We start from the raw sequence: 72,089 nt of genomic DNA on the forward strand, positions 1-72,089 counted from the left end.
ACAAGCAATGGGATTGCTAGGTCGAATGGAATTTCTGTCTTTAGGTCTTTGGGAAATCACCACACTGTCTTCCACAATGGTTGAATGGACTTACGCACCCACCAGCAGTGTATAGGTGTTTCCTTTCCTCCACAACTTTGCCAGCATCTGTTATTTTTTGACGTTTTAATAATAGCCATCCTGACTTGTGTAAGATGGTATCTTACTGTGTTTTAATTTGCATTTCTCTAATCAATGATATTGAGTTTTTTTATATGCTTGTTGGCCACATGCATGTCTTCTTTTGAGAAGTGTCTGTCCATGTCCTTTGCCCACTTTTTAATGGGGTTGTTTGTTTTTCTCTTGTAAACTTGTTTAAGTTTTTTATAGATGCTGAATATTAGACCTTTGTTAGGTACATAGTTTGCAAAATTTTTTTCCTATTCCATAGGTTGTCTTTTACCCTATTGATAGTTTCTTTTGCTGTGCAGAAGCTGTTAACTTTAAGTAGATCCCACTTGTCGATTTTTGCTTTTGTTGCAATTGCTTTTGATGTTTTTATCACTAAATTTTTGCCCTTTCCTATCTCCAAGATGGTATTCACTAGGTTGTCTTCTAGGGTTTTTTATAGTTTTGGGTTTTACATTTAAGTCTTTAATTCACCTTGAGTTGATTTTTTATTATAGTGTTACAAGGATGCCCTCTCTCACCACTTCTATTCTACATAATATTGGAAGTTCTAGGCAGAGCAATCAAGCAAGAGAAAGAAATAAAGCACATCCAAATAGGAAGAGAGAAATTCAAACCATCTCTGTTTTCTGAAGACATGATTTTATATCCAGAAAACTCCATAGTCTCAGCCCCAAAGCTCAGTCCAGCTGATAAACAATGTCAGCAAATTTGCAGGATACAAAATCAATGTAAAAAATCATTCTTATACACCAACAGCATTCTTATACACCAACAGCAAAACAGAAAGCCAAATCAGAAAGGCAATCTGATTCAAAATTGCCACACAAAAAATAAAATAAAACAAAATACAATAAAATAAAATACCTAGGAATAAAGCTAACCTGGGAGGTAAAAGATCTCTAAAATGAGAATTATTAAACACTCCTCAAAGAAATCAGGGAAGACACAAACAAATGAAAAAAAAAAACTCCCATGCTCATGGATAGTAAGAATCAATATCATTAACATGGCTATACTGCCCAAAGCACTTTACAGATTCAATGCTATTCCTATCAAACTACCAGTTACATTCTCCACAGAATGAGAATAAACTATCTTAAAATTCTTATGAAACCAAAAAAGAGCCTGAATAGCCAAGGCAATCCTAAGCAAAAAGGACAAAGCTGGAAGCATCATGCTGCTTGACTTCAAACTATGCTACGGGAATACAGTAACCAAAACAGCATGGTACTTGTACAAAAGAAGTCATGTAGATCAGTGAAACAGAATACAGAGCCCAGAAATAAGACTACATATCTACGACCATCTGATCTTTGACAAAACTGACATAAACAAGCTATGGGGAAAAAAAATTGTATTTAAGAATAAGAATTGTGCTGGGATAACTGGCTAGCCATATGCAGGAAATTGAAGCTGGAACCCTTCCTTACACCATATACAAAAATGTGCAGGTTTGTTATATAAGTAAACTTGTGTTACAAGGGTTTGTTTAACAGATTATTTCATCATCCAGGTACGAAGCCTAATACCTAATAGTTACTTTCTCTGATCCTCTTTTGCCTCCCACCCTCAACCCTCAGGTAGACCCCAGTGTCTATTGTTCCCCTCTTTGTGTCCATTTGTTCCCATCATTTAGCTCCCACTTATAAAAGTGAACACGCAGTATTTGGTTTTCTGTTCTTGTGTTAGTTTCCTAAGGATAATGGCTTCCAGCTTCATCCATGTTCCTGCAAAGGACATGATCTCATTCTTTTATACAACTCATTCCTTTATATAGTATTCCATGGTGTATATGTACTATATTTTCTTTATCCAGTTTACCATTTATGGGCATTTTGGTTGATTCCATGTCTCTGCTATTGTGAACAGTGGTGCAATGAACATATGTGTAAAGAAAAATTCTTTATCTCTCCTCCATTTTGGAGGAATGACTTCTTTGCTGTCTATGGTATTTTTAGTTGGTAGTTTTTTTAATTTCTTCCTTTAGGATTCTAAATATATCACCTCACTTCTTCCTGGTCTGTAAGGTTTCTGCTGAGGAGTCTGCAGCTGAGCATATTAAAACTCCCTTATGTTATTTGCTTATTTTCCCTTAACACAATCAGGATCTCCTCTTTGTCTGGGATCTTTCAGAGTTTGTAATACTTCTTAGAGTAGCCTTATTTGGACTGAATCTGACTGTTGACCTCTGACCTTGCTGTTTCTGGATATTTATGCCTTTCTCCAGGTTTGGATAATTTTCTGCTCATATTTTTAAAATAAACTTTCTACCCCTTTGTTTTTTTGCTATTCCTTCTTGAACTCCAATAACTTGAACATTTCTTCTTTTGATGTGAATGTATCCATTCCATAGGCTTTCTTTATTCCTTTTCATTATTTTCTCTCCTTTGACTGTATATTTTCAAATAATCTGTCTTTGAGTTCACAGATTCTTTCACATGACCAATTCTGCTGTTGATCCTCTCTATTGCACTTTTTATTTTGTTCATTCTATTTTCTAGCTGTAGGCTTCTGTTTGATTTTTTAAGTAATTTTAATCTTTATGTTAAGTTTCCCATTCTCTTGACTTATTGTTATCCTCATTTTGTTATATTGTCTCTTTGTAGTTACTAGAAGTTTTCTGAGCTTCCTCAAAACTGTTATTTTGAATTCATTGCCTGGCATTCCATACATCTCCATATTTTTGGGTTGGTCATTGGCACTGTTTTTATTTTGTTCATTGTATGATGCCATCTTTCCCTGATTGTTTTTGATCCTTATGGTTTTGTATCAGTTTCTACTCAGTAAAAAAGTAAGTGCTTATTTCAGTCTTCATAGTCTGGCTTCATCTTGGAATGCCCTTCAACTGTAAGCCTGTCTAGAGAGTCTGGGCAAGTCATCTTGCATGGTTTCTAATTCCACGATTACTGCAGCTGCTGCAGTGCTAGAGGATGCTCTAAGTCCAAGACTGCCACGGACAGCTAATTGCTAAGTTGAAATTATTTGCCTGCCCATGCTGGCAAAGCACTCAGGCATATCTAAACCTCAGAGCCACTGACACTAGCACAACAGTGGGGCCTGATTGACACCAACAGCTGCTGAAGCTTGCCTATATCCAGAACACTAGGCCACTATAGTTAGCTGGCAGTGATATTGACCAGATATTAAATCCATCTCTCAGGGGCTGCAGGTTTCTGCCTGGTATTGTGGCAGGTCAGGAGGCTCAACCCTTCGATGCTGGCCAGGATGGATGGACCACAAGGGTCTGCCTGGCACTGGGTTTAACTGTCGTGAGCCTAGTGTTAGGGACCAAGGATAAGTCCTGTGCTTACTTCCCTCTTTTCCCTCTTTTTCCCCTAAGTAGATGATATCTCTTCATGCCATGCTGCCTGGGATTGCGGAAGGTTTGATGCAGGTAATAGAAAACTGTACATTGTAAGCTCTTTAATGCATCTTTACTTATTATTATCTTATATCAGGTACTGTAATCTGTCACCTGGTTTTCTTAGCTCTTTTGAAGGTATTTTTAAATGTTTATACTTGTTCAAATTGATGTTTCTATCAAGGAGAGGACAATCCCTACAGAGTTTTATTTTACCATCTTTCTCAACTTTCTTAGCTCCCTATGTGCATTTTTAAAAGGACAGCAAAGATTCAAAAAACAATTACATTGCAGCAAACTATTTTGACTAGGCTTCTCCAGACAGACAACTAAGGGATGTGAACCTACTTCTCTGATGTTACCTGTGCTTGAGAAGAAACTTTTATAAGCAATGTGTCAAGTCTTGGTTTTAGAGACAATGTTAACACATAATGAATATAGTACTGAGAAAAATCAATAGAAGATATGAACCTAATATCTGGCAAAATAACAATCAACTTATAAGGATAATAGTAAATGTCTATTTATTATGAAAGTTACTTGATTTAGCCTATTAAAATGATGTGTCTGTCTTATAATTTAAATGAGTTAATTAATAAAAATAAGATATTAGTACTTTGATCATGTGAGTTTCTATGAAAAACAATAGTTTCGTTAAACTATTATATTTGTCATCAAAGACTGCAAACTAAAATTATTTTCCTATACATGCTTTACAAAATACAGAGAAACACATGAAAAACCCCAAATACCCATTTATCACAAATGGCATAATCTATATATGCCAAGTATGCTTGGATTTAAGTGATTATTCCTGAGATACGATTTTTAAAACACTTTCTGATAGTTTGATCCCATTACATGATGTCATATGATTTCCAATTTCCTTTAAACGTAAAAAGTCTAATAAGAGTAATTACAATTGTCTTTCAGATAATTAAACTTTACTTAAAGGGCACTTTTCATGTTATTTATATTAAAATGCCCATTTAATTACACAACAAGGAATAATGTGATATAACTTTTTCAGTTAATCATCTAAACTTTAACCTGGTTTGATTACTTATTACTGCAGTGATATGAGTATATGTGTGAGACTGTTTAAGGAAAGATAGTGAATGCATTTTTATTTTTGTAAATAAAAAATCTTTTAATTCTTTCTGTTTACATTATATTGTATTTTTCCATTGTCATATTTTTTCCAATGAGAGATAGTCCTAGGTAGGTTTAGTGAACCACATATTCTTCAGTATTATCAGAAACGTCCATAAAAACACCAGAATTAAAAAGAAAATTATTTGATTATCTTTACTTGCCTTTAAGAGAGGTGCACTTGTTTTGTTTCACCTGTATATAAAAGATTAATATGGCATAGTTGTTTCAAAAAATTGGTTAAAGTGAAATATTTATTTTACTTTTTTGATCATTCCTTTAAGAATTCCCCATTGTAAGTCAAAATATTTAAATTTAAGGATTGATAAAAAAGTAAATAGAATTTAGATATCAAAAATTCTTAAGGTACTGTTTTATTCAGTATATTTTAAATGTAAGAATCAATGTTTTAGCTACTGGAAATGACTGTGATTAAAATATATTATACAAAGTCTTCTTAATTATTAATTGAAGCATATTATTTTAATCATTCCCTTTGAATTACTTTCATGAACAAAATAATTTTTAAAATTTGAGTTTATTAAATATTAAAAGACAAATTATATACTCTAAAGCAAATCTGAAACTTTTACCATTACTTCAGAAATGCTCATTCAATTAACTAATTGTATTATTTTGGAAGGGTATTCAAGTCTAGAATATTAGATCATCTTATTCCGCAAAACAGCATACATTGAAATAGGGAAAGAGTTTCTAATGCCTAGAGAATTCAAATATACAGTAAAATTGACTAAATCAGTATGTCAGACAGCATAATGTGAAATTGCAACCATAACCCCACCCCCTCTAAAGAATCATTTTAAAAACTTAAGTATGTATTTTTCTAGTATTTTGTTCATTTATAAACATATATATATATATATATGTAGTTTATGCAGGTGAAAATATATCACAATAGCTCTTTTTCAATGTACTCATTTTATTTTATATATTTACTTGTTTCCTTAGTAATTAATTTGTATATGTTATGAAGGCACTTATGCAAAATCTACTAAGTAAATCTGGAAGTTCTAAAATGTCAAGATGACTACTTACAGCAGCTTTTTATAAATTCTTCCATAAATATATGAATGTATATATATATATTCTTATAAAATATATTTAGTTCATTGTGAACATGTTTTCATATCAGTGTATATTTGCATTATTCCCAAGTGTGTAGTTGCATTATTCTTTTAGATTTTTAGTGTCCTGTATACTATATTGCATTTATTTAACTCCCTATTTAGAAATATTTAGATTCCTATCAATGTTTAACAAAGCTGGATTTAATATCTGGATAAATAAGGATATAAAAATATTAATTTCAGTGTTATTATGTGTGTATGTTTGCAACCCTTGCACAGCTATATGAGTGCCAAGGAGAGTGAATTAAATACTACTACTTCTGTAAGCCAAAACCTTGGCTATTTGCCGTGTATCAATGCTCCTTTTTTATGTGAACAAATGGACCTAGTACACGGACAGCAGATCTTACTGATATGGTTTGGCTGTGTCCCCACTCAAATCTCACCTTGAATTGTAACTCCCACAATTCCCATGTGTCACAGGAGAAACTCAGTGGGAGGGTCATTTAATTATGGGGCGGGTCTTTCCTGCACTGTTCTTGTGATAGCAAACGGGTCTCACAAGATCTGATGGTTTTAAAAATGGAAGTTTCCCTGCACAAGTATCTCTTTGCCTGCTACCATCCATGTAAGATGTGACTTGCTCCTCCTGGCCTTTCTCCATGATTGTGAGGCCTCCCCAGCCATGTGGAACTGAAAGTCCAATAAACTCTTTCTTTTGTAAATTGCCCAGTCTCAGGTATGCTTTTATCAGCAGCCTAAAAAAGACTAATACAGTAAACTGGTAGCAGTAGATTGGGGTGCTGCTGAAAAGATACCTGAAAATGTGGAAGTGACTTTGGAACTGGGAAGTAGGCAGAGGTTGGAACAGTGTGGAGGACTCAGAAGAAGACAGGAAAATGTGGAAAAGTTTGAAACTTCCTAGAGACATGTTGAATGGATTTGCCCAAAATACGAATAGTGATATGGACAATAAAGTCCAGGCTCAGGTAGTCTCAGATAGAAATAAGGAACTTGTTGGGAACTGGAGCAAAGGTGACTCTTGTTGTGTTTTAGCAAAGAGACTCGCAGCATTTTGCCCCTGCCCTAGAGATTTGTGAAACTCTGAACTTGAGAGAGATGATTTAGGGTGTCTGACAGAAGAAATTTCTAAGCAGCAAAGCATTCGAGGTGTGACTTGGGTGCTGTTAAAAGCATTCAGTTATATAAGGGAAGCAGAGCATAAAAGTTCAGAAAATTTGCAGCCTGACAATGCAATAGAAAAGAAAATCCCATTTTCTGAGGAGAAGTTCAAGCCAGCTGCAGAAATTTGCATAAGTAATGAGGAGCAGAATGTTAATCCCCAAGACAATGGAGAAAATGTCTCCAGGGCATGTCTGAGGTCTTCACAGCAGCCCCTCACATCACAGGCCTGGAGGCCTAGGTGGGGAAAAATAGTTTCATGGGCTGGGCCCAGGGTGCCCATGCTGTGTGCAGCCTAGAGACTTTATGCCCTGTGTCCTAGCTGCTCCAGCCATGACTGAAAGGGGCCAATGTAGAGCTGGGGCCTTTGCTTCACAGGGTTAAACCTCAAGCCTTGGCAGCTTCCAGGTGGTGTTGAGCTTGTGAGTGCACAGAAGTCAAGAATTGAGGTTTGGCAACCTCTGCCAAGATTTCAGAGGATATATGGAAACACTTGGATGTCTAAGCAGAAGTGTGCTTCAGGGGCAGGGCCCTCATGGAGAACCTCTGCTAGTACAGTGTAGAAGGGAAATGTGGGGTCAAAACCCCCATACAGAGTCTCCACTGGGCCACCATCTAGGTATCTATCATGTGTGTGTGTGTGTGTGTGTGTGTGTGTGTGTGCGTATAATGTATATATATGAATATTACATACAGAGAGAGAGAGAGAGAGAGAGAGAGAGAGAAATTTTAAAGAATTGGCCCACAATTGAGAGGGCTGGCAAGTCAAATCTGTACAGGCATCTGGCAGGCTGAACATTCAGGGAACAGTTCATGGTGCAGTATTGAGTCCAAAATCCACAGGGCAGGCCATCAGCCTTGAAACTCAAGCTGGGTTACTATGTTGGAAGCTTGAGGCTGAGTTTATGGAGTATACTGATTTAAATGTAATCTCTTCTAAAAAAATCCTTCTATAATAAAATCTAAACTGGTGTTTGACTAAATAACTGGGCATTAATAATTGCCTAGTTAAGTTGACATATCAAATTAGCAATAACAAATACTAATGTATTAAATAAAACAGTAAAATAAGTGGTATCAAAATATTGTGGTCTGGCACAGAAATAGATGAAAAGAACAGAGAGAATTGTGCAGGCATTAACTATTTGCTTAAATATCATCTCACACTTAAACCAAAATTTTTCACAAGTGATAAAATATTTAAATATGGATGATAAAAAGATACGGAAATATGGCTGGATATGTTCATATATTTATAATCTTGGATTGTAGAAAGCTTTTAAGCAGAACATAAATATTACAGATCAAAAAGACTGATACATTTGACAACGTAAAAAATAATCTGTCTGTTCAACACCGTACAATTTTTGAGTAATAAATGAGATCCTGAGAACAATACTTAAAATAAATAACAGGAAAATGCTTTACGTAAAATTAACAAAAAGCACTCCAATAAGGGTAAACAAGAGATACAGATTTAAAATACACAAAAAGGAACATAAACTAGTAGTATTAAACATATGACCTCATTAATAATAAAATAAATAATAGTACAGACAATTAAATATAATTTCCCTAAAATAGCACTTAAAATAAGAAATATTGAAAAGACACAGTGATATCAATAATGAAAAATTAACTGATTGTTATACTGTAAACAGGAATGTAAATTGTCAAAATAAATCTAGAATGGAGTATGGCAATCATATATCAAAATGTGAAATGTTCATATTATTAAATTTTAGCCATTGAAGGATAAGGAAATATGCATACATAAGGCTATAGAATTTTTTTAAAAAAAGATTAAATATCAATAAAAATATCTGTATGAGGACTGTTGGTAAAGAAAATTATGTTATATGCATATATCATGCAAATCATAGACTCCCTCAAAAATGTTAAAGAAAACATACTGAAGATATGTATGGGCTTACAAAAATATTAAGGTCATATTGTTACATGTTAAAAATAGATTAGAAAAAGAAACAGCATGCTTACAAACCCATTCATTTGATGTGTGTGTGTGTGTGTGTGTGTGTGTGTGTGTGTGTGATGAAATGTAAGAGTTTATGCACCATTATAACTAGATATTAATAAGCATGTTTAATGTTTATTATATCTGGGTGTTGAAAGATAAGTTGATTGTTATTCTCTTTCTATAATTTTGTATTTGTTGTACAATAAACATTTAAATACTTATAGGAAGATTTCAATCATGAGAATAATATTACTAGTACAACTCTGTGGCAAAATTATACATAAAATGAGTAATTTTCTTTGAAAAATTCATATATATTAGATCAGTAACCAGGGTGAATAAGTCAATAATTATAAAAAGATGCAAACCTCTAATAAAAGAGCTGAGTCCAACAATTTTGTGATCTAAATATCTTCAAAGAACAGATAAACTCACAGTTATTCAAATACTGAGGAGGGATGAATCAAAACAGCAGAATAGAAAGCTCTACATATTGTCTCCCCCAACAAGGATATCAATTTAACAACTATCTACATTAAAATAAAAACACTTTCATAAGAACCAAAACTCAGGTGATCACTCATAATATCTGGCTTTATTTCTGTATCCCTGAAAGAGGCACTGAAGACATTCTTGAATCTCTGAAGCCAGCCCTCTCCCAACCCAGCACTGGCTGCATGGTGCTGAGACCATCTCTGTTTGCTAGGAGGAGAGAACATCAGTTGTGAGGCACTGAGCACAGTGCTGTCCTGCTAGAACAGAAAGGAAAACCAAACTAAACACAGCTGATGCCCACCCATGGAGGGAGCATTTAAAACAAACCTAACCAGAGGGATATAAATCACTGATCCCCACACTCAGAACTGGAGTGCCTGAAAACCTGGCTGCTGAGGGCTAAATTGCTCTGGGTCTCTCGGAGAACTTGAAAGGCAGTCTAGGCTATAAGGACTGCAACTCTTAGTGAGTCCTGGTGCTGGACTGGGCCCAGAGACAGTGGATTCGGAGCAGGGGGTGGGGCACATGACCTACTGAAACATCAAATGGGTTGGGTAAGGGGCGTGGGCATCACACCTCCCCTAACCCCAAGCTGTATAGCTCATAGCTCCAAAAAAGGCATTTTCCTTCTGCTTGAAGAGAGGAGAGGAAAGAGTCTTGCATCTTGGATACCTACTCAGCCACAGCAGGATAGAGCATGCCTCAGATTCATGAGGCCCCTGTTCCAGGTCCTATCTCCCAGAGGACATTTCTAGACACACCCTGGGCCAGAAAGGAACCTACTGCCTTGAACGAAGGACCCAGTCCTGACCGCAGTCATCGTCTGTAAACTGAAGTGCCCTTGGACCCTGAAAAATCAGCAGTGATATGAGGTACTATGTCAAAGAACTTGGGTCAGCCTCTGAGACTTGCCAGCTTCAGGTGAGATACAGTACACTACCAGCTATGCTGAATACAAGGCAAAAATCTTTCTGCTTCAGAAAAGCAGAAGGAATAGTAAATGGGACTTTGTCTTGCACCTTACATACCAGCACAGCCACATATGGGTCGAGCATCATGTAGGCTCTTGGGGTCCCTAATTCTAGGACTTTACTCTTGGATGTCATTTCTGGACTTGCTCTGGGCCAGAAGACAACCCACTACCCTGAAGGGTGAGTCCCAAGCCTTTACCACAAGCTGACATAATAGCCTTGAGCCTTGAATGAAAATCTATGGTAGTCTAGCAGTACTCCTCATGGCCTCTGGTGGTAGTGGCTATGAGGTGAGCCTCCTCTGCATTTGGAAAGAGGAGGGAAGAGTGGGAAGGACTCTGTCTTGTGGTTTGAGTGCCAGCTCAACTGCAGTACAATAGAACACCAGGTAGACTTCTAAGGTTTTTCACTCTATTCCCTGACTCCCAGAATGACCTGGGGACATTCGCCATCTGAAAGGGAAAAACATAGGCCAGGCTGGCTTTGCCAATTGCTGAGTTTGGAGACCCAGGTCCTTGAACAAACGTTGGCAGTAGCCAGGTAGTGGTTACAGCAGACCTTGGGTGAGACTCAGTGCTATGCTGGCCTCAGGTCTAACTGGGCACAATCATAGTGGTGCTGGCCACAGGGATACTTCTGTCACTCCACCCCCAGTTTCAGGTGACTGAGAAACTGAGAGAGACACTTCCCTTCTTTGGGAGAAAGTAAGAGAAGAGGGAAGGAGCACCAGGGACTAATCCTGGAGAAAAAGAGACAAGTTACCTTTCAGAGATAGAATTCAACATAGTTGTTTTTAGTAAACTCAAAGAAATTCATGTTAGCACAGAGAAGGTATTCAGAATTATTTTGGATAAATTTGACAAAGAAATTGAAATAATTAAAAATAGTCAACCAGAAATTCCAGAGTGAGAAATGTAACTGGCATACTGAAGAACAAATCAGAGGCCTTTAAACAGAAGAATTGATCAAGAAGGTGAAAGAATTAGTGAGATTGAAAACAATGTTGTTTGAAAATATACAATCAGAAGCAACAAAACAAAAAAGAAGAAAGAAACAATGAAGCACACCTACAGGATCTAGAAAATAGCCTCAAAAGTGCAAACAAAGCGTTAGTGCTCTTATAGAGGAGGTAGAGAGAGAGATAGAAAGAATATTCAAAAAGACAATAACAGGGAAGTTTCCAAACCTAGAGGAAGATATAAATAATCAAGTTTAAGAAGGATATAGATCACCAAGCAGATTTAACTCAAAGACTACCTCAAGGCATTTAATAATCAAACTCCCAAAAACCAAGGATAAAAAATGATGCTAAAAGCATCAAGCAAAAGTAACAAATAACATACAATAGAACTTTAGGCTGGGTGCAGCAGCTCACACCTGTAATCCCAGCTCTTTGGGAGGCTGAGGTGGGTGGATCATGGGGTCAAGAGATCAAGACCATCCTGGCCAACATGGTGAAATCCCTTCTCTACTAAAAAATACAAAAATTAGCTGGGTGTGGTGGCATACACCTGTAGTCCCAGCTCCTCAGGAGGCTGAGGCAGGAGAATCGCTTGAACCCGGGAGGAGGAGGTTGCAGTGAGCCAAGATCGCAGCACTGCACTCCAGCCTGGCTGAGACAGCAAGACGCCATCAAAAAAACAAACAAACAAACAAAAAAAAACAAAAAACAAAAAACAAACACCTCTAATATGACTGGCGGCCGAGTTTTTAGTGGAAACCTTACAGGCCAGGAGAGAGTGGCATGACATATTTAAAGTGCTGAAGGAAAAAATATATCCACCTTAGAATAGTATAACCAGTGAAAATATTATTCAATCATGAAAGAGGAATAAACACTTTCACAAACAAAGAAAACATGAGGTATTTCATCAACACCAGACCTGTCCTACCAGAAATGCTAAAGGGATTTTCTTTCAATCAGAAGGAAATGAGTGTTAATGAGCACTAATTACCTAAAGATACAAAACTCACTGATTACAGTAAGTACACAGAATATTATAACAGTATTATTGTGGTGTGGTAACTACTCTTATCCTAAGTAGAATAACTAAATGATGAACCAATCAAAAATAATAACTAAAACAAGTTTTCAAGATATAGGCAATACAATAAGATATAAATAGAAACAACAAAAACATAAAAAGCAGAGGGACGAAGTTAAGGCATTTGCAAACCTCATGGTAGCCTGAAACCAATAAACATACAATGCATACGCAAAAAATAGAAAGCAAGAAATTAAATAATATCACCAGAAAAAAAAAACCTTCACTGAAGGAAGACAGACAGGAAAGAAAGAAGACTAGAAAACAGCACAATGGCAGGTGTGAGTCCTGACCTATGAATAATTACATTGGATGTAAATAGCCTAAACTCTTCAATCAAAAGACAGAGTGGCTGAATGAATGAGAAAACAAGATCCCCATTGACATGTTGCCAAAAAGAAACACACTTCATGTATAAAGACACACATAGACTAAAACTAAAAGGATAGAAAAATATATTCCATGCCAATGGAAACCGTAAAACAACAGGAGTAGCTACACTTATATCAGCTAAAATAGATTTCAAGACAGAAATTGTAAGAGACAAACAATGTCACTATATAGTGATAAATGGGACAATTCAGCAAGAAGATATAACAATTATAAATATATACACACCCAACACTGGAACAGTCAAATATATATAGCAAATATTACTGGAGGTAAAGAGAGAGGCCACAATACAATAATAGTGGGAGACTTCAATACCCCCACTTTAAGAAGTGGATAGATCTTACAGACAGAAAATCAAAAAAGTTATTGGACTTAATCTGCACTACAGGCCAAATGCATATAATAGATGTTTACAGAATATTTCACCCAATGGCTGCAGAATACACATTCCTTTCCTTGGCACCTGGATTATTCTCAAGGATAGACCATATGTTAGGTCACAAAACAAGTCTTAAAATGTTCAAAAAAATTGAAATAATATCAAGCAGCTTCTCTGAACACAATGGAATAAAACCAAAAATTAATAATGAGGAATTTTGAAAGTTATACTAATACATGAAAATTAAAGACTATGTTTCTTAATGATCATCAGGTCAATGAAGAAATTCAGAATGAAATTTAAAAATTTATGGAGACAAATAATAATGCAAATACAACATACCAAAACCTATGGGATATAGCAAAAGCAGTATTAAGAGGAAAATTTATAGCTATAAGTGCCTACATTGAAAAAGAGAAAAAACTTCAAATAAACAACCTAATAATGCATCTTAAAAAAATGATAGAAGAGCATACCAAATCCAAAATTATTAGAAGAAAATAAATAATAAAATCAAAGGAGAAATAAGTGAAATTGAAATGAAAAAACAATACAAAGGATCAATGAAATAAAAAAGTTAGTTTTTTGAAAAGGCAACCAAAATTAACAAAATTTTGGCCAGACTAAGAACAAAATAGAGACGATGCAAATAAAAAAATCAGAGTTGGAAAAGGAGACATTACAACTGAGACTGCAAAAATTCAAGGGATCACAAACACAGGCAAGCAAAAGCAAAATGGTCAAATGGGATCACACAAAGTTAAAAACCTTATGCGCAGCAAAGGAAAGAACCAAAAAAGAGAAGCAACATTCCACAGACTGGGAGAAAATCACTGCAAACTACACGTCTGACCCCAGATTAATAACCACAATATATAAGGAGCTCAAACAACCCTATAGGAAAAATTCTGATCCAATCAAAAGATGGGCAAAATATTTGAATTGGTATTTCTCAAAAGAAAACATACAAATGGCACAGATATATGAAAAGGTGCTTAACATAATTATCAGAGAAATGCTAATCAACACTATAATGAGATATTACCACATCCCAGTTAAAATGGCTTACCTGCAAGGTGGAGACAAGATGGCCGAATAGGAACAGCTCCGGTCTACAGCTCCCAGCGTGAGCCACGCAGAAGACAGGTGATTTCTGCATTTCCATCTGAGGTACCGGGTTCATCTCACTAGGGAGTGCCAGAAAGTGCGTGCAGGACAGTGGGTGCAGCACACCGTGCGCGAGCCGAAGCAGGGTGAGGCATTGCCTCCCTCGGTAAGCGCAAGGGGTCAGGGAGTTCCCTTTCCTAGTCAAAGAAAGGGGTGACAGACAGCACCTGGAAAATCGGGTCTCTCCCACCCTAACACTGCGCTTTTCCGATAGGCTTGAAAAACGGCGCACCGGGAGAATATATCCCGCACCTGGCTCGGAAGGTCCTAGGCCCACGGAGTCTCGCTGATTGCTAGCACAACAGTCTGAGATCAAACAGCAAGGCGGCAGCCAGGCTGGGGGAGGGGCGCCTGCCATTGCCCAGGCTTGATTAGGTAAACAAAGCAGCCGGGAAGCTCGAACTGGGTGGAGCCCACCACAGCTCAAGGAGGCCTACCTGCCTCTGTAGGCTCCACCTCTGGGGGCAGGGCACAGACAAACAAAAAGACAGCAGTAACCTCTGCAGACTTAAATGTCCCTGTCTGACAGCTTTGAAGAGAGTGGTGGTTCTTCTAGCACGCAGCTGGAGATCTGAGAACAGGCAGACTGCCTCCTCAAGCAGGTCCTTGACACTCGAGTAGCCTAACTGGGAGAATGGAACCAAGTTGGAAAACACTCTGCAGGATATTATCCAGGAGAACTTCCCCAATCTAGCAAGGAGGGCCAACATTCAGATTCAGGAAATACAGAGAATGCCACAAAGATACTCCTCGAGAAGAGCAACTCCAATACACATAATTGTCAGATTCACCAAAGTGGAAAGGAAGGAAAAAATGTTAAGGGCAGCCAGAGAGAAAGGTTGGGCTGCCCACAAACGGAAGCCGATCAGACTAACAGCGGATCTCTCGGCAGAAACTCTACAAGCCAGAAGAGAGTGGGGGCCAATATTCAATATTCTTAAAGAAAAGAATTTTCAACCCAGAATTTCATATCCAGCCAAACTAAGCTTCATAAGTGAAGGAGAAATAAAATACTTTACAGACAAGCAAATGCTGGGAGATTTTGTCACCACCAGGCCTGCCCTAAAAGAACTCCTGAAGGAAGCACTAAACATGGAAAGGAACAACCGGTAGCAGCCACTGCAAAAACATGCCAAATTGTAAAGACCATCGAGGCTAGGAAAAAACTGCATCAAATAATGAGCAAAATAACCAGCTAACATCATAATGACAGGACAAAATACACACATAACAATATTAACTTTAAATGTAAATGGGCTAAATGCTCCAATTAAAAGACACAGACTGGCAAATTGGATAAAGAGTCAAGACCCATCAGTGTGCTGTATTCAGGAAACCCATCTCACGTGCAGAGACACACATAGGCTCAAAATAAGGGGATGGAGGAAGACCTACCAAGCAAATGGAAAACAAAAAAAGGCAGGAGTTGCAATCCTAGTCTCTGATAAAACAGACTTTAAACCAACAAAGATCAAAAGAGACAAAGAAGGCCATTACATAATGGTAAAAGGATCAATTCAACAAGAAGTGCTAACTATCCTAAATATATATGCACCCAATACAGGAGCACCCAGATTCATAAAGCAAGTCCTTAGTGACCTATGAAGAGACTTAGACTCCCACACAATAATAATGGGAGACTTGAACACCCCACTGTCAACATTGGACAGATCAATGAGACACAAAGTTAACAAGGATACCCAGGAATTGAACTCAGCTCTGCACCAAGCAGACCTAATAGACATCTACAGAACTCTCCAGCCCAAATCAACAGAATATATATTTTTTTCAGCACCACATCACACCTATTCCAAAATTGACCACATAGTTGGAAGTAAAGCACTCCTCAGCAAATGTAAAAGAACAGAAATTATAACAAACTGTCTCTCAGACCACAGTGCAATCAAACTAGAACTCAGGATTAAGAAACTCACTCAAAACCACTCAACTACATGGAAACTGAACAACCTGCTCCTGAATGACTACTGGGTACATAACGAAATGAAGGCAGAAATAAAGATGTTCTTTGAAACCAATGAGAACAAAGACACAACATACCAGAATCTTTAGGACACATTCAAAGCAATGTGTAGAGGGAAATTTATAACACTAAATGCCCACAAGAGAAAGCAGGAAAGATCCAAAACTGACACCCTAACATCACAATTAAAAGAACTAGAAAAGCAAGAGCAAACATATTCAAAAGCTAGCAGAAGGCAAGAAATAAGTAAAATCAGAGCAGAACTGAAGGAAATAGAGACACAAAAAACCCTTCAAAAAATTAATGAATCCAGGAGCTGGTTTTTTGAAAAGATCAACAAAATCGATAGACCGCTAGCAAGACTAATAAAGAAGAAAAGAGAGAAGAATCACATAGATGCAATAAAAAATGATAAAGGGGATATCACCACCGATCCCACAGAAATACAAACTACCATCAGAGAATACTACAAACACATCTACGCAAATAAACTAGAAAATCTAGAAGAAATGGATAAATTCCTGGACACATACACCCTCCCGAGACTAAACCAGGAAGAAGTTGAATCTCTGAATAGACCAATAACAGGCTCTGAAATTGTGGCAATAATCAATAGCTTACCAACCAAAAAAAGTCGAGGACCAGATGGATTCACGGCTGAATTCTACCAGAGGTACAAGGAGGAGCTGGTACCATTCCTTCTGAAACTATTCCAATCAATAGAAAAAGAGGGAATCCTCCCTAATTCATTTTATGAGGCCAGCATCATCCTGATACCAAAGCCTGGCAGAGACACAACAAAAAAAGAGAATTTTAGACCAATATCCTTGATGAACATTGATGCAAAAATCCTCAGTAAAATACTGGCAAACTGAATCCAGCAGCACATCAAAAAGTTTATCCACCATGATCAAGTGGGCTTCATCTCTGGGAAGCAAGGCTGGTTCAACATATGCAAATCAATAAATGTAATCCAGCATATAAACAGAACCAAAGACAAAAACCACATGATTATCTCAATAGATGCAGAAAAGGCCTCTGACAAAATTCAACAATGCTTCATGCTAAAGACTCTCAAGAAATTAGGTATTGATGGGATGTATCTCAAAATCATAAGAGCTATCTATGACAAACCCACAGCCAATATCATACTGAATGGACAAAAACTGGAAGCATTCCCTTTGAAAACTGGCACAAGACAGGGATGCCCTCTCTCACCACTCCTATTGCACATAGTGTTGGAAGTTCTGGCCAGGGCAATTAGGCAGAAGAAGGAAATAAAGGGTATTCAATTAGGAAAAGAGGAAGTCAAATTGTCCCTGTTTGCAGATGACATGATTGTATATCTAGAAAACCCCATTGTCTCAGCCCAAAATCTCCTTAAGCTGATAAGCAACTTCAGCAAAGTCTCAGGATACAAAATCAACGTACAAAAATCACAAGCATTCTTATACACCAATAACAGACAAACAGAGAGCCAAATTATGAGTGAACTCCCATTCACAATTCCTTCAAAGATAATAAAATACCTAGGAATCCAACTTACAAGGGACGTGAAGGACCTCTTCAAGGAGAACTACAAACCACTGCTCAATGAAATAAAAGAGGATACAAACAAATGGAAGAACATTCCATGCTCATGGGTAGGAAGAATCAATATCGTGGAAATGGCCATACTGCCCAAGGTAATTTATAGATTCAATGCCATCCCCATCAAGCTACCAATAACTTTCTTCACAGAATTGGAAAAAACTACTTTAAAGTTCATATGGAACCAACAAAGAGCCCGCATCGCCAAGTCAATCCTAAGCCAAAAGAACAAAGCCAAAGGCATCACACTACCTGACTTCAAACTATACTACAAGGCTACAGTAACCAAAACAGCATGGTACTGGTACCAAAACAGAGATATAGATCAATGGAACAGAACAGAGCCCTCAGAAATAATGCCACACATCTACAACTGTCTGATCTTTGACAAACCTGACAAAAACAATAAATGGGGAAAGGATTTCCTATTTAATAAGTGGTGCTGGGAAAACTGGCTAGCCATATGTAGAACGCTGAAACTGGATCCCTTCCTTACACCTTATACAAAAATTAATTCAAGATGGATTAAACACTTACATGATAGACCTAAAACCATAAAAACCCTAGAAGAAAACCTAGGCAATACCATTCAGGACATAGGCATGGGCAAGGACTTCATGTCTAAAACATCAAAAGCAATGGCAACAAAAGCCAAAATTGACAAATGGGATCTAATTAAACTAAAGAGCTTCTGCACAGCAAAAGAAACTACCATCAGAGTGAACAGGCAACCTACAAAATGGGAGAAAATTTTCGCAACCTACTCATCTGACAAAGGGCTAATATCCAGAATCTACAATGAACTCCAACAAATTTACAAGAAAAAAACAAACAACCCCATCAAAAAGTGGGCAAAGGATATGAACAGACACTTCTCAAAAGAAGACATTTATGCAGCCAAAAAAACACATGAAAAATTGCTCACCATCACTGGCCATCAGAGAAATGCAAATCAACCACAATGAGATACCATCTCACACCAGTTAGAATGGCGATCATTAAAAAGTCAGGAAACAACAGGTGCTGGAGAGGATGTGGAGAAACAGGAACACTTTTACACTGTTGGTGGGACTGTAAACTAGTTCAACCATTGTGGAAGTCAGTGTGGCGATTCCTCAGGGATCTAGAACTAGAAATACCATTTGACCCAGCCATCCCATTACTGGGTATATACCCAAAGGATTATAAATCATGCTGCTATAAAGACACATGCACACGTATGTTTATTGTGGCACTATTCACAATAGCAAAGACTTGGAACCAACCCAAATGTCCAACAACGATAGACTGGATTAAGAAAATGTGGCACATATACACCATGGAATACTATGCAGCCATAAAAAATGAACAGTTCATTTCCTTTGTAGGGACATGGATGAAACTGGAAACCATCATTCTCAGCAAACTATCACAAGGACAAAAAACCAAACACTGCACGTTCTCACTCATAGGTGGGAATTGAACAATGAGAACACGTGGACACAGGAAGGGGTACATCACACTCCGGGGACTGTTGTGGGTTGAGGGGAGGGGGGAGGGATAGCATTAGGAGATATACCTAATGTTAAATGAAGAGTTAATGGGTGCAGCACACCAGCATGGCACATGTATACATATGTAACAAACCTGCACATTGTGCACATGTACCCTAAAACTTAAAGTATAATAATAAAGTAAAAAAAAAAAAGAAAAAAAAATGGCTTACATCCAAAAGATAGATAATAACAAATGCTAGCAAAGATGTGGAGAAAAGAGAACCTTTTTACACTGTTTGTGGGAATGTAAATTAGTAAAACCACTAACAGAGAACAGTTTGGAAGGTCCTCAAAAAGCTAAAAATAGAGCTACTGTATGATACATCAATCCCACTGCTGAATATATACCCAACAGAAAGGAAATAAGTATATTTAAAGAGATATCTGCACTCTGCGCTCCAATGTTTGTTGCAGCATTGTTTACAATAGCTAAGATTTAAAAGCAACCTAAGTGTTCATCAACAGATGAATGGATAAAGAAAATATAGTGTATATACACCATATGGAGTACTACTCAGCCAAAAAAAAAAGAGAGAGAGAGAGAGATCCTGTCATTTGCAACAACATAGGAATGGAGATCATTATGCAAGTGAAGTAAGCCAGGCACAGAAAGACAAACATTGAATGTTCTTACTCATTTCTGGGGCCTAAAAGTCAAAACAGTTGAACTCATGTGGATAGAGAATAGAAAGATGGTTCCCAGAGGTTGGGAAGTATAGTGGGGGGTTGGGGGGAGGATCATTACTGGGTACAAAAAAACAGTTAGATAGAATGAAAAAGAACCTACCATTTGATAGCATAACAGGGTAACTATAGTCAATAAGAACTCTACACTTTAAAATAACTAAAAAAGTGTAATTGGATTTCTTGTAACACAAAAGATAAATGCTTAAGGGGATGGATACCCCCCATTCTCCATTATGTGCTTATTTCATATTGCATGCCTTGCATCAAAACATCTCATGTACCCCATAAATATGTACACCCACTATGTACCCACAAAAAATTAAAAATAATAAAATTTAAAAAGTAAATATTTCTGACACAAAGAAAAATGTGCAATTCTTGTCAAAAATTTACAATGCTATCAATATCCATTCACTAAAAGAAAAATTACAATCAAACTTGCAGTAGAAAAGAAGTAGGTTAAATTGATAATTAAGTATCTACCAAAACCAAAATGTACAATATCTATAAAATGGAATACTATTGTTCTATATGATAATAAAAGTAAATGAATAATTGAAATATGGGGATGGGATAGGAATGGTGAGTGACTGAAAATAAACATTAGGGTTCTTTTGGGGGTGATGAAAACATTTTAAAATTGGATTGTGTTGACAGTTGCACAACTCTACACATTTATTAAGTAGCGTTGAATTGTACAATTAAAGTAATTGAACATGATTTCAATTGTATCTGAAATAACAGCTTAAAACACTATGACAAACGTCATATAGCATATAACAGTGAAATGTTAGAAATACTTCCTATAAAATTAAGAACAAGATGTGGATGGCAGCCATCACCACCTTTTCTCAGCATAATGCTATAGAAGTTGATGTGTAATACTAAAATTTTAACAAGATATACAAATTGAAAAGTTAAAACACATATTCTATTGACAATAGCAACAATAATATAAATATAAAATATCTAGGAACAATTTTAACTAAATGTACCTATAACATATTTGTAGAAACTTACAAATAGTTTTACTATAGAATAGACAAAAAATCATGTAAATAAATTGAGAGAAAAGTAGTAAGTGGATGTTGTAGAAACACAAATTCTCCTCAAAATTCTACATTTAATAAAAGTCCACTCAAAATCCTATCCTTTCTTCCTTCCCTCTTAAAAAAATAGTAAAGTGATGCCATCATTTACCTAAAGGAATCAATAAGCAAAAAAGCACAAGAATGTTTAGTAAAAAAGGTAAAGTTATGATTAGACTTTTGCCATTAATTAATAAAATTCAGATACAATCATTACAATGAAATAGTGTTAAAGTAAAAGGATATCAATGCAGGAAAGGTTGATATATTTGACAACATGAAAATTGTAACATTCTGCATTTTGACACAAGACCCACCATTATTAAATGATGTGAGACAATAACTCGGTGGTACTAGTAGAGAGAAATTATAAAAATATTTTCCCCACAATACTATTTTATACTTATTCAATCAATATTAAACACACTACTGTTATTTTGAAATAAAATAATGGAATTTAAGTTAAGGAAATAATTCAAAAGATAGAAATAGATCTACAAAGATGGACACTATTGCATTTTTATAAAAGTGAATATGTGAAATTAGCCTTAGAATGGTGCAACATTAAGGAGAAAGTTTAGTAAATTATAGTATCTTTACTTGAATATTATGATTATGCAATAATAAAAATGTTCATGATAACAATTAACATGCTGAAAATATAACAAATGTTTAATAAGATGTTATTTTACCATGACATGAATATATGTATGGATAGAACACAAAAACCTAACAGCTGATGCTTTAGGATATGGAGATTATAATAATTTGCTGCCTCTTACTTTTCAATGCCCTGTATTTTTTTATTCTGTTATTTGTGGCTATGTTTTTTAGACAAATATAGAGGAAGGGATGCCTGGATGTTCTTCCAATTGCATAACTAGTGTAAATTTGAAGAAGGTAAATGCTGGCTGAAACACAAGTAGGATTATAAAAAAGATATAACTATTTCTGATTAGCTTTGCTTTTCTGCAGAGTATAGATATTAAAACACATAGGATTCAATGTATTAGTTACAGTGTCAAAGACAGAAATAATTTATTTTAATGGTTCACAGTTGATGACATTTTGATGAAATTGCCCATCCCCTCTTTCCAGCATCACCACCGTTTTTTCCTCTAAGTGGTCATTTTGGTCAGACTCTGGGAGGTAGAAGGAAGTCAGCTCCTAGACCTTCATCTTTTCCAGAAGTCTCACTCAAGTTTGAAAACTTTTAAATTTATATCATTTCATTCCCTAATATTTTCTACTGCTCCTATTTGTATATTATGTGAAGTTCTGGTGTAATTTCCTACCTCACTGTTAGCTTTGCACACATTTTTTTTTTTCAGACAGGGTTTCACTCCAATGCTCAGGCTGGTGTGCAGTGGCGCACTCTCAGCTCACCACAACCTCTGCCTCCCGGGCTCAAGTGATCCTTCTGCCTCAGTCTCCCAAGTAGTTGGGACTACGGGCCACACCACCACACCCAGCTAATTTCTGTATTTTTAGTAGAGACAGGGTTTCACCTTGTTGGCCAGGATAGTCTTGAACTCCTGACCTCAAGTGATCCACCTACCTCGGCCTCCCAAAGTGCTGGATTTACAGGTGTGAGCCATCACACTTGGTCTGCACACATTCTTTAAACATTACTATGCTCCCATTGAAATCTGAATTTATTATAATATTAATGAATCAATTGACTATGGGAAAATAGCATAGGTGATGTCTGAGCTGTGTCTTAAATGATATATGTGACTTTTATAGGCAGAGAAAGCAGGGAAATAAAAATAAAACAGTCCAAATTCAGACCAAAAAGTTAGTACAGGTAGGAAATGACACCAGAAATTAATATTAAATACAATTGAGAACAGTAGAAAACATTAGGAAATATCATTATGTCAATTTGAAAGTTTTCAAACATAAATGAGACTTCTGGGAAATATGAAGTTGTAAGAGCTTGCTTCCACCCACCTCCCAGGAACTGACCAAAATTACCACTTAGATGAAAAAATGGTGGTGTTGGAGGATAAGGATGGGCAATTTCATCACCAATGAAAAAGAATGAGAGTTGTGTTTTAGTTTGTTATATGTTTGTTCAATTTTACCAACATTTTAAAGTCATCACCAACTGAGGATGCAATCTTGTTACTCAGAGGGCTTCCTTCACAATGAGACAGATCAGGAGACAAGAAGACACTCCTCCAATTCACAAGATGAAAAGTGGGAGAAAAGATAAAGCAGAGTCAGCTTCTATACCTGGAATACAGATCAGGTAGACTCTCTCATCAGATGTGAAAATATGGCCCCAATACAACACATAAAATGAGTGGGAATGGGAGGGAAGAAAGGAGAGGAGGAAGGAATGATAGCTAAAATATTATATAAATGAAAGTGCCAATATTAAAAATCTATCCCCTGCACTCATCATACCCAGGTCATTGTTTATATTATAAGATAAATGTTCATCAGCCTGCAAAGGAGAAGTAATAGATTAACATATAATTACATACACAGAGGAAATGTAAATTAAGAATACAATTATGCTAATTAAACTGAAAATGTGGATACTTTTTTAAGGAAAAGATAAATGAGCAAAAATGGGAAAACTTGGAATATGGAAGTGCCATTTCAGAGTTCATCCATAACAAAAAATGTATGAGGTTCTTCCAGTTAAAAAAAAAAAAAATCTGCCCATAAAAAAGTAATGCGAGAAACGTTGTCTTTATTTTTACAAAACTAGTGTAATGACAGCAGTACAGTACTGTTGCCAGAACATATATATTCATAGAATGGAATAAAAAACCTTGAGACAAACCCCAGTATATATAAATATTTAGTTTCAGCTGGCACTTAAAATCAGTTAGGAAAGAAAGATTATTAATGCTGTTGCAGCTACCTAATGATTTGGACAAAAATAAACATACATTTGTCTCATACAAAAATAAATTCCTGTTGATTCTAACCCACGGAAACACCAGAAGATTAAAATTGAGTATTTTATAATATTTGAACGAAGAAAGCCTTCCTAAGCCTGACAACAAAACTAAAAATGATAAGAGTATAGATGAACAGAAGTGATCATATAACAAACAAACAAACAAAAAAAAAAACTTCTGAGGCAGAGTAAGATGGCTAAATAGAGACTTCTACCTATTGCTGTACCTGCAGGAACACCAAATTTACAAACTATCTACACAAGTAAGCCCCTTCATAAGAAACAAAACTCAAGTGAGTGATCACAATAACTGGATTTAACTTCATATAACTGAAAGAGGCACTGAAGAGGGTAGTTTCCTACCCTCTTTAATTGTCGATGCCACCCCCCCCACCCCACATCCTGCAGCATCAGCCATGGCATGGAGAATCTGTGTACTTGGAAGAGGGAAAGCATAGTGATTGTGGGTCTTTATATTGGAAATCAGTGCTGCCCTGTTTACTGTGGAAAGCAACACCAGGCAGAACTCAGCTGGCACCCACAGAAGGAGCATTTAGACCAGCTCTAACCAGAGGGGAATCATCCATCCCAGGGGTCAGAGCTTGAGTTCTAGCAAACCTCACCACCATAGGCTACAGTGATCTGAGGTCCTAAACAAAATTGAAAGTCAGTCTAGGCCACAAAGATGGCAATTTCCAGTGCTTTGTAGAGTCTGAGCCAGTGGACTGGGGGGCACACGACCTAGTGAGACACCAGCTGGATCTGCCAAGAAAGTGCTTGCATTACCCCTCCCCCAAACCCAGGCAGCACAGCTCACAGCTGTGAAAGAGACTCCTTCCTTCCACTTGAGGGGAAGAAAGGGAAGAGTAAAGAGGACTTTGTCTTGCATCTTGGGCAGCAGCTCACCCACAATAGGACAGAGCATTGGGCCAAGTCCTGAGGACCCCGTTCCAGGCACTAGCTCTGGATGACATTTCTAGACATTCCTGGACCAGAAACGAACCCACTTCCTTGAAAGGAAGGACGCAGTCCTGGCAGGATTCATAATCTGCTGCCTAAAGAGTTTTTGGGCTCTGAATAATCAGCAACAGTAGTTTGGTAGTATACACCATGGGCCTTGGGTGAGACTCAGAGCTATGCTGGCTTCAGGTGTAACTCAGCATATTCCCACTTGTGGTGGCTATAGGGAGAGACAACTTCTGTTTGAGAAAATCAGAGAGAAGAGGAAAGGGAACTTTGTCTTGCAGCTTAGGTACCAACTGTAGTTCAACTACAGTGGGGTAGAGTCTCAAGAAGGTGCTTGGGTTCCCTAATTCCAGGTATTGACTCTCAGACAACATTTCTGGACCTGCCATGGGCCACAGGGAAGACCACTGTCCTGAAGGGTGAGTCCCAGGCCTGGCAGCATTCACTACAACCTCACTGAAAAGCCCGTGGGCCTTGAGTAAACTTCAGTGATAACCTGGCACTAGTCCTTTGGACCTGTGGTGGTGGCCATGAGAGTGGGGAGGGAATGTGGCTAACTCACCCACAGTAGAAAAGAACGCCAGGTAGATTCCTGAGGTATCCAACTCCAGGCCCTGGCTTCCAGGCAGCATCTCAGGATGTGTTCAGGGGTAGGGGAACTCATGGCCCTGAAAGGAATGACACAAGCCTGGCTGACTTCACCATCTACTGATTGTATAGACCTAGTGCCTTCAGTGAACATAGGTGGTAGCCAGGAAGTGGTTACAGGAGGGTTTTGACGAGTCCCAGTGCCATGCGGCTTCAAGTCTGACTCAGTGAAGGCACAGTTGTGGTGGCGACCGGGGTGTTTGTGTCACCCCTACCCCAGCTCCAGGAAGCTCAGCAGAGAGAGGGAGAGACTTCCACCTTCTTCGACCCAGCCGGGGGAGGGGACCCTATTCTATACCAACACCTATTCTGATTTTTTGGCCACCCCGAAGTTTATATTCTTATCCTGCCAGGCTTCGGAATAATTTCCCATATTGTAACTTACTACTCCGGAAAAAAAGAACCATTCGGATATATAGGTATGGTCTGAGCTATAATATCAATTGGTTTCTTAGGGTTTATTGTGTGAGCACACCATATATTTACAGTAGGAATGGACGTAGACACACGAGCCTATTTCACCTCCGCTACCATAATCATCGCTATTCCCACCAGCGTCAAAGTATTTAGCTGACTCGCTACACTCTACGGAAGCAATATGAAGTGATCTGCTGCAGTACTCTGAGCCCTAGGGTTCATTTTTCTCTTCACTGTAGGTGGCCTAACCGGCATTGTACTAGCAAACTCATCATTAGACATCGTACTACACGACACATACTACGTCGTAGCTCACTTCCATTACGTCCTATCAATAGGAGCTGTATTCGCCATCACAGGAGGTTTCATTCACTGATTTCCCCTGTTCTCAGGCTATACCCTAGACCAAACCTACGCCAAATCCATTTTGCTATCATATTCATTGGCGTAAACCTAACCTTCTTCCCACAACACTTTCTTGGCCTATCTGGAATACCCCGACGTTACTCGGACTACCCCGATGCATACACCACATGAAATATCCTATCATCTGTAGGCTCATTCATTTCCCTAACAGCAGTAATATATTGAGGGGAATTAATCTAAAACACTCTTTACGCCGGTTTCTATTGACTTGGGTTAATCGTGTGACCGCGGTGGCTGGCACGAAATTGACCAACCCTGGAGTTAGTATAGCTTAGTTAAACTTTCGTTTATTGCTAAAGGTTTATCACTGCTGTCTCCCATGGGGGTGTGGCTAGGCTAAGCGTTTTGAGCTGCATTGCTGCGTGCTTGATACTTGTTCCTTTTGATCGTGGTGATTTAGAGGGTGACTCACCGGGACGGGGATGCTTGCATGTGTAATCATAACCCTCAACACCCACTCCCTCTTAGCCAATATTGTACCTATCACCATACTAGTCTTTGCTGCCTGCAAGGCAGCAGTAGGCCTAGCCCTACTAGTCTCAATCTCTAACACATATGGCCTAGACTACGTACATAACCTAAGCCTACTCCAATGCTAAAACTAATCATCCCAACAATCATATTACTACCACTAACATGATTCTCCAAAAAACATATAATTTGAATCAACACAACCACTCACAGCCTAATTATTAGCACCATCCCCCTACTATTTTTTAACCAAATCAACAACAACCTATTTAGCTGCTCCCTATCCTTCTCCTCCGACCCCCTAACGACCCCCCTCCTAATACTAACTACCTGACTTCTACCCCTCACAATCATGGCAAGCCAGCGCCACCTATCCAACGAACCACTATCACGAAAAAAACTCTACCTCTCTATGCTAATCTCCCTCCAAATCTCCTTAATTATAACATTCACAGCCACGGAGCTAATCATATTTTATATCTTCTTCGAAACCACACTTATCCCCACCCTAGCTATCATCATTTGTTAGGAAAAAGTAAGGGAAGAGAACAAGAATCTCTGCCTTGTAATCCAGATAATTGTTCCAGGTCTTACCCAAGACCACCAAGCCAGGACCTGTATGTGTCTGCAAGAGCCACAGTGTTACTGAGCTTTGGGTGCTACCTAATGCAGACAAGGCCATAGTGACCAAAACCTTTTTTTTCCCTTGAGACAAGGTCTTGCTCTATTGCCCAGGCTGGAGTGCAGTGGTGCAATCACAGTGCACTGCAGCCTCAACCCCTCAGGCTCAAGCGATACTCCTGCCTCAGCTTCCTGAGTAGCTGGAAATTACCTTCACTCAAAAGAAGACGGGACTATAGAAAGATGTCACCATGCTGGGATATTTTTTTAAAAAAAATTTTTGTAGAGATGAGGTCTCACTATGTTGCCCAGGCTGGTCTCAAACTCTTGTCCTTAAACAATCCACTTGAGCGAGCCTCCCAAATTGCTGAGATTACAGGTGTGAGCACCACTGCACCCAGACTGAACAAAAACTTAGATGACAACACCCAAGTCCCTTTGAATACTGGGAAACCCTTCCCAAGAGGGATGGGTACAAAGAAGTCCAGTCTATGTAGACTACAATAAATACCTAAATGTCCATACACTGACAGACATTGAAAAACATCAAGATCAACCAGGAAAACTGAACCTCACTAAACGAACTAAAGAAGGCACCAAGGACTAATACTGGAGAAACAGATATGTGATCTTTCTGAAACAGAATTCAAAATAACAGTTTTGAGGAATCTCAAAGAAACTCAAAATAACACAGAAGGAATTCAACATCCTATCAGATAAATTTAACAAATAAATTGAAATAGTGAAAAAGAATCAAGCAGAAATTCTGGAGCTGAAATATGTAAAAGAACTACAGAATAATGCATCACAGTTTTTTAACAGCAGGAATGATCAAGCAGTAAAAAGAATTAGAGAGCTTAAAGAGAGCTATATTGGTCTATTCTCACATCACTATTAGAAAACTACCTAAGACTGGGTAATTTATAAAGAAAAGCGGTTTAATTCACTCACAGTCTAAAATGCTGTACAGGAGGCATGGCTTGGGAGGCCTCAGGAAACTTACAATCATGGAATAAGGGTGAGGAGAAGCAAGCACATCTTCGCATGTGGCAGGAGAAAGAGAGAGAGTGAAGGGGGAAGTGCCACACACTTCTAAACCATCAGATCATCAGATGGCATGAGATCTCACTTGCCATCACCAGAAATGCAAAGGGGAAATCCTCCTCCATTATCCAATCACCTCCCAACAGGTCCCTCCCCCAACACTGGGAATTACAATTCAACATATAATATGGGTGGGGACACAGAGCCAAACCACATTGATAAAGTTTGGTTGTTTCCCCACCCAAAATTTCATTGTGAATTGTAATCCCCATAATCCTCAGGTGTCAAGGGAGAGACCAGGTGGAGTTAATTGAATCATGGGGGTGGTTCCCTCATGCTGTTCTCATAATAGTGAATGAGTTCTCGTGAAATCCGATGGTTTCATAAGGGGTTTGCCTCCCTTTGCTTGGCACTTCTTCTTGCCACTTTGTGAAGAAGATGCCTTGCTTCCCCTTCACCTTCTGCCATGATTGTAAGTTTCCTGAGGCCTGCTCAGCCTTGCTGAACTGTGAGTCAATTAAAACTCTTTCCTTTATAAATCATCCAGTTTCAGGAAGCTCTTTATAGCAGTATGAAAATGGACTAAGCATTGGCCAGGTGCGGTGGCTCACGCCTGTAATCCCAGCACTTTGGGAGGCCGAGGCAGGAGGATCATGAGGTCAGGAGTTCGAGACCAGCCAGAACAACATGGTGAAACCCCATTTCTACTAAAAATACAAAAATTAGCTGGGCGTGATGGCGGGTGCCTGTAGTCCCAGCTACTCGGGAGGCTGAGACAGGAGAATCGCTTGAACCCGGGAGGCAGAGGTTGCAGTAAGCCGAGATCGCGCCACTGCACTCCAGCCTGGGTGACAGAGTGAGACTCCATCTCAAAAAAAAAAAAAAATGGACTCATACACACATCTTCCACCCATGGTCTCTCCCAAATCTCATGTCCCTCTCAAATTTCAAAACACAATCATGCCTTCCCAACAGACACCCAAAGTCTTTACTTATTCCAGCATTAACTCAAAAGGCCAAGTTTAAAGTCTCATCTGAGCCAAGGCAACTCCCTTCTGTCTATGAGTTTGTAAAATGTAAAAAAATTTAGTTACCTCCAATATACAAAGGGAGTACAGGCATTGGGTAACTAATCCCATTCCAAATGGGAGAAATTGTCCAAAACAAAAGAGCTACAGACAGCATGCACGTCCAAAACCCAGCAAGGCAGTCATTAAATCTTAAAGCTCCAAAGTAATTTCCTTTTACTCCGTGTCTCACCTCCAGGGCATACTGATGCAAGGGGTGGGATCCCAAGGTCTTAGGCAGTTCTTCCCCTATGGCTTTGCAGGATATAGCCCCAGCAGCTACTTTCACAGGCTGTTGTTGTGTGCCTGCATCTTTTCCAGACACACAGTACAAACTATTGGTGGAACTATCATTCTGGGGTCTGGATGACAGTGGCCCCCTTCTCACAGCTCCACTAGGCAGTGCCCTAGTGGGGGCTCCAACCCCACATTTTCCCTTTGCACTTCCCTAGTAGAGATTCTCCATGAGGGCTCTGCCCCTGCAGCAGACTTCTGCCTGGAAAACCAGGCATTTCTATACATCCTCTAAAATCTAGGCAGAGCCTCCCAAACCTCAACTGTTGCCTTCTGCACACCCACAGTCACAACACCACATGGAAACCACCAAGGCTTGGGGTTTGCATTCTCAGAAGCAATGGCCTGAGCTGTACCTTGGCCCCTTTAGCCATGACTGGAGCTGGAGTAAATGGGACAGAGGGCACTAAGTCCCAAGGCTGCACAGAGAAGCAGGACCCTGGGCCTGGCCCACAAAACCATATTTCCCTCCTAGGACTCCAGGCCTGTTATGGGAGGGGCTGCCACAAATGTCTCTGAAATGGCTTGGAGGCACTATCCCCATTATCTTGGCTACTGGCATTCAGCTCTTCATTATTTATGCAAACTTCTGCAGCCTTGAATTTCTCCCTAGAAAACGGGGTGTCCTTTTCTACTGCATGGTCAGACTGCAAATTTTCTAAACTTTTATGCCCTGCTTCCCTTTTAAATACAAGTTCTAGTTTCAGGACATTTCTTTTATATACAAATGAGTGTAGGTTTTTAGAAGCAGCCAGGTAACCTCTTGAATGCTTTGCTGCTGATAAGTTTCTTCCACCAGATACCCTAAATCATCTCTCTCAAGTTCAAAGTTCCACAGATCCCTAGAGCAGAGACACAATGACACCAGTCTCTTTGCTAAATCATAGCAAGAGTGACCTTTACTCCAGGTCCAGATAAGTTCCTCATCTCCATCTGAGACCACCTCAGGCTGGACTTCACTGTCCATATCACTATCAGCACTTTCGTCACAACCATTCAAAAAGTCTTTAGGAGGTTCCAAAATTTCCCTTATATTTCTGTATTCTTCTGAGCTCTGCAAACTGTTCCAACCTGTGCCTGTCACCTAGTTCCAAAGTCTCTTCCAAATTTTCAGGTATCTTTATAGCAGCGCCCTACTCTACTGGTACCAATTTACTGTATTAGTCGGTTTTCATGCTGCTGATAAAAACATATGCAAGACTGGGTAATTTATAAATAAAAGAGGCTTAAATTACTCACAGTTCCACAGGCTGCACAGGAGGCATGGCTGAGGAAGCCTCAGGAAACTTACAATCACAGCAGAAGGGTAAAGGAGAAGCAAGTACATTTTCATATGGCAGCTGGAGAAAGAGAAGGTGAAGGGGAAAGTGTCACAAACTTCTAAACCATAAGATCTTATCATAAGTCACTCACCATCATGAAAACAGCAAGTGGAAAATCTGTCCCTATCATCCAATCGCCTCCAACTGGGTATCTCCCCCAACATAAGGAGTTACAATTTGCCATGAGATTTGGGTGGGGACACAAAGTTAAACCATATCAACAGCCTATTTGAAAATACACAGTGGCTGGGCGCGGTGGTTCACGCCTGTAGTGCCAGCACTTTGGGAGGCCAAGGCAGGCGGATCACGAGGTCAGGAGATCAAGACCATCCTGGCTAACATGGTGAAACCCATCTCTACTAAAAATACAAAAAATTAGCAGGGTGTGGTGGTGGGTGCCTGTAGTCCCAGCTACTCGGGAGCCTGAGGCAGGAGAATGGCATGAACCCGTGAGGCAGAGCTTGCAGTGAGCTGAGATCACGCCACTGCACTCCAGCCTGGGGGACAGAGCAAGACTCCATCTCACAAAAAAAAAAAAAAAAAAAGAGAAAATACACAGTAAGAGTAGACAAAAGAAAAAAGAATAAAAAACAATAAAGCATACCTACAGAATCTAGAAAATAGCCTCAATAGAGAAAATCTAAGAGTTATTGGCCTTTAAGAGGAGAGAGAGGGAGAGATGCAGTTAAAAAGTTTATTTGAATGGATAATAGCAGAGAAATTCCCCATCTTAGGGAAATATATCAATATTCAAGTACAACAAAGTTATAGAACACCAAGTATATTAAAATCAAGAAAGAGTACCTTGCGACATTTAAAAATTAAACTCCCAAAAGTCAAGGATAAAGAATTTCTAAAAAAACATGAGAAAAGGAACAAATAATACACAATGGAGCTCAAATACATCTGGCAGCAGACTTTTCAGTGGAAACCTTACAGGGCAAGAGAGAGTGGATGACATATTTAAAGTGCTAAAAGGATAAAATTTTAACTCTAGAATAGTATATCCCATGAAATTATCATTCAAACATGAAGGATAAACCAAAACTATTGCAGACAATTAGAGGCTGAGGAATTTTATCAACACCAGACCAGTACTACAAGAAATGCTAACAGAAGTTCTTCAGTGTGAAAGAAAAAAACATGTTAATGGGCAATAAGAAATTATCTGCAGGCATAAAACTCACTGGAACTAGCAAGGACTCAGAAAAACTATATATATAGTTTTTTATATATAGTTATATATATATATATATATATATAACATTGTAATTGAGGTTTTTAAATTACTCATATCTTGAATAGAAATACTAAAAGATAAGCTGAACAAAAATAAAAACCACAACAACTTTGCAAGAAACAGACAGTACAAAAGGATATAAATAGAAAAAACAAAATGTAAAAAATGGGGGATAATGTTAAAATGCAAATTTTATTAATTTTCTTTTTTCCAGTTGATTAGTTTGTTTATGCAAATAATGTTACCTTGTCAGCAGTTTAAAATAATTGGTTAAAGGTTATTGTTTGCAAACCTCTTGGTAACCTCAAGTCAAACAAAATACAAGGGTCACACAAAAAATAAAAGTAAAGAAAATCATATCACCTTACAAAGTCACCTTTACTCAAAAGAAGACAGGAAGGAAGGACAGTAGGAAGAGGAGACCACAAAATAATCAGAAAACAAATAACAAAATTGCAAGAGTAATTTTGTACTTATCAACAATAACATTGAATACAAGTGGGCTAAACTCTCTAAGCAAAAGACATAGAGTAACAGAATGGTTTAGGAAAACAAGAACCAATGATCTGCCTTCAGGAAACACACTTTCTCAAAAAAAGACACAAACAGAATAAAAAGAAAGGCATAAAAAATTCCATGCAAATGGGAACCAGAAAAGATCAAAAGCAGCAATACTTAGACACAATAGATTTCAAGACAAAAACTGTAAAAAAGACAAATGACATCATTTTATGATGATAAAGGGGTCATAATTTTATCAAGAGGATATAGCAATTTTAAATACAAATGCACCCAGCACTGGAGCACATAGACATATAAAGCAAACATTATTGGAGCTAAAGAGAGATAGACTCCCAGACAATATAGCTGAAGACTTCAACGCTTCAGTTTCAGCATTGGACAGATAAACTAGACAGAAAATCAACAAAAAGACAGTTGACTTAATCTGCAAGATAAACCAAATGAACCTAATAAATATTTATGTTATATTTAATCCAATGGCTGCAAAATACGCATTCTTCTCCTCAGCACATGGATCATTGTCAAAGGTAGACTATATTTTAGGATACAAAACAAGACTTTAAAAAATCAAAACATTAAAATAATATCAAGTATTTTCTCTGAACTCAATAGAATAAAAATATAAATCAACAATGAGAAGAATTTTGAAAACTATAGAAACACATGGAATTTAAAGAATATGTTCCCGAATGTCAAATGCATCAATTAAGAAATTAAGAAGAAAGTTTTTAAAATTTGTGAAGCAAATGATGATGGAAAAACAATATACAAAAAGGTATGGGATACAGCAAAAGCAGTACTAAGAGGGAAATTTATGGCTACAATCACCTATATCAAAAAAGTATTAAAAAAACCTTCAAATAAACAACTTAATGATGCATCTTAAAAAAACTACAAAAGCAAGAATAAACCAAACCAAAATTAGCAGGAAAGAAATAATAAAGATCAGAGCAGAATCAAATTTATTGAAATAAAGAAAATAATACAAACAATGAAATGAAAATCTGTTTTTTTGAAAAGATAAACACAATTCACAAACTTTAGTCAGACTAGCAACAACAAACAGGACAAGACTCAAATAAATAAAATCAGAGATGAAACAGGATACATTACAAATGATACTACAGGAATTAAAAGATGATTTAAAGGCTACTATGAGCAACTACATGGCAATAAATTTGAAAACATAAACAAAATGGATAAATTCTTAGACACATGCAACCCACCGTGATTGAACCAGGAAGAAATCCAACATCTGAGCAGACCAATAACAAGCAATGACATCAAAGCCATTATAAAATGTTTCCCAGCAAAGAAAAGCCCATAACCTGATTGCTTCACTGCTGAATTTTACCAAACATTTTAAGAAAAAACAATAGCAATCCTATCCAAATTATTCTGAAAAATATAGGAGGAGGGAATACTTCCAAACAAATCACCAAGAACAGTATTAACAGCACTGAGTTCAAAACCAGACAAAGACACATTAAAAAAACACTACAGGCTAATATCAGTATCAATCAAGATTGATGTAAAAATCCTCAACAAAATACAATAAACTGAATTCAAGAACACATGAAAAATATCATTAATCGTGACCACATAGGATTTATTCCTGGGATGCAAGGATGGTTTAACATATGCAAATCAATCAGTGTCATACATCATATCAGTAGGCGAAGAATAAAAATGGTATGATCATTTCAGTTGATTCTGAGAAAGCATCCGATAAAATTCAACATCCCTTCGTGATAAAAATTGTCAAAAAACTGGGTGTGGAAAGAGCATACCTCAACATACTAAAAGTCACGTATGTCAGAACCACAGCTAGCATCATATTGAATGAGGCAAAACTGAAACCCTTTCCGCTAAGCTCTGGAACACAATAAGGAGCCCCACTTTTAACACTGTTATTTAGCATAGTATTGGAAGTCCTAGCTAGAGCAATGTGACAAGTAAAATAAATAAGGGGCATCCAAATTGAAAAGGAAGAAATCAAATTATCCTTGATTGCAGATGATATGATCTTAGATTTGGAAAAACCTGAAAACGTCATCAGGAGACTATTAGAACTGATAAACAAATTTAGTAACGTTTCTGGATATTAGATCAACATACAAAAATAAGTAGCATTTCTATATGCCAACAGTGAACAATCTGAAAAATAAATAAAAACTAATAATCCCATGAAACAGTAGCCACACAGTAAATTAAATACCTAAAAATTAAATTAACCAAGATGTGAAGGATTTCTATAAGAAACACTGCAAAACACTGATGAAAAAAGTTGAAGAGGACCCCAATAAACAAATATATATTCCATTTTATGGACTGGAAGAAAAAAGTGTTGTTTAGATGTCAATATTACCAAAAGCATTCTATACATTCAATGCAGTCCCTATTAAAATACGAATTACATTATTCTCATAAATGGAAAAAAATTCAAAACCTATATGGATCCCCAAAAAGACCCAGAATAGCCAAAGCTATGCTAAGCAAAAAGAACAAAACTGGAAAAATTCACATTACCTTACCTCAAGTTGTACTACTATGGTAAACAAAATAGCATGGTACTAGCATAAAACGAGACACATAGACCGATGAAACAGAATAGAGAACCCAGAAACAAATGCAAACACCTACAGTGAACTCAAGTTTTGACAAAGATGCCAAGAACATACAGTGGGGGAAATATAGTCTCTTCAATAAATGGTGCTGGGAAAACTGGATATCCATATACAGAAGAATGAAACCAGACCCCCATCTCTTGCCATACACAAAAATCAAATCAAAATGGATTAAAGACTAAAATCTAAGACCTCAAACTATGAAACCAGAATATACAAGGATCTCAAACTACTCTATAGGGAAAAAAAATCTAATGAGCCAATGAAAAATTAAAAGTAGGCGAAATTAAAAATAGGCAAAACAATGAATAGATATTTCTCAAAAGAAGACATACAAATTGGCAAACAGGCATGTGAAAATGTGCTCAACATCTGTGATCATCAGAGAAATGCAAATCAACTACAATGATATATCATCTCACCCCAGTCAAAATGGCTTATATCCAAAAGACAGGCAATGACAAATGCTGGCAAGGATGTGGAGAAAAGGGAACCCTCATACACTGTTGGTGGGAATGAAAGTTAGTACAACCAATCTGGAGAATAGTTTGGAGGTTCCTCAAAAAACTAAAAATGGAGGTACCATATGGTCCATCAAACCCACTGCTGGGTATGTGCCCAAAAGAAAGAAAATCAGTATAGCAAAAAGCTATCTGCACTCCCATGTTTGTTGCAGCACAGTTCTCAAAAGCCAAGATTAAGGAGCAACCTAGCCAAGATTAAGAAACAACCTAAGTGTCCATCAACAGACAAATGGATGATGTAAATGTGGTACTTTTACGCAATGCAGTACAATTCAGCCATCAAAAAGAATGAGATCCTGTCATTTCCACGAACATGGATGGAACTGAATGTCATGATGTTAAGGGAAATATGCCAGGCACAGAAAGATAAACATTGCATGATCTCACTTATTTCTGGGACCTAAAAATCAAAACAATTAACTCATGGAGACAGAGAGTAGAAGGCTCATTACCAGAGGCTGGGAAGTGTAGTGAGTTGGTTGGAGGGAAAGGGGGATGCTTAATGGGTATAAATACTATTTATAAAGAATTAATAAGACCGAGTATTTGATAGGACAACAGGGTGACTACAGTCAATGATAATTTTATTGTACATTTTAAAAATAACTAAAAAAGTGTTATTGGAATATTTGTAAGACAAAGGATACTGGAGGGGATGGATACTCCATTTACCCTAATGTGATTATTACACATTATATGCCTGTATCAAAATATCTCATCTACCTCATAAGCATATATCCCTACCTTGTAGGCATATATTAAATAAAAACAAATTACATAAATAAGATTAAATAAAAACAAATTACAAAATTCCTATATACCTAAAAAAACCAAGAACAAAGTTTAAAGAAAAACAACAACTAGGCTAATGTATATAACCTATGACAGTTTAAAGATAAATTATTTTAATGCATGCAGAAAGCCTACAAAACAATGAGAAAAATGAGAAAGAAACAGGGAAATGGGAAAGAAAAAAATGGGAAAGAAAAAAATGGGAAGAGAAACATTTCAGACAAAAATGCAAATGGTCACTAAACATATGAAAAAAGTTTCACTTCACTATAAATTAAAAATATAAGATGCCTTTTAAAAATCTATTGCACTTTCAAAGCATTTAAAAATTGATCAAATAATATATATTGTCAAGTGTGGAAAGAAGCAGAAATTCATTGTTGGTGGGAGAGCAAATTGGTAAGAGTTTTAGGGAGAGCGATTATCTTAATCTACATTTATTATATCATCTTAAATTAATAGTTGTACATGTTAACACAGTAGGATATTTATTTTATTGCAATTTATAAAATATAGAAAATAAACTCTTTCAATGGCAGTAAGTTTTGTAAATTGTAGCATGGATATAAAATTAAAAAATCCAGATATTCAAAATATTTATGTAACTCTTCATTTTCACACTAGAGATAGCTATATATACACACATACGTAATAAGAGAATGTGACAAGATGTTAACAATGTTTATCTCTTTCATTGACTGACTTTTTAAAACAATGATAACATATTACTTTCATCAGAAATAAAGCTATTTCTATTTCAAAATATAATTTATGTTTTTCAAACCAACTGATCTTTAATAATACTGTTTATGCAGCAGTGTTGAAGGAGCTTTCATACACAAGTCATTTTTGCTTCATAGTTGTTCCATAAGTTGACTCTGGCAGGAATGATCGTTAGTCTCATTTTACAGAAGGAATCATTTCCCAGGGAAATCATTCTATTTGACTTTTATGTGAACCACACTGTGACAAGAGAAAAGATAGGTAAATACATGACATTATGGTTGAATTTTCTTCTTTGATGCTTGAGATGAGATGTTAGGGATGTTTAGCAAATAACACAGTCTTCTATGTAGTAATCAGGAGTTTTCACTCTGGCAGAATTCAACTCCCATTTGACCAAGGCACTCTTTTATTCTAATATTAAACTTGTGTTTATTTAAAGTAAAATCTGACATCGAAGTTTGAGTAAATTTCCATGAATTCATCCAAACATTAGTTGAAAGCTACACTATAATACAAATATGCACTTTCTCCATCATCTTGGTATATTGATTTAAGTACTCAATAAATATGCATAATTTACATTTCTAAAGCTTAATAAATTTAGTTAAAATCAGAATGATTTGAGGTAAATGTAATTTCCATTTCTTATTGTTAGTTCCATGTCAGGTCACACATTAATTCAGTAAAATGGTCAGTGAGCAGAAAATTTATCATCCAGACTGTCTAAAATATGCTATTTATATTAATGACTTAATAATATTTAATTAAGTCTTCTCATGCCCCAGACAAAAGTCAAGTTCCATTTTAAAAAGATTAAAAAATTGAAAATTACCAGAGAAAGTAAATAGGAAATTGAAAATATACTAAATTTAAACCAATATAAAATTTACTTTAATCTGAAATGTAAAAGAAAGCCACCACACCACAGCTAAATCACACAAGAACACAAAGGCAAATGAGTGATCAGAATAAAATTTCACATAGATATGTGTCTAATTTTTTCTTTCCTATCTACAACCTACTTTAATAGGTATTTTACATTTTAAAATTATGTAAAATGTTCAATGAAGTATATTTCAAGGTAAACTTTTACTATTTTTGTAGAAAAATAGTGATAGAACTACTCTTCCTTCTGTATATATTATGTACTTTCCCCCTTTTTTTATTTTTTGGTCTCAAAGAAACACTAATACTGAAAAAGATCACAGGTGTTAAAAGACTAGACCTAGTCACATCCCAAAGGCCCCATCTCCAAATACAATCACAGTGGGGATGAAGTTTCAACATATTACTTTTGGGGAGAAACAAATATTCAGTCTATAACATTCCACACCTGACTTCCAAAAATTTATGTACTTCTTGAACGCAAAATATATTCATTTCATTTCAATAGCCCCAAAGTTCTTAACTTGCTCCAGCACCAGCTTTAAGGTCTAATGTCAAAGTTTCATTTAAATCTAGATAAAACTCAAGGTAATATTCCTCCTGAGGCAAAATTCTGCTCCAGTTGTGAACCTGTGAAATAAAATGAGACATGTGCTTCCAAAAATACATGGTGGTGCAGGCATAGGATAGCCATTTTCATTCCAAACAGGCGAAACAGGAAATAAGGAAGGAGTGACAAATCCTGAGCAAGTCCAAAACCCAATAGGGCAAATTCCACTGGACCTTAAGATTTGAAAATAATTATCTTTGACTTGATGTTCTGCCCTTCGGGCCCACTGGGACATAGGTCCCAATTTTCAGACACCCTGAAGGGACAGACCTGAAATAATAACTTCCATATCTACTGGGGTAGTGGTTCTTTTGCCACAGCTTTGCTGGGCCTCCAAGGTTCTGAGCTACCCTGTCTCCAAGGCTTTGGGTAGCTCCATCCCACAGCTTGTCTAAATGGCCCCACAGAAGCTGTCTGTCTCAGCTCTGTTCCAACAGCTCTGCAGGAATTTGGTTCTATACTTTGAAATCTAGTTGGAGGCGGCTTGCCTCATGACTCATGGATTCTGCATGCTGATGGAGATAGCATCATGTGGACACAGCCAAAGCTGGCTGCCTGTGTCCCCATCAGGGGAGGCCACTGCAGCCCACAATGCACAGCAGGCCCCTGTAACAACAGCAGGGGCAGCCAAAGAGTGTGGCACCAGAGGATGTGAAGCAGAGCCTATGATGAGAGGCAGCACTGGGCAGCTGGGCAGCACATGCACACCAAGGTCCCACAGGCACCAGCAGCCCCTCCTTTGCATTCATCCATTACCTTGATGAATAGCTCTTGGATTCTGTTGAGATAAGTGACTAATCTCAAACAAATAAAAAATAATATTAATAAAATCTCAAATAATAAAATCTCAATAATAATAAATCTGAATAAAGTCTAAATGATAAATGATAATAAATACTAAAATCTCAATAAGCAAATCTCAATGAAGTAAAAAAATAAAATCAAACGGGTGTTTGCCACACTCTGAGCGTTTTCTCCTAAACAGGATTTCCTATTCTTTAAAATATGCATAAGCTAATTTTCCCCAAAATCTTTAATTTCTATTTCTTTTCTGATTAACAGTTCTGTCTTTAAATTATTTCTATCTCACATTTTACTACAAGCAGTATGGAGAGAAACGAGGCTCCTTCTTCTACACTTTGCTTAAAAATTGTTTTAGCTAAATATCCAATTGCATTACTCACAAGTTCAACTTTCCACAAACCACTAAGATACATACACAGTCTAGGCAAGTTCTTTATAAAAACGATTGTATTTCCTCCATTTCACAATAACATGTTCCTCATTTCCATCTGAACTTTCACCAGAATTTATCTTACTGTTTCATTCATAGTAATGTAGTCTCTTTCTAGCATGTACCTCAAAACTCTGCCAGGATCTATTCATTGCTCAATTCTAAAGCTGCTCTCACATTTGTAGGTAATTGCTATAACAGCATTCTCATTACCAATTTTCTGTCTTAGTCTATTTGGACAGCTATAACAAAAATACTAGACTAGGTGACTTATAAAAAAACATAAATTTATTTCTCATAGTTATGGAGATTGGGATGTCCAAGATCGAGGCATTAGTATATGAACATTAATCCCATTCATGAGAGCTCTTCCTGCATGTGCTAATCGCCTTCCAAAAGCAGCACCTCCAAATACCATCACATTGGACATTAGGTTTCAACATATGAATTTTGAGGGGAACACAAATATTCAGTCTATAGTAGGATTAGAGGAATTAAAATGTCACTACTCAAATTTCAATGCTTAACTGGAAGTTTTCATTTGAATTTTAGAACAGTAATATATTATGACCAGTATGTATCTCTCCATCTTTACCTTTCCAATGTGTACTCTGACAAAAGTTCATTCGTTGAATTAATTGTTGAGTTTGGAATAATTTTGATTGATTGATTGATTGATTGCATGTTGTCAAATTATGCATGAAACATCTAAAACTATCATTTCTAGTGATATCAAAATATGTCAGTTTTTAATGACTTCAATTTATTATTTATATTTTATTAAGACAGAATTAAGAAACCTACAAACCCAACATTTCTGTCTCTTCAAGTGTATTTAAATGTATGTGTAGTTCAATCTTCCTATACATCTATGATTGATAACATCATTTTAAAGATTAACCTTTATTTTATTACTTAATTATTCAATATACTAAATGTCCTTAAAATTAACAGCATATCCAATACTGAACTAAAAAGAAATTATATAATCTGACAACAAAGAACTAGAGAAGATTTTGATTTATTATGTTTATCTGCATTTTCACTTTGACTCTTCCTAAATATTCTGTCTTAATATACCATACAAAGGTGTAGAGCAACTTAGCATAACTTAAAAAAGAACTTGTATTTCACTGTGCTCTATACCTATTACTACATGCTCATTTTAGTTTTCTTTCATAAGCCATATTTTTAAAAGTTAGGACCTGTATTTCAAAATAAACTTAATCATATCAGAAGGTATTCAATATTTCAAAATGGTCACTTGTTTCCTTTTATTCTGAAATCTTTGGAATGCACACTGTTCATTGATGTAATTTTATATTGATTTTTGTAACAAAATAATTTTAGGGCTGGGTGTGATGGCTCATGCCTGTAATCCCAGTGCTTTGGGAGATCGAGGCAGGTGGATTACCTGAGGTCAGGAGTTCAAGAGCAGCCTGGCCAACATAGTGAAACCTCGTCTCTACTAAAAATACAAAAATTAGCCAGGTGGGGTGGTGGATGCCTGCAATCGCAGCTACTCGGGAGGCTGAGGCAGGAAAATCGCTTGAGCCCAGGAGGCAGAGTTTGCAGTGAGCCAAGATCGTGCCATTGCACTCCAGCTTGGGCGACAGAGCAAGACTCCATCTCAAAAAATATAATTAATTAATTAATTAATTAATTTTAGGTACTATTATCTCCTGACTGTATACCACCCCCTGAAATGCCTATGTTGAAGCCCTGACCCACAATGTGACCATAACTGGAGACAGAATTTTTAAGAAGGTCATTAAAATTACACAAGATTATAGGCGTGGGCCCTAAATCCAACAGCACTGGAGAAAGAGACAATAAAACAATCTCTCCAAGCACACACCTGGAAGGCATCCTGAACGCTAGGAAGAGAATGCTAACCCCAATAAAATGTACTGACACATGGCTCTTGGACATAAAGTCCCCAGAACTGTGAGAGAATAAATTTCTGTAGGTTAAGCCATCTAATCTGTGATATCCTGTTACCCCAGTCCAAGCTATTACAAGTATTGATTATCAATATCCTGGGAATTTTGTACAAACCAGACATTTAAAATGTTTCCTGCACAGCATGTGTTCTATGTATACAAGTTACTTATTACACAACAAATTTTGTAAATTTCTGTACAAGATTATATGATTATACTACATGGGTTTATGCAGCATAATATAAATAAATCTTATGTTACCAGTTCAAATGTACAGAACCAAAGAATATGATTTACATAGCTTTTGATGAAGAAAAATCACTCTTCCTTCAGAATGAATTTGGTAATAAAAATGAAATAATATTCCACTAAGCATTTACACTAAAACAAAAAATAAAAAGGAGATATTATAATCAATTTTTGGATAAACTAAATATTTTTTCATTGATTCTAATCTGCAGATGCTTTAATTTCTGACTGTTAGTAACTCAAGCAAGATTGTCTCAATTAATATTTCATCAACTTACTATAATAGTGTGGTTACCTTGGTAATTTACTCAAATTCTCTTTCTTCAGTTTCCTCATCTGCAAAATCAGAATAATAATAATTTCTATCTCATAGGGTTGTTATAATGAGTAAATGAGTATATATAAAACATTATAAGAATCCCCATTACATAGTTAACGCTAACATTGTTATAATTGTTTTGATGATTATTATTATTCAAATGATAATACATTTATGGAAATAAGGATAAAGAACTACAGTGTATGAAAGTGCGACACACAAACAGAAATAAAGCAAGCTTTTGTAGTGTCTTATATATAATGGTCATTCAGTAAAGTCTGTGAAGCTAAAGAATACTAGGAGATTGGAGTATAAGCCTGTGAGCTGCCTGGTTAGGGAAAATTTTTAGGTAAATTAGAGGTAATCAGGTGTGGAGAAACTACTCTTCAATGAATATTAATCACACATTGTGAAGTCAGATTGATTCATACATGTTTTAGATGAGTGGTTTCCAACTCTTGCTATACAAGGAAGTAACCTGGAGAGCTTAAAACATACTGGAGCCTGGGTTTTACCCTTTGATTTTCTGGTCATGTATAAACCTCAAGCACTATTTTTCTTTTCTAGATCCACTACGTGATTATAATAAGCTGCCAGGATGAAAATCCACTCTTTTAATGGCAGTGGTTTTTGAACTGTAGTTCCCAGACCAGCAGCATCAGAATAATCTGGGAACCTGTTTGAAATGCAAATTATTGGGCCTCACTCCAGAACTGCTGAATCAGTAACTCTGGGTGTTGGGTCACTGACATGTGGTTTACCGAGTGCTCCTGGTGCTTCTGGTACACACTAACATCTCATAACCACTCTTTTAGCATTAAAAAGTAAAATGCTTGGCCTCTTTAAGAAGAAATTGGCCTAAAAACACATAAATTTAAGTGTAAGCCTGATAATAAAAGATAAATAAAGCAAGCATGAAAAATCAGTAAAGATATAAAATTCAAAATTCAGTAAACAAGCATAATCAGCTTAATCTAATATTTATACATTCCAGAAAAGAATAGCCGTTATTTACAAGTACATATACATACACCATTTTTAAATGCAATTTTCGAAAGTTTCCAAAAAAAAAATTACACAGATTACATTATCTGACCACATCTTAACAAATTAGAAATCAAAAACTAAAAGATAACAATAATGATGACTCCAATTTTCTTGTCTTAATATTATAAAATTTAGACTTTTTAGTAAAATGCATCATTTTAGAATTGTATAGTTTATAATATTTATTTTTATGTTATATGTATTATAATATAGTTTTATGTATATAATAGAGTTGTAAGTCATATATGATACAGTTATAGGAAATGCTTAGCAATTAAATTATATCTAGAGCTTATTTTTAAAGGAATTAAAGAGCAATATTAAAATATTCTGTTAAGTTTCTAAGAACACATTGAATATGGCAAGATATTCCATTTCAATGACTTTTCTTCTTATTAGCTAAAATGAAATATTATTTAGAGATTAGCAAAATGTATTTTAGAAAGAATGCATTATATGTATAGTTAGGAAAAACCTTGTGGCATATAAGCAGTGTCTTAGCATAAATAAATGACAGATTTTGCTGTACTAAAGTTTATAGTATTTTAGCATATGCTTTAATTCTCTACTAGTTTAGAATGCAAAGGGTTCATGTTTTCTGAATGGTACTTTGAAATGAGCAGTATTCAAAGTATTCAAGGGCTAGGACTTGTGGCTAAAGACATCAGTAATGAATGTTAATACTATGATTATCAATTTAAAAGTGTTTATTTTTTAATAATAAGAATTATACTTATTTTTCCTTAGGAATAAAACTGACATATTCTTTGCTACTCAAGACTGCACATCCAATAAAGCTCAAATTCATTAATTCAACAAGCATTTATTGAGCACTTACTCTGTGCCAAGCACTCTTATAGGCACTGTTGGTACAGCAGTGAGCAAGCCAGATTGGCTTTCCAGAAACTTACATTCTAGTGGAAAAGACCAACATTATGCAAGTAATTAAATGAATACATTAATTACAGTGTGATAATGTACTCCAAAGGATATGAACAGAGTTCTATGATAAAGAGATTTAGGGTCAGGTGATGGTGTTTTCTGGAGAGGATTGTTAAAGCAGGCATCTGTGGGTAGGTGGTATTTGAACTGAGAAGTGAATAGAAGTTCAATCATGTAAAGCTATAAGAAAATTGTTTCAGGCTGAGGAAAGAGCATTTGCTAAGACTATAAGCACTTAGCCTATTATGTTTAAGGAACTGAAAGAGGCATATGTATCAGAAACAGGGAGAATGATAGAAGTAGAAGACTGGGGGACAGTTCCTCTAGGAATTTATAGGCTATGATAAAGAATTAAGGTTTTATTCTAAATGCAATGGAATGCAGAGGAGTGACATTTATTCCTTTTTTCCTCAGATACTGTAATGAAATGACATTTCAAATATAAATCAGATAAAGGGGACCAGCATGTTAAGCACAGACCAACTAGAAGATTACTGTTGTAGTCTAGATGAGAAATGAGAATGTATTGGTCCGGACAATAATTTACACATTTGTTAATATAGTATCTAAGGTAGAACAAAACTTATAAAATAAATCTTGTATTTATAAATATTTAACTAAAAGAGGAGACAAATGCCCAGATGATTCAGAGACCTCCCAAAATCAACCCAGAAAGTGAATGGCTGATTTAAGACTAAAGTCCACATACCGTGGATGTTTTAACAATTGTATTCTCTTTTTATATTCTCTTTACAAATCACAACAATTCCTAAGTGAGTGAACACATAATTTCAGTACAATCATATTTTAGCATGTGGACTTTATGAATGTACAGAAAAAATGTTACCTATTAAACATATTTAATACATTCAGTAATCTAGACTGTAAGCAAGTGAAAGGGAATAGTCCTTTTTCCCTTTTTCATATATATTATATATAGAAAAATAAATCAAATTTTCAATGGAAGTCATTACTGTGTAATTCAGTACTTTTGCTACCTTACCTGAAATATCAGCAACAGTTAGTTCAGAATTAGTGCGGTTGGTTCTATTCACATTGAAGAGAGCCAGTATACTTGAAAATTAATTGTAACTCAAAAAGAAGATACTGAGTTCTTATTATTAAATCATATCCTCCCCATAATCTAGTCAGAGAAAATAGAACTTAGTATTTTATGACTTGAATTAAAAGAATAAAAGCAATGTGACAATGAAATAATATTTGGACACTATTATATAATAGACCACTAAGCTATTATTTATTTTACATGCAAATAATCTTTGTTCTTATCACTCAAGAGTATATATATTCTCCAAAATAAAATCATTATTTTTCAATTTTTTTCATAAAGACAGTTTAAAACAAAAATAATTAACATTGCAAAGAAGATTTTCATTACCACTTCTCAACTCTGTAATCTGCTTATTTGTGTATTGATAAATTATTTCATTTGTCTTTAAAAAATCTAATATCTTTAGAAGCTTCTTCCTTAAATTTTTAATTTTTATGGGCACATAGTAGGTGTATATATTGTGTCACAAACAATCCAATTTTACTCTTTTAATTATTTTAAAATGTACAATTAAATTACTATTGACTATAGTCAACTTGTTGTTCTATTAAATAGTAGGTACTATTTATTCTTTCTATTTTTTTTCTACCATTAGCCATCCCCACCTCCCCCAACTTCACCCCCACTACCCTTCCCAGCCTCTGGTAACCATACTTATACTCTGTATGTCAAAACAACTTACTTATTTATTGAGACCTTCACCTCTCACCAGGGAAGTGAGAAATAAAAACAACAAACTGTGAGTTAGAGTCTGTTTGCAGGTATACAGATCAATCCTTTTCAGTAGCATGAGTGATCATCCATGGCCAGGTGCTTGCCATGCAAGGCCACTTACCCAAATAATTATTCCATGAGATCAAGAATTATTAATACAGCCAAGAATGAGCTAGTCAATCATTTAAATTTTCAGAGTCAAAATTATCTTTTATTATGTATTGTTAAAATGCATTTTAAAATGATGTAGAATTTGCAGAAGATAAAAATAAGACATCTTCATTGATGAGTAAACTCTACATCATTATTCTACACAACATATACATTTCTATGCAGAACTGGTTCTACTGGCAGAGTATTCAAACAAATGAAATGTTATCACCTAACTTTTGAAGTATTCCCATTTCACTCTGAAGGTGCTCTGCTAGCCCTATCCAAACCCATCCTTATGAATTAACTACAAATATATTTGTGTAAAGAGATATTTTATAATGTTTACAAATGACTAGTATCAAATTATAACTTTTAGTATTAAAACCATTTTCAATAATTAAAAAATAAAACTGCATTTCTTATTTCTAAAAAAAAAAATCAAACCATAGATTTCTTAGTATCGCCTCACTAAGATATCTTTAAAAAAAATCACGTTGTCAAATTTTTGTTTAAGTGCTGATATTGTTTGGGTGTGTCCCTACCCAAATCTCACCATAAATTGTAATAATCCCCATGTGTCAAGGGCAGGGCCAGTTGGAGATAATTGAATCATTGGGAGTGTTTTCCCCCATACTGTTCTCTTGGCAGTAAATAAGTCTCACAAGATCTGATGGTTTTATAAGTGGGAGTTCCCTGCACAAGCTCTCTTGCCTGCTGCCATGTAAGACATCCCTTTGCTCTACCTTATTCTTCTGTCATGATTGTGAGGTTTCCCCAGCCATGTGGAATTGTGAGTAGATTAACCCTCTTTCCTTTATAAATTATCAAGTCTCAGCTATGACCTTATTAGCAGCATGAGAAGAGACTAATACAGCAAATTGGTGCCAGGTAGTGGGGCACTGCTCTAAAGATACCTGAAATGTGGAAGCAACTTTGGAACAGGGTAACAGCCAGAGGTTGGAAATGTTGGGAGGGCTCAGAAGAAGACAGGAAAATGTGGGAAAGTTTGGAACTTCCTAGAAACTTGTTGAATGGCTTTGACCAAAACGCTGATAGTGATATGGACAATGAAGTCCAGGCTGAGATGGTCTCAGATGGAGATGAAGAACTTGTTGGGAACTGGAGTAAATGTGACTCTTGCTATGCAAACAGACTTGTGGACTTTAGCCCATGCCCTAGAGATCTGTGGAATTTTGAACTTAAGAGAGATGATTTAGGGTACCTAGTGCAAGAAATTTCTAAGCAGCAAATATTCAAGAGGTGACAGAGCATAAAAGTTTGGAAAATTTACACCCTGATGATGCAGTAGAAAAGAAAACCCATTTTCTGGGAAGAAATTCAAGCCAGCTGCAGAAATTCACAGAAGTAATAAGGAGCCAAATGCTAATCATCAAAACAATGGGGAAAACCTTTACAGGGCATGTCAGAGACCTTCACAGCAGTCCCTCCTTTCACAGGCCTGGAGCCCTAGGAGGAAAAAATGGTTTCCTGAGCAAGGCCCAGGGCCCTCTGCTCTATTCAGCCTCAGGACATGGTGCCCTGTGTCCCAGCTACTTCAGCTACAGCCGTGGCTAAAAGGGGTCACCATACAGCTCAAGCCATTGCTTCAGAGGGTGCGTGCCCCAAGCCTTGACAGCTTACACATGGTTTTGCACTTGTGGGTGCAGAGAAGTCAAGAATTGAGGTTTGGAAACATTCGCCTAGATTTCAGAGGATGTATGGAAATGCCTGGATGTCCAGGCAGAAGTTTGCTGCAGGGGCAGAGCCCTCAGGCAGAACCTCTGCTAGGGCAGTGTGGAAGGAAAATGTGGAGTTGGAGCCCCCACACAGATTTTCCACTGCCTAGTGGAGCTGTGAGAAGAGGGCCACCATCCTCCAGACCACAGAATGGTAGATCCACTGACAGCTTGCACCATGCATCTGGAACAGCCACAGACACTCAATGTCAGCCCGTGAAAGCAGCCAGAAGGAGGGATGTACCCTGCAAAGCCACAGAGGTAGAGTTAACCAAGGCTGTGGGAACCCATCTCTTGCATCAGCATGCCCTGGACATGAGGTATGGAGTCAAAGGAGAACATTTTGGAGCTTTAAGATTTGACTGCCCCACTGGATTTTGGACTTGCATGAGGCATGTATCCCTTCGTTTTGTCCAATTTCTCCCATTTGGAACAGGTGTATTTACCCAATACCTGTATCCTCATTGTATCTAGGAAGTAACTAACTTGCTTTCGATTTTACAGGTTCATAGGCAGAAGGGACTTGCCTTGTCTCAGATGAGACTTTGAATTGTGGAATTTTGAGTTAATGCTGAAATGAGTTAAGACTTTGGGGGACTGTTGGGAAGGCATGATTGATTTTGAAATGTGAGGACATGAAATTTAGGAGGGGCCAGGGGAGAATGATATAGTTTGGCTGTGTCCCCACCCAAATTTCACCTTGAATTGCAATAATCCCCATGTGTCAAGGGTGGGGCCAGGTAGAGATAATTGAATCACAGGGGTGGTTTCCCCCATACTGTTCTCATGTTAGTGAATAAATCTCACAAGATCTGATGGTTTTATAAATGGAAGGTCCCCTGCACAAGCTCTCTCGCCAGCCACTGTGTAAGAGGCCCCTTTGCTCTTCCTTTGTCTTCCACAATGATTGTGAGGTGTCCCCAGCCATGTGGACCTGTGAGTCCATTAAGTCTCTTTCCTTTATAAATTACCCAGTCTCAGGTATGTCTTTATTAGCATGAGAACTAATACAAGTGCTAAATAAAATGCCATTTCAGTTTCCATCTAAACTAAACATTTTTTTACACTAATGAGTATCTTGATTTTTTTATGTTTTTATTGAGACAGAGTCTCACTCTGTTGCCCAGCCTGCAGTGCAGTGGTGCGATCTTGGCTCACTGAAACCTAAGCCACCTGGGTTTAAGCAATTCTCCTGCCTCAGCCTCCCAAGTAGCTGGGATTACAGGCATGCACCACTACACCTGGCTAATTTTTCTATTTTTTTTTTAGTAGAGACAGGGTTTCACCATGTTGGCCAGTATGGTCTCGAACTCCTGACCTCAAGTGACCCACCCTCCTCGGCCTCCCAAAGTGCTGGGATTACAGGCGTGAGCCATCACGTCTGGCTGTAACTTTATTTTTCTTGCCACATTACAATCTCTTCAGGGATTTTTAAAATTGGTGCTTTTAAGAAGCATATCCCAGGTTTTTATTAACTTCAGTGATGCCCTTACAGAAACTCTTAAATTTATTTGCGTGTATATATGTATTTTTTTTCTTATGCATCATTCATGCATTTTTGTCCTGAGAGAAACGTTCTTTACAGAAACTATCCATGTGTAAAAAGAATATTGGCTTAAAATGGCCACTGTGATGGGAACAGTGTCTTAGGGAGATGCAGCTTGGACTTGCAATAAATTTAATACTTTAAAAACCATTGTTTTGAGTTTGCTTTCATGCTATTATAAATAAAAGGTCACATGATTGCAACAATTTTATATTAATTATGGTTTTCTCAATAAATAAATTTACATTGTTGAATATTTTTAAAATCTAGATTTTAAAAATAAATATAATTTAAAAGACCACTAAATTATGTGTATACAGTTGACCCTTGAACAACATGAGTTTGAATTGTGCGGTTCCACTTATATGTGAATTTTTTTCAATAAAGGTTACCACGAATGTGCCTGCCTCTCCTCCTTCTCCTTCCACCTCCTTCGCCTCTTCTGCTTCTCCCTTCCTCGAGACAGCAAAACCAACCCTCTTCTTTTCTTCCTCAGCTTTCTCAACGTGAAGATGATGAGGATGAAGACCTTTATGATGATCCGCTTCCAATAAATAAATAGTAAATATATTTTCTCTGCCTTATAATTTTCATAATAACATTTTATTTTCTCTGGCTTAGTTTATTGTAAGAATACAGTACACAATACATACAACATACAAAATATATGTTAATAAACTCTTTATTTTAGCTGTAAAGCTTCCAGTCAACAGGTCATCAGCGGGCTCTTATTTGTTAAGCTTTTGGGGAGCCAAAAGTATGCATGGATTTTTGACTGTGTGGAGAGTTGGTGCCACTAACTTTTGCATTAAGTGTCAACTGTGTAGGAATACATATTGTTCTTTGAAACAAGTAATTTCCTGTGTCTTGGGTGTAACGTATACCCATTGTGAGTATAATCAAAATATCTCTGGAGTTATCATAAGAACCTAAACTCCGAATGCACAAGGGCATATTTTATTTAGTTCCTGCCAATGGACACTTGTATCTGAAGCTAGAGAAACTTAACTAAAACAGAGGTAAACTTTAATCTTTGCACGTGCTCTTTTGGGAATCTCTCTCAGTTTAAAGATCAAGAAAAATAAGATACTCATCATTTCAGAGTTTTTCTGGAAATAAATAAAAATTCAATAATCAAAACTTTATAAGATAATTTTACTCCCATTAACTTCATCCTTTCTAATAAACAAAAAAATTTAAAATTCCTCACTATGAGTAACAACATGGAAAACATTAGTATACAAGTCTTAACTATTAGTAAAGATAGATATTTAACTAATCTCTGGATTGGGAAAGACTTTCTAGGCAGAGAAATAGTACATAAAATTATAAAGTAATAGCTGATGAGAGAATATTTACAACCTTTTTGAAAAGTATCATATTTGCTAATAATTTCACCCACTTGTAGGAATCTATCCTAAAGCAACAGATTGAAGTATAGCAAAGATTTAAGCACAAGGTGGCCAATTGCAGTAATATTTATGATCAAAAACAGATCTGCAATAACCATCAATATTGGAACCTTATATATTTATCTATAAAAATACATTAAAAAGAAATTTTTATTTGTATTAATAATATTTTTGATTTCATGTACAAATCAAGTCTTAAACCAATAGCCATCACTTAAAATTGACACTCAACATATGTGCTTCCTGCTGGACTTTGTTTAGACTTACAGTGCTTTTGATATAACCGACATCATAAAATAAACAATGTATTTTTAAGTTTTAACATAACTTTTTACTCTAGAAAATACTTAGTCTTATAGAAAATTGACAAAGATAGTACAGAGTTCCCTGTACTATCACAGAGTGCAACCAGTTTCTACTATTATTAATATTTCACATTGATATGACATGTTTATCACAATTAATAAGTAAATAATGGTACATTTTTATTAACTGAATTCCATATTTTATTCAAGTTTCTTTGGCTTTTACCTATTGGCTTTTTCTATTTTACATCCCATCCAAGATACCATACTATATTTAGTCATCACTTAATGTTTTAGGCTTCTCTCGACTATGACAGTTTTCAGACTGCTTACTGTTTATGACATTGACAGTTTTTAGGAATACTGGCCAAGAATTTTTTTATAATGCTCATCACTTGAAGTTTGTTTGATATTTTCTCTCATGGTTAGTATGGGGACAGGATAATAGCCCTAAAATATTCACGTCCTAACTCTTGGAACCTTCAAAGATACCCTCATATGGCAAAAGTAAATTTGCAGTAGCGATTAATAATTTTGAGATGGGGACATTTTCCTGGCTTATTCAGGTGGGCCCTAAATGTAATCACAAGTGCCCCTATAAGAGGGAAGCAGAGAATTATTTGACTACAGAAGGGAAGGCATTGTGACAACAGGAAGAGACACTTGACTACTAGAACTGCAAAAGAATATGTCTCTTGTTTTTAGCCACTATGTGTGCTAATTTGTTACAGTACAAAAGGAGAATCAATATGATTAGACTGTAGTTATATACTCTTGGTAGGAAGACTTTAGAGATAAAGTGCCACTTTTATCACAGAATATCAAGGAACTATGCCATCAATATGACTTATTATTATTGGTGTTAATCTTGATCACCTGGCAGAGGTAGTTTTTGTCATGGTTCTCCACTGTAAAGGTACTCTTTTAACCCTCTTTCCGTAGTGAATTCTTTGGAAGGAAGTCACTATCTACAACTTACATTTGAGTTAGCAACTGTTCTATCTTCCTTAGGGGATAGTATCTATGTAAATTATGTGGAATTCTTCTACAGGAAAGATTTGTCTTTTCTCTACCATTTATTTCTCTAATCCTTTAATTTTATCAGCTTGAGCTTGTTGCTGTTTTATATTTTGGGTCATAATTCAACACTAATCTATTCTGTTGCTCAAATTGATCCAGCTTTGGCCATTGGGAGCCCTTTCAGATGGTTACTCTATCTGTTTGATATACCCTCATCATTTTAAAATTTTCCCTTTTTTTAAGTACTTTCTTCCCTCCTTTCCATCACTACAAGATGCTCCGGCTCATGTTACATATTTCCTGCCTGGGTCCTAGTGTCAGAAATTTCCTCAAAGAGCACTGGAAGTTTTATATTCCTTAGTGTAACCATCTGTAACCATAGTAAGCTAAACATGGGTTATACAGATGTCCCTGACTCTAGTGCATATCATACATATCATTCTAGCCTACTCCCTTGCTTATCTGTACTCTCTCATTCCAACTGTAAGAAACCTGGCTCCCACCATCCAACATCCATTTGCTTAATTGTTAAATTTAAGTATACATATTTAGTGGTATAAGAACTTTTAACCCATACCCCTGTGGGAAAAAATATTACTAGCTGAAGTACAATACTTGAACATTTCCTTTTACCTTTAGTCTTACTGACTTCAATTATTTCCAAAATTATTTAGGTCAGCACTTTTTCTCCCCACTCACTTCAGTGAATTAAGTTTCATACATTTGTTATAAACTTATTTTGTCACATTTTACATTTAGTCCTGGAATCTCCTAACTGCTAATTTTTTAAAAATTTACGTATGTAAAGGTTCACACTTTTTGTGGTAATGCTCTATGAGCTTTGAAAAATGCAATAGTGTCATGTATTCGCCATTACTATATTTTACGGAATAGTTTTGCCACCCCAAAATTGTGTTGGGCTTCATTCATTAAAATCCTGCCACCCCAACCATGGCAATTGCTGATTTTTTAATGTCTCTATAACTTTGCCTTTTCCTAAATGTCATGTAATTGAAGTCAGACAGCATGGTGTTTTCCAACTGGCTTCTTTTATTTAGAAATATGCAATTAAAATCCATCCATGTCCTTTCATGCCTTCCTCACTCATTTACTTTTATTGCTGAATAATATTTCATTGTATGGATGTACTAATGTTTGTTTATCCATTTGCCTGAGGAAAAGCATCTTGATTTGTCAATTATAAATATATATGCATATAAGAGCATCTTGATTACTTCAATTATACATATATATGTACACAAACAAAATATTGTACACATTGTATACAAAAAGTGTATACATACAAAATATGTATAAAAACACAAATTATATATAATAGTTAAGTTGATGTCTGTGTGTGCATAAGCTTTCAGATCAGGTAGATAAATAACTCACAGTGTGATTAGTAGATCATATAAGATTATATTTAGTTTTTTGAGAAACTAACAAACTATCTTCTAGTCGGGCAGTACCATTTTCCCTTCACACCAGCAATAAGTGAGAGTTCTCATTGCTCTGAGTCCTCTTGATGGAATTGGTATTTTCAGTTATATAGAAGATATCCATTCTAATAGGTATGTAGTTCTACCTCCTTTTTGCTTTAATTTATAGCTCCCTAATGAAAAAAAATCTTGAGTTTTTTTAAGAGATTTATTTTATTTCAATAGTTTTTGGGAAACAGGTGTTTTTCGGTTGCATGGATAAGTTCTTTAGTGGTGATTTGTGAAATTTTGGTGCACCCGTAATCACATATACACCCATAGCAAGCAGTGTACATGCTACCTGATGTGTAGCCTTTTATCCCTCACCCCCCTCCCATCCTTCCCCACGAGTCCCTAAAGTCCATTATATCTTTCTTATGCCTTCGCATCCTCATAGCTTAGCTCCTACTTATAAGTGAGAGCATACTATATTTGGTTTTCCATTCCTGAGTTACTTCACTTATAATAATGGTCTCCAACTCTATCCAGGTTGCTGCAAATGCCATTATTTCATCCCTTTTTATGGCTCAGTAGTTTTCCATGGTGTATATATATCATATTTTCTTTATCCACTCATTGATTGATGGTCATTTAGGTTCGTCCCATATTTTTTCAATTACAAAATGTCCTGCTAAAAATATGTGTGTGTAAGTGTCTTTTTTATATAATGACTTCTTTTCCTTTGGGTAGATACCCAGTAGTGCGATAGCTGGAATGAGTGGCAGTTCGACTTTTAGTTCTTTAAGGAATCTCCATACTGTTTTCCATAGTAGTTGTACTAGTTTACATTCCTATCAGCAGTGCAAAAGTGTTACCTTTTCACCACATCCACACCAGCATCTATTCTTTTTTGATTTTTTAATTGTGGTCATTCTTGTGGGAGTAAGGTGGTCCTACATTGTGGTTTTAATTTTCATTCCCTGATAATTATTGATGTTGAGCATTTTCTCATATGTACATTTGCCATTTGTGTATCTTCTTTTGAGAATTGTCTATTTATGTCCCTTGTCCACTTTTTGATGGGATTATTAAGAGGGTTTTTTTAAAATAATTTGTTTGAGTTCCTTGCAGATTCTGGATATTAGTCCTTTGTTGGATGCATAGTTTGCAAATATTTTCTCCCACTCTGTGGGTTGTCTGTCTACTCTGCTAGTTATTTATTTTGTTGTTCAGAAGTTTCTTAGTTTATTTATGTACCATTTACTTATGTTTGCTTTTGTTGCATTTGCTTTTGTGTTCTTGGTCATGAATTATTTGCCTAAGCCAATGTCTAGAAGAGTTTTTCTGATGTTATCTTTTACATTTTTTATGGTTTCAGGTCTTAGATTTAAGTCTTTGATCTCTCTCGAGTTGATTTTTGTACAAGGTGGGAGAAGAGGATCCGGTTTCATTCTTCTAAGTGTGGCTTACCAATTATTCCAGCACCCTATTTGTTGAATAGGGTGTTGTTTCCCCAATTTACACTTTTGTGTACTTTGTCTAAGATAAGTTGGCCATAACTATTTGGCTTCATTTTTGGATTCTCTATTCTGTTCCATTGGTCTATGTCCCTACCTTTATACCAGTACCATGCTGCTTTGGTAACTATAGCCTTGTATTATAGTTCAAAGTCAGGTAATGTGATGACTCCACATTTGTTCTTTTTGTTTAGTATTGCTTTGGCTATGTAAGCTGCTTTTTGTTTTCATGTGGCACAATCTCGGCTCACTGCAAGCTCCGCCTTCCAGGTTCATGCCATTCTCCTGCCTCAGCCTCCTGAGTAGCTGGGACTACAGGCACCCGCTACCATGCCCGGCTAATTTTTTGTATTTTTAGTAGAGACGGGGTTTCACCGTGTTAGCCAGGATGGTCTTGATCTCCTGACCTTGTGATCCGCCCGCCTTGGCCTTCCGAAGTGCTGGGATTACAGGCATGAGCCACCGCGCCCGGCCAAAGATTAACATTTTTTAAACTCATGGATCATGCTTCTGGCATTGTATCTAAAAACACCATGTCTAATCAAAGGTCAATAGATTCTCACCTATGCTTTCTCCTAGAAGTTTTATGATTTTGTATTTGAATTTAGAATTATATTTTGAGTTAATTTCATGAAAGGTATAAGGCCTCAGTCTAGGTTCAATTTTTGTTTGTTTTGTGTGTGGGGTTTTTTTTTTTTTTTGCTTATTTTTTTGAAAAACTATCAGTTCTCCATTGAATTGCTCTTGCTCTTTTGTCAAAATAAGGTGGCTATGTATGTGTACTCCTATATCTGGGTTCTCTATTCTGTTCTATTAATTTATGTGACTATTCTTTTATTAATAAAAAACTGTCTTGATTACTGTGTTTTTATATTAAGTCTTGGTATACAGTAGTATGTCCTCCAATTTTTGATGTTATTATAGCATTTTATTTAAAAAATAACCAAAATTTCAAGAGTAAAATATGATTAGGCAGATTATACTGTTCTCTGTAAGAATATCAATTCTTAGTATGACAGATTTACATTTCCCATGATGGTAACAGAAATGGCCTTATACTCTACAGATGAAGCAGTAGCAGGTTGAGGATGGTAGATTATGCATCTGTTCTGGATATGTTAAATTTGAAGTGCCCAAGGGGAGATAGGCCAATGCGCAGTAGGAGTTACAGCTTTAAAGCTCCAGAAAAAGATGTGATTAAGAAAAGCTGGAATAAGTTCTCTTTTCATGCAAATTTCAAAGTGCTACCTTTATGTCTTTGTTCTGTAATATGTAGGTGGCAGGCTTCAAGACAGGGTTGACAACAAAGTCAACAATGAACATATTTTTATCAAGTGATGGTGGCAAAGTAGGCCAAACATAGAGAACTACGCATGGAGTGAAAAATAGAGAAACAACAGGGATGAAAATGAACAAAATGATAAGAGCACTGGATAAGTTTCCTGAAGAATGTTTTTAAATGTTAACTAAAATGAATGTGACCATTATCATGAAGTGATGGTTTGGAGAAATAATAAATGCAAACTTCTATCCAACTATGCAGGCAAGTATTTCTTATTGTGGTAACAACACTAAACATAAGATTTATGCTCTTAACAAATTATTCATTGCACAATACAGTATAGTTAAGTATAGGCAGTATGTGGCACAGGAGATCCCTAGAACTTATTTGTTTTGCATAATTGAAACTTTATACCCATTGAACAACTTCCCATTTTCCTTTCTCAACAGCACTGGCAACTAACTTTTTCTCTCTGCTTCCATAAATTTGACCCTTTTAAATACCTCATATAAGTGGAAATCATGTAATATTTGTCCATTTGTGACTAGCTTATTTCTTTGGTATAATTTTCTCAAGGTTTATTCCCCCTGTTGCATATGACAATGTTTCCTTTATTTAATGTGGAATAACATTCCATTGTAGTTGTTTTAGTCTGTTGCCTGTTGCTACAACAGAATACCTGTGAGTGGATAACTTATTTTAAAAAGGTATTTATTACAATTAGAGGCTGGCATGACCAAAAGCATGGCACTAGCATCTGATGATGGCCTTCTGCAGCATCATAACATGGTGAAAGACATGACATTGTGAGAAGGCAAGAGTATGCCAGTTCAGGTCTCTCTCCCACTTCTTATAAAGCCAACAGCCCCATCATGGGGGCCTCACACCAATGACCCTATCTCATCATAATTAACTCTCAAAGGCCCCACCTCTACTCAACATGTTAATTTGGGGATTGAGCTTATAACACATGAAATTTGGGGACACATTCAGACCATAGCAGTATGTATGTACCATATTTTCTTTATTCATTCATCTATTGATTGATATATAGTTTAGATATTTTAACTACTATGAATAATGCTGCAATGAAGATGGAAGTTGAGCTCTTTTCAACATCCTAATTTTTAATTATTTTTACCAGTATTGAAATGACTGAAACATAGAGTTGTTTTATTTTAGTGTTTTGAGTTACCTCCACAATGTTTTCCTAGCAGTTTCTTCATTTTCCATTCCCACCAACAGTGCATAAGTGTTCCAGTTTATTAACACATTATTTTCTGGTTTCGTTTTGATTTTATTGTTTTTAAATTATGGCCATTCTAACAAGTGAGAGGTGGTACCTCGTTGTGGTTTTGGTTTGTATTTCCGTGATAGTTATTAATGTTAAACATCTTTTCATATATATATTGGCCATTTGTATGTCTTCATTGGAGAAATGTATATTTAAGTTATTTATTCATGTTTTAATCATGTCAGTTTTTTAGCTACTTAGTTGTAGGGGTTTCAAAAAATATTTTAAAAATTAAAACCTTAATATATATATATAATTTACAAATATTTTATCACTTTTCATAGGTTGCTATTTCACTCTGTTGATTTTATTCTTTGCTGCATAGAAGCTTTTTAAATTGATATAGTCCCACTTGTCTATTTTTTTTTTGTTGCTTGTATTTTTGGTGTCATGGTCAAGAAATCATTGCCAAGACCAATGTCACAAAGATCTTCTCTTATGTTTTCTACTAGGAATTTTACAGTTTCAGGACTTACATTTAATTCTTTAATACATTCTGGGTTGATTTTTATGTATGGAGTAAGATAATGGTTCAATTTCATTCTTTTCTATGTGGATACCCAGCTATCCCAGCAATATTTGAAAAGACTATACTTTCTCTATTTTGTGTTCTTGTCACCATTGTCAAAGGTCAGTTAATCCTATGTGAGTAGGTTTATTTCTGGGATTTATATTCTGTTCCATTATTCCATATGTGTTTTTGTGTCAGTGAAATATTGCTATAATTATCATAGCTTTGTAATATATTTTGACATCAAAGCATGCTGCCTCTGGCTTTGTTCCTCATCTCCTAATTTCTTTGGCTGTTTGGAGTGTTTGTAGTTCCATATGAATTTTGGGCTTCATTTTCTATTTCTGTAAAATAAAATCTACTAGGATCTGGTAGGGATTACATTGAATCTAGAGATCACTTGGGGTGTATGGACATTTTAATAATACTAACTCTTCCCACCCATGTACATGAATATCTTTACATTTACTTGTTCATTCTTTAATTTCTTTGAGCAATGTTTTGTAATTTCATTTTACAAGTGTTTACATTTTACAAATTTCTGTTTTACATTTTACAAATTTATTCTTAATTATGTTTCATGCTATTGTAAATGTGACTGTTAATTTACTTTTCAGATAGTTCACTGTTAGCATGTAGAAATACAACTGATTTTTGTATGTTGATGTATTATCCTGCAATTTGCTGAATTTGTTTATTAGATCTAATAGTTTTTTGTGGAGTATTTAGGGTTTTATGCGTTTAAGACCATATACTCTGTGAAAAGGGACAACTTAACTTCTCCCTTTCCATTTCGCATGCCTTTTATTTTATTTTCTTGCCCATTTATTCTGGCTACAACTTCCAGTATGATATTCAATAGAAGTGGTGTGAATTTGTGTCTTTGTTCCTGATCTTAGACCAAAAAAAAAAAAAAAACTTTTAGTTTTTGAATACTATGTGTGTTGTTAGATGTAAGATTATAGGTTGTGGCAATTTTTTTTTCTATAAATAGTTTGTTGAGAGATTTTTGTAATGAAAAGGTTATTGAATTTTATCACATGCTTTTTCTGTATCTATGGAGATGATCCTGTGGTATTTTTATCTTTACTTTTGTTAATGGGTTGTATCACATTAATTGCTTAGATATTTTTTGAAACATCATTTTATCTCAGAATTAAATCACACTTTGTCTGATCCATGATCTTTTCAATGGGCTATTCAATTTGGAGTACTAGCATTGTGTCAAGAATTTTTGCATCTATCTACATCAAGAATATCGGCCCTGTAATTTTTTTTCTCATATTTATGTGTTTGGCTTTGGTCTCAGAGTAATCCTGGCCTTATAAAATGAGGTTGGAAGTGCTCTTTTTGCTTCATTTGGTTTTGGAAGAGTTTAAGATAAATTAGTGTTAATTCCTCTTTAAATGTTTGGTAGAATTCACCAGTGAAGCCATCTAGTCCTGGGCTCTTTTTGTTGTCGGGGGTTTTCTGATTGATAACTCAAAATGTTATCTGTTATTGATTTGTTCATGTTTTTCATTTCTTCATGATTAAGTTTTGGTAACATGTATGTTTATAGGAAATCGTTGATTTTGTCTAGCTTATGCAGTTTGTTGGCATAGAGTTTATAGTAGTCTCTTGTAATCATTTTTCATCTGATTTCATTTATTTGATTCTTTTTTTTTAGTACACCTAGCTAAGTGTTTATAAATTTTGTTTACTTTTTCAAAAAAACTTTTCATTTTGTTGAAAATGGAGGATGGAGGGATGGGAAAGTTAAAAGCTACCTATTGGGTACTGTGCTGACTACCTTGGTGATGGGATCCGCACTCTGAACCTCAGCATCCTGCAATACTCCCATGTAACATATTTTGTACATGTATGCCCTGTATCTAAACTAAAAACTGAAATTAAAACAAGTCCACTCAAACTTTTAAAATTACTTTTTAGAGTGTACTGAAGTCTCCTGTATCCATTAGGAAAATAATATGACTAATTATTTTGCACTGATTATAATTCAATCAAACAGATATGCCTTGATTCCTTGTCATCTTTTGCTCTCACCAAAATGTAAGCCCCTTCAACCACCTACACTTTTTGCTGTTTCTTCTCCCCTCACCCTAATGCCCACTGATTCTCTCCATTCCGAAATATTTCACACTGTCTTGTGGTGCCTCATTTCTTGGTTAAAAATGCAAATAATCATTAACTAATCACTGGACATGGTCTCCAACTGTTCTCTTAAATACAGCTTGGCAGTCCCTTGTAGATACAGCTGTCCCAGAACTCTTTCTGGTGGTGGTTGTTCCTTCTCCTAATTCCACAAACACCATGATCACAAGGTGTTTTTGGTCACATTTTTTTTCTCAGTGCTTCATTTGAATATAAGTCCATCTCCGTGTTTAAAAACTCCTCTTTCTTTGAAGTTTCTATCATTTGGTAAGCTGTACTCTTGCTTAATTGTTCATATTTAGCAACAACTTGGTCCCTTTTCTTCAGTCACTGAAGACTGTGGTAGCTAGCTCAGTCCTATTGCCCAGCCAACATCAATGGCGACTTCATTATTTATGTGGAAAGTTATTTTAATACCTCACAATCTTGGTTCTTGGACCTCCTCAACTTCAGTGATTTTCATTTACCACTCATATGGTTATAGAATACAACTTGGCTTTTCAACCTTTGTTTTAAGCTATAGGTCATTATCTCTTGTCTGTCATTGCCTTCTTGTACTTGCCTCCTTTCTATCCAGTATAGACTACTTAAAGCGTAACTGCAATCATACCCTTACCAATACTTTCAACTTTCCAGCCACTTTATTCTAAGTCTCTGGCAAAAATAAAAACCCAGATAAATACACTGTCTGTCTTTTTTTATTATAATATCCACACTAATGAACCCCACTGGAAATTCTCAAATAAGATGTAGTCTTGGTCTTTAACCACAGCTGGCCCTATGAACTGGCTTGCAAACTTGCTTCCTTAGCTAAGCTGTAATATCCTTCATTTTAGGCCTCTGATGTTGTTGGGTATTAACTTAAAATCCATTCATCCTTTCTCATAGTCTCCTTTATATAAATACACAGTCCCCAAAAGAGATGCTACTGTAACTGGTCACATTTGAGGTCATTAACTGGGCCATTTTCTTTTTGTGTGTGAAAAACATTTATTCTGAGAATCTAAAATCTGGACAAAGAGTATTGGACTTTAGAAAAAGGCTGAACCCATGTATTCTTTCTACTGAGGACACAGTGCCACAAACAAGTCTCCTGTTTAGCATTTTGTTTTGTTTTGTTTTTGGTTGTTTGTTTTTCTGACACCATCTTAGTCAGTTCAGGCTGCCATGACAGAATACCATAGATTGAGTGGCTTAAACAACAAATATTTATTTTTCAGAGTCCTGAAGCTAGAAGTCTGAGATCAAGGTGCCACCATTGTCAGGTTCTTGGTGAGGGTTCTCCCTTTTATAACAGACAGTTGCCTTCTCACTGTATCCTTACATGTCGAAGAGAGAAACCTCTGGTCCCTTCATTTCTTTAAAAGAGCACTAATCTACTCAGGGGACATCCACCCTCACGACATAGTCAAACCCTAATTACTATCAAAGGTCCTGCCTCCAAAGACCATTACTTTGGGGATTACGGTTTCAGCATATAAATTTTGAGAGGACACAAAGACTCAGTCCATAGCAGACACCGCATACATTGTCATTCTAAAAATTATCAATTCTTTGACCCTAATTAATTGGGTGTCCCAAAATTCAAATGAATTATGACACTAAGCACTCAGAGTTTATACAGACCCCACAAGTTACGGACAAAGTCTTTTGATTCTGATAGCAACTACTTAAACGCAGAACCCACAAGGAAAGGGTTCAGTCCCAGAGGATTGCCCTTACTTCTGATGCCCGTCACAAGTCTTCGGGGCCACCTAGACTTCTAGATCAATCAACTTGAAATTTAAGAATTCCTGGAACCCACTCCTCCACTTTGATAATTTACTAGAATAATTCAGGAACTCAGAATAATAGTATAATACTACTATACTTATGATTATAGTAATATCATCAAGGATAAAACTCAGAAACAGCCAAATGGAAAAGATGCATAGGGCAAAGTATGGAGGGGTAGGGCTAAAAGGGTACAGAGCTTCCATGCTGTCTCCAGGCATACCACCTTCCCAGGACATTGATGTGCTCACCAACCCAGAAGCTCTCCAAACTTTACTGTTCAAGAATATTTAATGAAGTATGTAGGCATGATTGATTAAATCATTGGCGATTGGTGACTGAACTCAATCATCAGGTCCCCTCCACCCCAGATGTTGGGGGTACAATGAGTCTAAAAGTTCCAACTCTCCAATCATGTGCTTGGTTCCAATGGCAAGCAGCCCTATTCTGAAGCTACCTAGAAGCCACTGAGAGTGACCTTATTTGCGTAAACTCAGGTTTAACGGAAGTCCTTCCTATCACTCAGGAAATTCCAAGGGTTTGAAGAGCTCAGGAACCAGGATCAAAGACCAAGTGTGCATTTTTTATTATAGCACAGGCAACACCCTGGCCTGTGACCACAGATGCCTTATGAGAAAAGATTTATAAACATCAAAAATTACTGGCACATTAGGAGTCTATTCCATCATTAATAATTAGACCAATCCATCTTAATATTGTATAAAATTGCCTACTAGGGCAGGGAATTCAAGTTTGCGGGCTTTCATTTGATATTGAGAGATTCAAAAAGCAGAAGTAGTCTCAGTGATATATGGCTTCACCCTTTCAGGCATCTGGTATAAATGAGCTAAGAGACAGTATCATCTTTTGCTTTGTGCCTTTTTCAAAGTGTTAATCTAATATTGAATTTATTTTATCACACATCCCATTTATTTATTCACTTACCCTCAGCTACTGTTCTTCCTTTTCTCCATTTGTACCCAGAATTTTCTACCTTTGGAAGGGATACTACGTTTGATCACTGTGCTGGTCTTGATTGCCAGCAGCAATACTATTCTAAGCAAGTACCTTCCCATCAATCCACTCCCACTTCAATAGGTTACATTTATATTGGGATAGAGCTAGTATTAAAAACCACAGGATTCTAGGCTCCCCATATAATGGAAATTAACACAGGGCCAAGCAGTTTTCCCAGACAAGGCTTCTGGGTTTTGTGCTTGAGGGCAAGGGAAACAGAGGGGGTGCAAAGATTCCCCAGTTGGTTCTCTGAAACGAGCCTATAGGGATTTTTTTTTATTAGGAAAAGAAAGGAATTTATATCAAGGATAGGGTATGCAGGCTAGGCTGGGCAAAGCACATAAGAGAAAGGGTATGTGGGTCAGCATATCCTGTTGTGATGGTTATCTTGAGTAACGGGCCACCTAATGGTGTGGCTAGTGGCAACAAGGTTGTAAATCAATTGTTCAGCATTCCTACCAGAGGTGGGGCACTCTGCAATCTTAGTTGGATATTTGGATCCCCTAAGGCCAGTTTCTGAAACTTTTTCAGTAAAAGGCATGGCTAAATACTATGAGAGCACAAAAGAATGTTTATTTTATTTGTATGACTAAAGCCTCCAGGATAGCGGGTATAGTATCAGAGAGGTAATGACATGGGTTTTGTGATCAGTGGGACAAAAGAAAAAGAAATTTGAAAAAGGAGCCAAATCCCACTCCTATACTGTCCCACTCGTAGGCTATTTTTATCACTAGGCAATATACCTGCACTCACTGTAACAGGTGTCCCCAACCCCTTGACCATGGACCCAGTAGAGGTCCAGCCTGTTAGGAACCAGGCCATGCAGCAGAAGGTGAGTGGAGGGCCAGCATTTCTGCCTGAGCTCCACCTCCTGTCAGATCAGTGGTAACATTAGATTCTCACAGGAGCATGAACCCTATTATGAACTGCACACATGAGGGATCTAGATTGTGTGCTCCTGTGAGAATCTAACTAATGGCTGATTGTCTGAGGTAGAACAGCTTCATCTTAAAACCATGTCCCCCACCTCAGTCCATGGAAAAATTTTATTCCACAAAACTGGTCCCTGGTGCCAAAAGGTTGGGGACTGCTGCACTATAAATCCCAATTTTGCCAGAAGGGGTCAAAGCATAAGCTGCCCCATAAGGCCCTTAGGAATTCTGACATAAATTGTTTAAAAATAAATAGGTAAAACAGAAACAATAACCACTTTATATAAATCCTGTTCAAACATATTGTATTAGTCTGTTTTCACACTGCTGAAAAAGACATACCCAAAACTGGGTAATTTATAAAGAAAAAGATGTTTAATGGACTCACAGTTCCACGTGGCTGGAGAGGCCTCACAATCATGACAGAAGGTGAAAGGCATGTCTTACATGGTGGCAGACAAGAGACAGTGAGAGCCAAGCAAAAGGGGAAAGCCCTTATAAAACCATCAGATCTCATGATACCTATTGACTACCACAAGAAGAGTATGGGGGAAACTGGCCCCATGATTCTATTATCTCCCACTGGGTCCTTCCCACAGCATGTGGGAAATATGAGCAGTCTTATTCAAGATGAGATTTGGGTAGGGACACAGCCAAACCATATCATTTCATCCTTGGCCCCTCCAAAATCTCATATCCTCACATTTCAAAACCAATCATGCCTTCCCAGCAGTCTCCCAAAGTTTTAACTCATTTCAGCATTAATTCAAAAGTCCATAGTCCAAAGTCTCATCTGAGAGAAAGCAAGTCCCTTTTGCCTATGAGCCCATAAAATCAAAAGCATGCTAGTTACTTCCTAGATACTTTGGGGGTCCAGGTATTGGGTAAATACACCCATTCCAAATGGGAGAAATTGGTCAAATCCAAGGGGCTAAAGGTCCCATGAAAGTCCAAAATCTAGTAGGGCAGTCAAATCTTAAAGCTCCAAAATGATCTCCTTTGACTCCATGTCTTACATTCACATCACACTGATGCAATAAGTGGGTTCCCAAGGTCTTGGGCAGCTCTGTCCCATGGCTTTGCAGGGTACGGCCAGCCCTCCCAGCTGTTTTCACAGGCTGGTGTTGTCTGTGGCCCTTTTCTCACAGCTCCACTAGGCAGTGCACGAGTGGGGACTCTATGTGGGGACTTGTATTTCACATTTTCCTTCCACACTGCCATAGCAGAGGTTCTTCATGAGGGCCCTTCCCCTGCAGCAAACTTTGGCCTGGATGCCCAGCCATTTCCATACATCCTCTGAAATCGAGGTGGAGGTTGCCTAACCTCAATTCTTGACTTCTGTGCACCCCCAGGCTCAACACCATGTGTAAGCTGGCAAAACTTGGGGCTTGCAACCTCTGAAGCCATGGCCCAAGCTGTACTTTGGCCCCTTTTAGCCATGGTTAGAGTGGCTCAGACATAGGGCACCAAGTCTCTAGGCTGCACATAGCAGGGGAACCCTGGGCCCAGTCCAGGAAGCCATTTTTTTCTCCTAGGCCTCCAGACCTGTGATGGGAGGGGCTGCTGCAAGGAGCCCCTTGACATACCTTGGAGACATTTCCCCCCTTGTCTTGGGGATTAACATTTGGCTCCTTGTTACTTATGCAAATTTCTGCAGCTGGCTTGAATTTCTCCTCAGAAAATGGGTTTTTCTTTTCCTCACATTGTCAGGCTGCAAATTTTCCAAACTTTTATGCTCTGTTTCCCTTTTAAAACTGAATGATTTTAACAGCATCCAAGTCACCTCTTGAATGCTTTGCTGCTTAGAAATTTCTTCCACCAGATACCCTAAATCATCTCCCTCAAGTTTAAAGTTCCACAAATCTCTAGGGCAGGGGCAAAATGCTGCCAGTCTCTTTGCTAAAACATAGCAAGGGTCACCTTCACTCCATTTTCCAACAAGTTTCTTATCTCCATCTGAGACCACCTCAGCTTGGATTTTGTTGTTCATATCACTATCAGCATTTTGGTCAAAACTATTCAACAAGTCTCTAGGAAGTTCCAAACTTTCCCACATTTTCTTGTCTTCTTCTGAACCCTCCAAACTGTTCCAACCTCTGTCTCTTACCTAGTGCCAAAGTCACTTCCACATTTTCGGGTATCTTTATGGCAGCACCCCACTCTACCAGTACCAATTTACTGTATTAGTCTGTTTTCATGCTGCTGATAAAGACATACTTAAGACTGGGCAATTTATAAAGAAAAAAAAGGTCTAATGGACTCACACTTCCATGTGGCTGGGGAGACCTCACAATCATGGTATAAGTCAAAGGCACATCTTACATGGCGGCAGAAAAGAGAGATTGAGAGCCAAGTGAAAGGGGAAACCCCCTATAAAACCATCAGGTCTCATGAGACTTATTCACTATCACGAGAACAGTATGGGGGGAACTGCCCCCATAATTCAATTATCTCCCACCAGGTCATATTCATCAACTGGGTCCCTCCCACAACTTGTGGGAATTATGAGAGATACAACTCAAGATGAGATTTGGCTGGGGACAAAACCAAACCATATCACATATCAATTTTCAACTAAACTTTCACTTTAATTCCATCAACACATACATCCCTAACTTGAGTCTCCATTAAGGCTTTATCAAACAGGTTTCAGTTTCATAGTATAAGGTAGAGGAAGTGTTTCTCAGTCACACATAATAGCTATTCCCATAAAACATTCAAGTAAAGGAAATACGACTCCTTCACATAAAGTCATGTTAACCATTGTTCAACTTAACCAATGGATTTTGGTACCAGGGTATATGAGGTTCCCATGTCCCAGAATAACAAAATTTTCTCTTTTCCACTTTCTTACCATTTTACTTACTCATGTACATAAGGCTTTGGGGACCTCACCGAGAGGTCAAGCCAAGGGACTCTGGCCCTTTAGTCAATCTTTACCTTTAATCTGCCTGACTGTTGCCTCTGGCAATTTCAGGATGGGTTTTTCCTTATAATCTTTGCCTTCCAGATTTTTTAATTCCTCCAAACTGAGGTAAATAAAGCAGAATTGTTTGGGGTCCTTTAATGTTGGGCTCCCATTAGTCCACTCAGTCTTCTACAGTGCTGTGTTAAGATTTTTGTTTCAATCCTATCAATGTCCTTCTTATTCATCCCATTTATTAATAATCATCTAAAAATTTCCATCCCGCTGGAATGAGTCCCTTGACTCTTTCCTCTGCTTACCTCCATTCTGTCCTTAATTAATATATTTTTATTAGTATCTGTCAGACCCATAAGCAAAACTTGAAATGGAAAATGCAACAAGGCTTCCCAGAATGTTGCTCAGTTTTGCAGCAGTAAGATTACATGGGGTTTTCAGACAAAAGGGACCCTCATAATCACAGCATTTTTCATGATCTGGGTAACAAGAATATCCAGTGGACGAATATCCCTATTATCATAAAGCCAGTCTTACATGGCTTTCATATCAGCTGCTTTATCTGGAATGTTCCACTTGGAATTTATAGTGGGAATCAGACAGCCCCTTTCTCAGGGTAAACAGGATTTACAGTGGCTTTTATACAGTCCATAAGACTTACTGCTCCCTCAAGAATAACCTGCTGTATTAGTTTGCTAGTGTTGCCATAACAAAATAACACAGAAAAGGTGATTTATACGCAGAAATTTATTATTGCACTGATCTAGAGACTGTAATTTCAAGATCAAGGTACTAGCCAAGTTTGATTTCTTCTGAGGCCTCTCTCCTTGGCTTGTATATGGTTGCCTCCTCATTGTGTCCTCACATGGTCTTTTCTCTTCCTTGGTACATTTGATGTCTTTCTTTGCCTAAATTTTCTCTTCTTATGCCACTCATTTTGGATTGAGGCCCATGCGTATGATCTCATTTAACCTCAATTATCTCTTTAATGGCTCCACCTCCAAATACAGTCACATTCTGAAGTATTGGGGGGTTAGGGCTTCAACATTTTAGTTTTGTGTGAAAACAATTCAGCCTATAGCACTCTGCCCTTTGGGCCCTCCAAATTCATGTCTTTCTCACATGCAAAATACATTTGCACCCTCTCCCCTCATCTCAATAGCCAAAAAGTCTTAATTCATTCCAAGATCAAAGGTTCCTCATCCTTTCTTGTCTCAAACCATGTTTCCATGGGTCAGGCCCCTTTTAGCAATCTGAGGTTTTCTAGCAATGAATGGTTTTTTTTTTCCTGACACCAAATATGTTGTTATTCAAACAAAATTTTCAATTCTCTGACACCACCTGGCTTTCCCAGAATTCAGTTGAATTCTGACACTAACTACCTAGAGTTACCATAGACCCTACAACTCAAGGCTTCAGTGCTTCAAGACTGGCCTTATTTCAAATGCCAATTGCAAGTCCCAGGGGCCACCTTACTTCAGACCAAACAGACTATAAATGTAGGGGTTCCTTTCACCCCTTCATATTTGATAATCTGCTAGAATGACTCACAAAACAATGAAAAGTGCTATACTTATGATTAAAGTATTATTATTATGGCTGCAACTCAAGAATCACCAAATAGAAGAAATGCATTGAGCTAGTATGGAGGAGTAGAGGTGTGAAGAGTTTCCATGCCCTCTCTTAGACGTGCCACCATCTCAGCACATCATTATGTTCACCAACCCAAAAGCTTGCCAAATTTTGCTGTTCAAGAGTATTTAAGAAGGTTTTATTATGTAGGCATGATTGATTAAATCATTGGCCACTGGTGATTGAACAAAATCTCCAGCCTTTTTTTCTTCCCTGGACAGGGTATGGATGGTGAGGCTGAAAGTTTCCATTTCTAATCATGTGTTTGGTTCCTCTGGCAACCAGCTACTATCTTGAAGCTATCTTAGGACCACTAGGAGTCACTTCTTTTGCATAAACTCAGGTATGGTAAAAAGGTGTTTGTGGTAAATAACAAAAGACATTTGTATCACTCAGGATATTCCAATATTTTGAGGAATTCTGTGGTAAGAACTAGTGAAAATGACTAAATATGTATATATATATCTCTATATAATATAACCTATTTATTATCTACGTATATTTATTATATATCATAATATGTATGATATATACATAACATACATATATATTTATTTATTATATGGCAAGTGTAATTAGACATGTTGAAGGATTGGACCCCAGATTTGAAGTGTTGTCTCAGTGCTTTACATACGTGTACCCTAAGTAGGCAAGTCCCATAACCCCAATTGTATTTAAAAATATAACTGTGGCAATAATTGGGAAAAAGTTAAAGAAAATACCATATATTTGTAAGAGAACCAATAATGAGGGTATTTTCATAAATAGTTCAGTGGAGAAATGGTAAGATACTAAAAGTAGGAATGGACAGGATAAAAATATTTAAAAGATATTTTGGAGGCATAATTTATCTAGATGAGGTACTAGATGTGGATATTGAAGGGTAGTGAAGAGTCAATGTTAACTCTAGGAGCTCGAGAGGGGAAGAAATAGATGTAATTCAACAAGATGCAGAATGCAGGAGTAAAAATGGATTTTGATTTAAGAGTAAATATAATGTGCTTAATTTAAGGTATGCTATGCTTGAAGTACCTCATGAATACTTCTAGTAAATTTGTGTAAGTATATGTATAAAATACAGATCAAGCTGAAAGACACAGATTGCGAAGTTATCTCTGCATAGATTGTATATAAAATCATTTGCATGGTTTAATTTACTTGGAAAAACACAGAGAACAAAAAGAGATGGCCAAACATAAGAATTTTGGGAAACATTAGCATGTAACGGTTGGAGAAAAAGAGGTCAGCAAAGAAGATTGGGAAGGTGGAATAGTAGGAGAGTGAAGTTGAAAGTGGCAACCTGAAAAAAAATGTATGAGAGATGGGACTTTCTGATAGAAATAGTTTTTTAATCAACTGCTCAAGATAGAAGTAGGGAAGTTACTTGAGGAGCCAATTGATTTAGCAATTGAGAGGTCATTGGTTTAAAACCAAACAACAAAAAAAGGAAGTTAAGGATGACTTTAACAGTCTCTGTAAAGTAATTGGAACAAAAAGTACTGTAGTGGATTGGGGAATAAAATAGGGTTGTTAGCTAGAACTGAATGAATACTTTTGAAAAAAATTAGTGATGAGAGAAAAGAGGATCCTAGGGCAGTATATTAAAGAAATTGCTAGTTTAAGGGAATTAGTAATTTGAGAGAAGCCTTTTCTAAATGGGCAGTCCTGTGTTTTTCTATATGCCAAAGAGAGGAAATCAGTTGAAAGGAGGAAATTGAAAGTAAGAAGGCACGACAGTTTAGCAAAAGTTCTGGAGTAGGCTAGAGGGAATCAGAAAAAACATGTTAGGAATAACTGTGAAAAGACAGCATTTCTTTCTCACTCCAGATGAAAATAAAGACATTTAAAGAATTTATTACACTTAGTCCATTATATCATGTTATTACTGACAATTTTCAATTATCTGTTACAGAAAAGAGAAAAGTAAGGGGAATCCAAATTTTAATATAAACATCTGTCTTCCTCATGGTCAACAACAGGTTGAGAAGATGGGCATACAAGAATGGTGGTAAAGATAATCCATAGGGTGGAAAAAATTGTAACCTTTATTAATCAAAGCAGACTTTTAAAAGAAATGAAAGAGAATTGATTGTTTTGAATTAAGAAACTTAGAATAAGAAACAAACCATATGCAGAAGTCAACCTTTTTGAAAAGCCATTCAGAAGTGTTAAAGTTACATGTGTGCAGTAGTATTCCAACTTCTAATACATTCCTGTTTTCATAGGTAAAAATCATGTAAAAACGTCTTCAAATAATAAATGAGGCTAATTGTGTTTTATCCTTATCTGGTTGTTTCCTTCGAAATCCTCAAAATCAAAGAAAGTCCTTAATGTAATTTCTAGAACTGTTAAAGTCCTGCATTAAGTACTTTATATTGAACCGCCAGTGATACACCTGCACTGAATTACAGGACTGATAGAATCTGGGAGAATGAATCTATGGTACACTGCTATGTCAGCAAACTTGCCATTTGCTGAATAAGAGCCGATAAACAGCAAAATCAATTTAAACAATCATAACAGTTAATCCATTCTAGGGGTATTACCAACCCTAGAGAGTGG

At 36.7% G+C, this 72,089-nt stretch overlaps 4 pseudogenes; 3 read left to right on the forward strand and 1 right to left on the reverse strand.

Moving 5' to 3' along the window:
* MTCO1P53 (MT-CO1 pseudogene 53) lies at positions 26,050 to 26,748 on the forward strand (annotated as a pseudogene).
* Positions 27,073 to 27,229, forward strand: MTND4LP1 (MT-ND4L pseudogene 1; annotated as a pseudogene).
* On the forward strand, positions 27,230 to 27,628 carry MTND4P24 (MT-ND4 pseudogene 24; annotated as a pseudogene).
* OR4W1P (olfactory receptor family 4 subfamily W member 1 pseudogene) lies at positions 57,216 to 57,563 on the reverse strand (annotated as a pseudogene).

Source organism: Homo sapiens, chromosome X (genome assembly GCF_000001405.40).
Source record: "Homo sapiens chromosome X, GRCh38.p14 Primary Assembly".
Classification (NCBI taxonomy): Eukaryota; Metazoa; Chordata; class Mammalia; order Primates; family Hominidae; genus Homo; species Homo sapiens.